This window comes from Mesocricetus auratus, unplaced genomic scaffold, assembly GCF_017639785.1.
Source record: "Mesocricetus auratus isolate SY011 unplaced genomic scaffold, BCM_Maur_2.0 Super-Scaffold_100013, whole genome shotgun sequence".
NCBI lineage: Eukaryota > Metazoa > Chordata > Mammalia > Rodentia > Cricetidae > Mesocricetus > Mesocricetus auratus.
Genome location: NW_024429196.1, coordinates 59,543,820 through 59,615,908, shown reverse-complemented (window position 1 = coordinate 59,615,908; position 72,089 = coordinate 59,543,820). Strand labels below are relative to the sequence as shown.

At 42.3% G+C, this 72,089-nt stretch overlaps 2 protein-coding genes across 2 annotated transcripts; both read left to right on the top strand.

Moving 5' to 3' along the window:
- Positions 1-12,047: 12,047 nt before the first annotated feature.
- Positions 12,048-24,115, top strand: Eef1e1 (eukaryotic translation elongation factor 1 epsilon 1). The gene is made up of 4 exons (XM_005066367.4): positions 12,048-12,201; positions 14,468-14,668; positions 15,838-15,933; positions 23,500-24,115. Exons 1-4 carry the CDS (start codon positions 12,115-12,117, stop codon positions 23,638-23,640), a joined length of 525 nt encoding a protein of 174 aa, XP_005066424.1. The 5' UTR covers positions 12,048-12,114; the 3' UTR covers positions 23,641-24,115.
- Positions 24,116-36,392: 12,277 nt separating this feature from the next.
- Positions 36,393-71,113, top strand: Bloc1s5 (biogenesis of lysosomal organelles complex 1 subunit 5). Its single transcript, XM_005066368.4, has 5 exons — positions 36,393-36,559; positions 40,061-40,143; positions 58,316-58,445; positions 61,706-61,764; positions 69,600-71,113. Exons 1-5 carry the CDS (start codon positions 36,448-36,450, stop codon positions 69,777-69,779), a joined length of 564 nt encoding a protein of 187 aa, XP_005066425.1. The 5' UTR covers positions 36,393-36,447; the 3' UTR covers positions 69,780-71,113.
- Positions 71,114-72,089: the final 976 nt, after the last annotated feature.

Here is a 72,089-nt window from a genome sequence, read left to right as displayed (position 1 = left end):
AGCCCCAAATCAGATAGACAGAGCAGCTAAAAATACACTTATTGATTCTCTTAAATAAAACATAAGCTTGCTTTCTTATGCTTAATACTGAGGGAGGTAGCTTGTGCATCAGTTGCCCATTACGGCACAGGAAAACAGCCATGGGAAACCTGGTCTCCATTGGCATGAGAACCAGGAAACCAGATGAAAGTCCGAGATCTTCTATAATGGGTCCCAAATCTGACTGTATGTTAGAATCTGCTAGCCAATATTTTTCTTAGTGTCAGAGCCTGACCCCTCACTACATAAAATAAGGTCAACTACCTGGCCTGGCATGGCATCTGCAGCTTGTAAAACCTCTGGGAGCCTTATGCACAGATCTATTATCTATGTGAGACTGAGCAAATAATTTAATGCCATTTTATATAAAGTGAGTATTGTCAACATTCCATATCATGGTACTGTAATTCAAATCTATAGTGCACACACACACACAGACACACAGACACACACACCTTTTTGATTTTGTTAGGTACTTTGATGATGGGCAAACTAATGTATGGCTACCAACCTTTTATTTTTGTTTTTTGTCCTCCCTCCTTGTTAAGAGAAGCTTTTCCTTGTGAGAAACCGTCCCGCCAGCCTGGTTCCAGAGCCGCTTTTCAGCCAGCCTGGTTCCAGAGCCGCTGTTCCACCAGCCTGGTTCTAGAGCCACAGGAGTCCCAAATAAACACACAAGACGCTGTATTAATTATCAAGCTGTTGGCCTTGTTTGTTTCTTACTGGCTAGCTCTGCTTTAAGTAATTACCCCATAATTGTTAATCTAAGTATGTCTCTTACCGGAGAGGTTTCCGGGCTTCCTACCCCAATGGCGTTACATCTCGACTCTCTGTGTTTCTTCTTTCCAGAGTTCTCCTGGACTCCTAGTCCCTCCTATCTTGGTTCCCTATAGGCTCAACAGTACTTTATTGACAAATGCACAGGACTTCCCCCAACATCTCCTCTTTTCTGTTTAAACAAAAAGAAAGGTCTTAACTTTAACACAGTCAAATTGTGTATAACAGAACAGTTATCAAATAAGAACATAGTTACAATATTTTAGCAAGATTTAAAGAAAATATCATCCATCCCATCCTTGTGAGTCCAAAGTTCTATATGTACCTTTTATCATAACTAAGGAAAACTATAATTATAACTATCTGTCTTCAACTCCATCAAAGACCACAGAAGGATAATATATAAACACTAGGATTGACAGAGACATCTTACTGCCTGGACAGTCACCCGAAGTTCCTCTGTAACGTTGGGGCATCCATCTTCAGCCCATAGGCCACCATGTGTCTGGAACACTTCTCAGCAAAGCAGGAAATTTCAAAACTGTCCATCTGCATCGGCAGTCTGTCAGTCATTTTTCTTTGCTCTGCAGAAAGTCTCGTAGACTCTTCCATGAAGCAGGAACCCTGTAAGACTGAGTTCAACAGTCACTTTCCTGTGGGTCCTGCATGTCCAGATTATACAACAACAGTCAAACAGTCTAGGCAAGAGCAGTTTCTTGCCCAAATGGCTAATCTTGCCATGTTGAAAGCAAACTCCATAACGAGTTTCTTCAATGCCCATTTTCCTCTCAGACGTAATTGGTGCTGCCAGGAGTAGACATTTCTCATTGTCAAGAAAAACCCTAAACCATTTTTAAATGCCATTTTCTGAAGGTCTTTGAAAGGTTTGAAGACTGTTTATCTATCTCAAATATATTTCTGTATATCTAGAAAATCTAACTTACCTAACTATAAATTCTGTTATCAATAACTATCTATAGTCTGTATTCAATTATGCATTACGTTTTAAAAGATCAGTATAAGCACAATACTTAATCAAGAGAAGTATACATGTCACAAAATTGACCTTGAATTTGTAACAATAAATGAAAAACAATACCCATAACATAATTCCCTTTTTTACCATTAAAAAAGATTGGCTGTGATCATTAGCCAATTATAAACAATCCCATTTAAATGAAAACAAAGATTTATAAACAAGATGGGAATCAGGATGTCGCTCATTCCAAACTGCTTCATGCTGGAGGGGGGCGCTGTTCATACCATGGGGATCATGACAAAACTCAGAAACCTGTATCAGTCTGTATTTTCGGGGTCTGTAAAGCTGTATCATCTTAGCTGTCTCAATAGTTGGAACACCTGGTCCACTGCTTCCGGGGGGTCTTGGTTCGTCGAACCACAGAAGCCTGGAAGGAATCCTCAGCTTTTCATTTTCTGTGGAAACATAAGTAAAATCTCCTTTTCCAAGTAACATATCCTTATACTTAAATTTTGAAGTCAAGGCATTTTCAAAAGATAGAAGTTGGATTAATTTAGCAGCATTTATGATCAAGTGTACTTTAGTAGCAGTTCCTTCTTGAGCAAGCAAAAAACTGAAAAACACAATAGTGTACAACATCCAGACTCTCTGTGTATTTTCCATCTTTACGTGGCTTATTTATTTATCTATTATTACTTTATTTATTTTACTTTCATTTATTTTTCTTTGAGACAGGATTTCTCTATGGAAATCCGCCTGCCTCTGCCTCTGGAGTAAATCTTACCGGCGTGTGCCACCACAACGCCGGCTTTTGTATTTATATACAACTTTGTCATTTTATTTTCTCTCTCAATCTCACGTATATTTTTAAACACACTGTAAACCTTTAAAGGTTTTGTTCATCCAAGTCTGACTTTACTGTAAATCTTTACGTTTTTTTGGCCACGTGTCTTATCTGTAAAACCGAAGCTGTTTTAAACTGCCGTTTCAAGATGGCGGGCGTAAGCGTGATTCCAGCTTACCGCCTCAGTCCATGCTGACATCCAGCAAAAGCTGCCACTTCCAGCTGTACATACACAGTTTTCAATTGTTAGCAGAGTCTCCTAAAACAACCTTGCTGTTTTTGTTTTTTTGTTTTTTCTTTTTTGCCGAGTCAGGAAGACTCCGGTAAGTGAGCCGCGTGAATCTCGGCTTGTCGCTAGCAAAACAGAGCACACCTGAGAAAATGCTGCTACCAAAAATCTGTGCTTCTCTCCGTTCTTCTGTTTCTAAAATTCCTTTAAAGCTTTTGTCATTCTACGTGGAAATTCAATCCCACTCCTGATCACCATTATGTTAAGAGAAGCTTTTCCTTGTGAGAAACCGTCCCGCCAGCCTGGTTCCAGAGCCGCTTTTCCGCCAGCCTGGTTCTAGAACCACATGAGTCCCAAATAAACACACAAGACGCTGTATTAATTATCAAGCTGTTGGCCTTGCTTGTTTCCTGGGCTCCTAGTCCCTCCTATCTTGGTTCCCTATAGGCTCAACAGTACTTTATTGACAAATGCACAGGACTTCCCCCAACACCTCCTTCCCTCCCTCCCTCTCTCTTTCTCTGTCTCTCTCTCTGTCCCTCTCTCTCTCGGTCTCTCTCTGCCCCCCCTCTCTCTCTGCTTTTTGGATTTTTTGAGACAGGGTTTCTCTGTGTAGCTTTGTAGACCAGGCTGGTCTCAAACTCACAGAGATCCGCCTGCCTCTGCCTCCTGAGTGCTGGGATTAAAGGCGTGTGCCACCACCCAGCCCCTTTTTTTTTTTAACTTTACTAGCTTATTAGAGTCAGGGACAAAAATAAAGTAAAAAGGGTACATACAATGAAATTAGTTGTGTCCCTTATGACTCTAAATATATAGTATGTCTTTCTACTTTTTTTAAATTTGATTTTATTGAGTGAAACAATCAGATTGTCTGGTTGTTTTCCATGACTTAGAATTTGTTGTTTGTATCTCCACAGATTCATGTAATATATTCCTTCTTTTGTATCATTTGCTACAAATTTCTTAGATCCAAAGGCCTGGCCAACACAACTGAATGACATGCAGAGACTTTGGAGCACTTGTTTACAAATGAGATGTCTTTTTCCAGTCCCTCCCCTCTAGGCTCAGGGATCTATGCAGAAGAGGAGGAGGAGGAGGAGGAGGAGGAGGAGGAGGAGGAGGAGGAGGAGGAGGAGGAGGAGGAGGAGGAAAGATCCTAAGAGCCAGACATGGTGATGCAAGTTAGAGAAGCTGAGACTCCAGAAGCTGATTGGTGTATGTGGTTGGATGCCTAAGCAATCCCAATATGGTGCTGACAGCCTGATGGCTTCCTTTAAAGCTACTGACTTTTAGTCCACATGGGAAAGCTGAAGGATATTGGATTCCAATGTCAGCAAAGCATGGCAACAGAAGCAACAAAGTAGATGCACTCACAGGCAGGAGTGACAGCAAACAGGCAAAGCATCATTCTTTCCTCCCTTAGATCTTCTGTCTGGGCTACCTAGAGAGAGTGTAGCCCCATTCTCTGGGAGAGTCTTTCCACTCAAGCAATCTTTCCAGAAAGCTCTTTCATAGACTCTTTAGTTGATTGCAGATCCAATCAAGTTGATAACCAAAATGAATCGTCACACACATTATGCTTACTGTATTGGAAGGGGTATTCATACATATGCATACAGGGAGCTTGTTCATGCCCATGGATGCACATGCAGAGGCCAGAAAGAGAGACCAAGTGTCTTTCTCATCTCATGCATTTCCTGCCAACATCTAGAAGCAGCCAGTCTCCAAAGAACCCCCATAATTTATTGTGGGAAATGGCATTTGAAGCTGGGGTGCTCTTTGCCACTGAGTTGCGGTTGCTCTGAAGCCTTGTGAATGAACATAGCAAGTCAAGAAATATTTCCTATTTTCTTTAAGACAAAAGCAATCTGAGTTCATCTGGATATTTTGTTTTAAATTCAGTACAAAAGAGTTTGAGTTAATCCTGACCTGTCTGACGCCTGCAATACCCAAATCCCAACTTCCAATGATACTCTATAACTATTCATTTATTTTATTCCACAGTATACATGCAACCCCATAAGAATAATGCCAACTACTCTAACACTGCCAAGAAGCATTGGAGAGATAACACCAACAACAAAGAAGACAAAAACATTTTCCGTTGAATTGTCACCAATGATCATACTATAAAACCACTAAAAGAACACCACACTGGGGGATGGAGAGATGGCTCCGTGGTTGAGAGCCCACACTGCCCTTCCAGAGGACCAGAGTTCGATTCCCAGCAACCATATCAATGGGCTCACAAACTCCTGTAACTCCAGCTCCAGGAGATCTGGCACCCTCTTCTGACCTCTGAGGGCACTGCACTCATGTGCATATACCCACAGACATACACATATTCGTAATTAAAAATAAAATATTTTTTAGCAAAAGAATCCCACACTCTGTGGTCATCTTACTGATTTGATGTACTATGTGTCTCGTTTTGTTTTTCTGGAGACTTTCTGGACATTCCCTTTTCAGTTTGATGAATTTAAAATGACATAAAAATATACCTGCTTCCACAGACAAATCTAAAAGAAAGGGTATAGCCACTCTGCCTAATTCAAGTTCTCCTCCCTCTACGCTTTATAAAGGTTTGGGTGCATAATTCAGCTTTACAATAATAACAAAAACGTGCTAACATTTGCTGCACACCAAACTTTATTAGATGGAGAACACAGTGTAAAATTTTTCCTGCCTTGCTTTCTCCATTGACACAGCCTGGAGACCATTACTCCCACTATACTGGGGTGTTCCTAATTCCTGTTCAGTGGTTCCTACCACCCCAGGGTACAAATGCCACGGTAACCTTAGTTAGTCCCTTACTTGAGAACATTTGAGTGTTCACAGGACCATTTGCATAAACAGGGTAGCCCTTTATAGTCACACACATTCATCCTTTTAAGAAACATCGCAGCCGGGCGTTGGTGGCGCACGCCTTTAATCCCAGCACTCGGGAGGCAGAGGCAGGAGGATCTCTGTGAGTTCGAGACCAGCCTGGACTACCAAGCGAGTTCCAGGACAGCCTCCAAAGCCACAGAGAAACCCTGTCTCGAAAAACCAAAAAAAAAAAAAAAAAAAAAAAAAAAGAAAGAAACATCGCTAGACATTATCAGACTCAGCTCCCTCACAGGGACTATGTAGCTTTGCTTCTCCACCTGAAGTGCCTAAGAATAACTGTGTCCTCAGCCTTCCTGAGCATGCTGTCGCTTTTGGATTGCCACCCATCTGCTACATGAGAAGGGGTTGCTTGTGTTCCTATTTGGTAACTCTAGAGTTAGTCGTTTGAGCTCCTTTTTATAGCTGTAAGGTTTTTTGTGAAATTGTTATCCATATTTTTACTCATTTTCCACAGATTTGGTCTGATCTTTTTCTTTTTTAAACATCTATTCATAAATTACAGATTCCAGACTTTTATACTATTACTGGTTACCATGGTACCAAGTTTTTCAACTGACCCAGCTTTTTTTTTAATGAGTGACTTTTTATAACTCCTCAAAACTTCCTTATATTTGTAAGCTTCTTTATCTGTGTATGCATGACTCGATGCATGTATGTAGAGTGTGTATGTGAGTGTGAGTGCGTCTGAGTGCAGAGGTGAATGCCACTGGGCACATCGGAGGTTGAAGAACAATCCTGAGTATCAGTCATTGCCTTCCGCCTTGTTCCAGGCAGGGTCTCTTGTGTACCGCTGGCTGCCCACACCAGGCAAGCTAACCTGCTTGCTTCCAAGGACTCCTTCTCTGATGGGAGCATCTGGAAGCAGATGGGCTGGGATTACAGATGTATGATGCCATATTCTGTGGGTTCTGGAGATGCACACACTGGCCCTCAAGCTTACGCTGCAACTGCAACCACTTTACTAAGCCATGTCCCCAACCCAGCCTCTATTTTGACAGTGAAATATAAGAACCATCTTCATGCTTGTGCTTGGATCTGAATTCATGATTAGGAATTTCCTCCATGTTATAGACAAACGCCCCTCACGGTCTTGCCTGATGCTTATGAGCATTTACGTTTTGTACAGGTGAGTTTCTCACACACTTGCAGTTTGTCAACTGTTTTGTAAAAGTCCAGCTCAGGGGCAGGAAAGATGACTCAGTAATTAAGAGGGAGAACTGATCTTGCAGAGGACATTCCCAACACCCGTGTCAGGCAGCATACAGCTGCCTATAACTTCAGTACAAGGGGGATCTCAGCCTTTGCACTCCCAGACACCTACACACACACACACACACACACACACACTGAGGGAAGTCAATGCAATATGGAATATAATATATTTATTTATCAGAATAAGAACTTACACACAAAGGCTGGGGAGTCAGACGCGTGGCAGGCTTCCATTAGAAGAGAGGAGAAGAAGAGGGATTCATTTCTCTTTTACTTCCTTTTATCTTTACCTGTGCTAAATTTCCTTATCCCTACCCTTAGGGTGGATAGCTTTATGGGGCTCAACCCTACAATTCCCCTTTTAGCCTAAATAGAAGATTTAAATTTGATACAAACTCAAACATATACAACATATATACATAGAGGGTGATAAGTAAGTTATAGTCTATTTATATCCTAAGCTAACCCCCCCACACACTTACAAATAAAAATAAGTTCACTTCAGCCTGGCAGATAATGGCACTTACCATCAAATCTGACAACCTACATTTGATCCCCAGAACCCATGTGGTAGAAAAAGATAATAGACTCTTCAAATTGTCCTCTGACCTCCATACATATACTATGTTATAGGAGTATCCCCACATACTAATAAAATTCATATATAAATAAATGCTTATGCCTTAAAAAGTCCATCTCAAGACAGGATATAGCTCAGTGGTAGAGTGCATGTCTAGTATGTATGAAGTCCTAGGCTTGCTCCTGAGCATGACACATTAAAAAGAAAAAAGAAAAAGCCCCTATAACTAAATGAAGATTGACATCTCTATGGTACCATGGCCCATTTATTTAATTCCAATTTTGAAGATTTATGAATTTATACCATTAGTCACATAACCACTTAATATGGGTTAAATGTGATCATGATTTTTGAGATTTTTACATTTAGTGCAAGTAGGATCTACCCTCCTTCACTTCTTACTACTGATTTACAAATATTGTTCTTCTCTTTGCTACTTTTATAAATTCTTTTATTGCTTGTGATATCCCCCCTTGACTGAGTTCTCAAAATATGAAACTACAGTCTTTTAACAGGGTCAGTTTGGCTTCTTGCTTCAATACGCATGCTTCTAGTGACTATCTACTCCAGCTGCAGCACAATGTAACAAAGAAGGAAGCCTCAAAATTTTTCCTATTTGTCTTAGTTAGGGTTTCTATTGCTATGAAGAGACACTGTAACCACAAGAACTCTTATAAAAAATATTTAATTGGGGCTGGCTTACAGTTTCAGAGATTTAGTCTATCATTTTAACAGCAGCATGAAGGCAGACATAGTAGTGGAGATGGAGCTAAAAGTAGAGAAAGAGCTACATCTTGTTCCAGCAGGCCACAGGAAGTGGTCTGAGACACTGGGAAAGACTTGAGCATAAATGACACCTCAAAGCCCACCCCCACAGTGACACACTTCCTCCAACAAGGCCACATCTCCTAATAGTGCCACTCCCTATGGGCACCACTTTATTTCACAATAAATAAATATAAATGACTATCTTTATTTTTTAGGTTTTTAATTTGCATTTATTGTCTTTTCTGTGTGCATATGTGTTTACAGATGGTGTGAGGAGGTGTGCCATATTGTCTATGACAAGATCAGAGGACAGCTTGTGGATTTCAGCTCTCTTCTTCCAGCATGTGAGTTCCAGGGATCAAGCACATACCACCAGGCTTGGCAACAAGAGCCTTTCCCCTCTGAGTCATCTAGCCCCTACCTTCGCACTGAGTGTTTTATTTTTAAATATAAATGAGTCTTAAAGTAATGTTAAGGACTTTTCTACATCTATAAAAATGATTGTTTGAACTTCTCTTTGTGTCTGCTTACATGATGAATTATGTTAGATTTATAATATTGAATTCCCTGAACATTTGGACTAAATTCCACTTGGTCATGATGTGCTATGTAATTAAATATGTTATTTGATTCTCTCTATTCTATTTCATGAATGATTGTATCCATATTTTAATTGTTAAGTTGTGTGTGTGTGTGTGTTCAAGTACACACAAATCCAGTACATATATGGAGATAATTTGTGGAGACATTGTCTCCTTCCACTGTGGGGTTTCTAGGTGTTTTTAAGTTACTGTTCTATTGCTGTGATGAGACACAATGACCAGGGCAACTCTTATGAAAGGAAGTATTTGATTGGGGGCTTCTCCGGCACCATGTCTGCCGGAATGCTGCCATGCTTCTCACCAAGACAATAATAAACTAAACCTCTGAAACTATACTCCAGCCCCAATTAAAGGTCTTCCTTTATGAGAATTGCTGTGGTCATGGTGTCTCCTCTCAGTAATAGAAACCCCAACTAAGACACCCTGTAAAATAAAAATTAAAAATCAGATTGCATACCACGGCACAGAATATACATTTCCATTCCCAAAGAGAGCATAGTGAAGAAATACTGGATCAAAGCAAGACTGAAAACCAGCAGGGCAAGCTCCACATTCTGTGTCTTCATGTCCAATGTCAAAGCACCCTTCAGATCTCTAGCTCCTTCCAGATTTGTTTACTGTAACACACTTCTCTCCCTTGGGCTGATGCCACACCTGGTCTGCAACTTTCCTCGCCAGGTATCCCACGACTCTGGCATCTCCAACATCTTGGGGTCTACAACACAATCCAGCCTTAATCATCAGAGCTTCACACAATGGCTTCTCCGGAACCCCACAAAGGGACACCCCTGACACATGCCTGGCCTCCATAGCTTTCCTTAACTGAGGAGGTGGATTCCACATTCCTTTTCTTGTACCCTTGACTCTAAATCAAGAACCATGTGGTGAAGCTCCCAAGTTCTGCTGCTTGCTGGGACTAGAAATTGGCCCCTCATTCAATTACATGTGCATCTGTCGCACCTGCTGTGCAGCCTGCATCCGAGAATGTAGCGAGGTGGTCGGGATAGATGACACAGAGACCGGTTGGTTGCTTTAAGAAAACTTTATGCTTCCCAAGTCAGCTTAGGAGGAGACCCCAAGTCCGCTTAGGAGAGAGGTCTCTCAGGAGAAGTCTCTCCAAGAAAAAACGCTTCCCTTTTTAAGGACTTCTGCCATCCATCTACATACAATTATTTCCAGACTTCTCACCCTCCTGGCTGGTGGTTTAATCTCCGGCCCCAGAATCGGGGAGACACCACAGGGGGGACAGGAAGAAGCATCTAGCCATAGGGGGTGTCAAAGTCATGGTGTTTCAGTGAGCGAGCCCTTATCTGAGCCCTATCAAGAGCTTTATAGCACTGAATTGTTTTCAGTAAACATTATCTCACAGCTGCTTGATCCCAGGCCGAAGGGGAAGTGGGTCTCTGTTCAAGGTCTGGTGTCCCCACATGCATCAGCTTTCTGTTTTCCATGGTTTCCCTCACTGTTTAAACTTTTCTTAATTCCTTTTCACAAACTGAAAACTTAGCTAGGTGAGGTCTTATGCCTGAAGTCACCACTCCGTTTATTCCGTTTAGCAACAGGCTTTTTTAAAAAAAGTTTATCTCCTAAGCACTAGACTTGGCTCTAACATTACATCTCCTGGGGCTCCATTTCTCCTCAAACTGTACATTTTGTATTTTTCTTTGTTCAGCTTGTTCCTTTTCATTATAGATCTGCATAAGAGTGACCACAAATAACCCCAGTACTAGGCTATCTTTAAATCTCCTCTATCAACACCATTAATTCAAAGTCTTCAATTTGGCTTCAGGCAGGTTTATAGGACAAGGGCCAAGAACAGAACTACATTCTTTGCCAAAGTCCCACAAGAATGGTCTCTGGGCTATATTCTAATATTCTTCCCCTCTGAAATTTCTTGTGCTGGGCCCCCACAGTTCAAATCACCCTCAGCACTGTCTTCCATGCTCCAACTAGGATGGCTCATTAAGCCCCACTTAAGGTGTTCAACCACTTTTCTAGTCCAAAGTTCCAAAGTCTTCCATATTCCTCCAGCAAATAGCATAATCAGGCTTGCCACAGCAAAACCTTACTCCCCGGTACCAACTTCTATTATGGTCATTGTTTTATTTGCCTATGTGGCCATTCTTATTCAAACCACCATACTAGGATTAAACTTGTTTTAGGGTTTCTATTGCTGAGAAGAGACACCATGACTGTGGCTACTCTTTTTTGTTGCTGTTGTTGTTGTATACTTATTACATATACAAAGTTCTGCCTGTATGTGTGCCTGAAGCCTAGAAGAGGGCACCAGATCTCACTACAGATGGTTGTGGCCACCATGTAGTTGCTGGGAATTGAACTTAGGACCTCTGAAAGAGCAGCCAGTGCTCTTAACCTCTGAGTCATCTCTCCAGGACGATGGCTACTCTTATAAAGGAAAATATTTAATTGGGACTGGTTTACTATCCAGACATTTAGTCCATTATCATCGTGGTGGGAAGCACGTAGGCATGTAGGCAGATATTATGCTAGAGAGGGAGCTGGAGAATTCTACATCTGGATCAGCAAGCAGCAGGAAGAGAGAATGACACTGAGCCTGGTCTGAGCATCTGAAACCTCAACGTCCACGCCCAGTGATACACTTCCTCCAACAATGCCACACCTCCTCCAACAAGACCACAACTTATAATAGTACCACTCTCTATTGAACCTATGGGGGCCGTTTTTATTCAAACCACCACAGAACTCAAGTCACCTTGCTTGATCACTGGCCATTATCTGTATTTTTAACTGAACTTAGTCTATAGTTTTCTTATTTGGAGAACTCTGATATGGGTTTGGAAATCAATTATAAAACAAATAGCCTAAATCTTTCTTCAATGCTCCACAACAGTATTATAAGCCTTGCAATAATTCGATCTTTAAAATTCTGATACACTGTTCAGTGAAACTATCTGGACTCGGTGCTTCTCTAGGGGAAGATTTTTCACTACTCCCTGAAAAGCCATGCACCTGTCTCAGAACCTTGCTAGGTCCCGCCCCTTATTAAGGCCCGCCCCTGTGCCCTCCGCTGACCACGCCCCTTTGCGTAGCCCCCCCCCCACCGCTTGCTGTCCGTCCAACCAATCGTGGGACACATCCGTGGGGGCCGGACTTCCTGCTCTATCGGCGCCCTGGCAGTCTAGGCTCCGCCCCCGCCAGGAGCTGGGCCAGAAGATGGCGGCGGCCGCAGAGCTGAAGCTGCTGGAGAAGTCTCTGGGACTGAGACCGGGGAATAAGTACAGCGCTCAGGGCGAGCGACAGGTGAGGCGGGGCTGCGGGAGCGCGGCGATTTGGCCCGGAGCCTACCGAGACTCGAGAGAGGGGACCCGGCGGGGTCTCGAGAGTGGACGCTGCGCCCCACGTGCGTGCGGGACGGGCCGCATGCCTGGGTCTGGACCTCCAGGCAAATGTCATCATCCCCTCTGAGAGCAGAAAGCCAGCCCGGGGAGGCGTGGGCAGAGCGGCGGCCTGAGATCCCTCTAGGCGGACTTTAGCCGTGAGTGCTCCTTTTGCTCAGGGACCCCCGTAGGAGCAGTCACGGGGTGGGGCGGGTATGCGGCCGGGGACTCGCCCTGCAGGCGGCTGGCTGGCTCCAAAGCCAGGAGAACAGTACAGAGTGATCCCCGGTAGCCGCTTGGTGGAGAGAACGAGGAATGGGGCCCTGCTCATTCTGGAGACACATTGGCTTGGATGTGCAGTGTGCAGAGAAGTAAGGAAGTTACCCGGTGTGGCACCGTGGGGCGCCTGGCGAGATGAAAGGATTCCCATTTCACAGGGTGTTGAAAATGAGTTGTTTGTAACGTGTTATTTGCCTTGGGAAGACTGTATTAGAGGGGGAATGGCCGTGGGAAACCCACTTTGAATGTGTATTGGGGGGAGTGGTTCCAGATAGCCTGTCCTTGTTTGGGCCCTAATGCTTTTTTTCCCATTAGGTACAGGTTAAATTTTTGTTCAAAACGTAGCAGTGTTGTGGGATTTGCACTAACTTAAAGTGACACCTGGAAAGGTTGAGTGACTTGCCTGTGATAGACTGCAAAGGCCAGCCTTCCCAGAGGTGATGAGGTTCTCTGTCCTCATCCCTTTTCCTTTGCGTCAGCCACGTTTGGCTTTGGAAAACTTGTCAAGACAGGAGTATTACTTTCGAGGATTATTTAGTATGAGGGACAGTCACCAGCAGTTACGACCCCAACAGAACAAGCGCGGGGGAGGAGCACAGTGAGGAATAGCACAGAGGAAGTGGGGAGTTTTGGTGTTTGTTTGGGTTTCGAGGCAGGGTTTCTCTGTGCAGCCCAGACTGTCCTGGAACTCACTCTGTAGGCCAAACTGGCCTTGAACGCATAGAGATCCACCTGTCTCTGACTCTGGAAATGCTGGGATTAAAGGTGTGCGCCACCACCTCCAGCCCTAGTTAATACTTTTCACCAGGTGTGGTCTTTAATTCTCCAGAGAAGCCATAGTTATCTTCTGGTTTCCTAGGCATGCGTGTGACCCGTATACATGTAGTAACAGATTTAAGTTTAACGGAAAACCAAACAAGTAGTTCTTGAATTTATAGCCTATAGAGGGAGAAAGAAGTCTGTTTCCTTTGTCTTATAAGGGTTCTAAAATTGGTTGTAGGTGATGTCTATGAGTGTTCCCAGAACATGAATCATTGATTCATGGGAGGGCTACATTTCCCACAGTATGGTCCTTACAGTTTTGAGTAAGTGGTTACATGAAGAGGTGATAAACATAACTTCAGAAGGAAACATCTGATTGCTGGCACAAGTATCTCAGGCTGGCTACTCCCCCGTTGCATTTTTAGAGATGCTTCAAGAGAATTGCTACAACGTACAAGCCAGGAGTGCTGAGGCACTGGTAGGAATAGTCTCCTCAGACTTCTATAGGCTTTGCTTAAATAAGAAATAAACTTTTATGGGGCAGGGGATGTGACTCAGTGGATTCTATCCCCCAACACCACAAAAAATAAATATATAGACTTATTTTACTGCACCAGTAAGATTTTACATTTGGTAAAGCCACATAATCTTAATTTGTCTAAACAGGTATTATTTAGTATATGGGTAAGGGCAGTCTGTTTTTATTGTTTTTTTTGTTTGTTTGTTTGTTTTTGGTTGCAAAGTCTCCCTTTGTGGCCCAGGCTGGCCTGAAACTTGTAATCGTCTTGCCTGCCTCAGCTTCTCAAGTTGCTGAAATTACAGGCATCAGCCACTACGTGTAGCCAAGTGTGGGGAATCATGAGTGAAATTAATAAAGTATTGTGGTTTCTGTTTTCCATGTTGTATACTCCTGGTTCTGAATTTTGGTGGCATTTAACCAGTTTTTGTAGTGTTTTTCCAGTTGTATCATCCAGTGTGCCATTAAATTATCAATACTTTGACCGCTGTCGTCCTAACTTTCAGTTATACATAATTTAGTATTATAGAGTATTTCTAAAAATTGGGATGTTAGTGCTTAGCTCCAGATTATAATCATGATGGTCTTTGTTGTTGGTGGTTTTTTTCTGAAGAATTTTTTTCCTTTTAAGATTCCAGTTCTACAAACAAACAATGGTCCAAGTCTAATAGGATTGGCTACCATTGCGACCCATCTAGTCAAACAAGCCAATAAAGAACACTTGCTGGGGAGCACTGCAGAAGAAAAGGCCATCGTTCAGCAGTGGTTAGAGTACAGGGTCACCCAAGTGGATGGACACTCCCGCAAAGAAGACACCCATACCCTGTTGAAGGTATCTGACTGTGTCTAGTCTGCACGTCAGGAGCCAGGAAATGGAAGTCCTTCCCCTCCAGGCCTTCACTTGGTGGCCTTCTTCCCTTTCCCCTTTGCACTGAGTGAAATCAGTGAGCCCGTGAGGCATCTGTGCAGAGACCTAGCTGGACAGTGGTTACCAGCACCTAGAGGGGAGGGAGGGGGGCATTTAATTACACTGCTTTAGTTTTGCATGAGACTGGTTTGAAACTAAACATGCTTAACATATAGGCTCTGCCTTCCAGGTACAGTCTAAAAATGGGTAGGTAGTCAATTTTATGTTATGCATATAATACTAAGTAAAGTACTAATATATACTGACAACATATAACAAAGTGTTTGAAATATATATTTTATATGTACTATTTTGCATGTGTGCGTATATACATATCAAAAACCAATAACTATTTTTTGGAGAGAACCATCTGAGAAATTTTTTATGTTGGGAAAAATTTAACAAGAGCATGATTTTTTAAATTTTGCGTCTGTAGTTTGTATGTATGTGAAGATTTATGTGCATATGCAGGTGGGGTCAGAGGTCAGCCTCAGGTACCTCCTGTTTTTCCCACCTTGTTTGGTTGAGACAAATTCTCTCACTAAACCTACAGCTCACGGATGGCTAGAGAGGCTGGCCAGCAAGCTCTGGGGATCCACCTGACTCTGCCTCCGTTAGGGTTACAGGCACACAGTACTGTGCCCAGCTTTTATGTGGATGCTGAGGGTCTCACCTGAAGTGAGGTCCCCATCTGTGTGCAGGCACCGACACTGAGCCACCTCCCCAGCCAGAGTGAGTGTGGTTTACACATCATAAGAACAAAACATTGCCCTCTGACGTGAACATAGATGGCACTGAGAATGTCGTTTTGTTGGAGTTTTGTTTTTTCTTTTAGACAATTGGCATCTGACTTGTGATTTTTTTTATTGTCAATTGTTTGTTTCCAGAGGGTCTCCTCACAGTGCTCTCTCCCCAGTGTCCCTGCCCATTCTCCTAAGTGCTGATGGGAGCCACCACATGCAGCTATAAGGTTCAGTGTCTGTAGCTAAGTCTCAGTACTTTTCTTTTGGGTAGCTGTCTAAATGTTGTGAGTCATATGCCACAGCAGCTTCGTCACCGCTGTTTTTAAAGTAAAACACTTTTTCTTTTCATAGGATCTCAATTCCTATCTTGAAGATAAAGTCTACCTTGCAGGATATAACTTCACCTTGGCAGATATCCTACTGTACTACGGGCTCCATCCCTTTATAGTGAGTATTTAGGTGGTGGTTAGCTTTCTTCCCATAATATTCAGAATCACTTTTTTTTAATGTTGTGAATTTTTAATCAGATTTACATTTCAGCTTATCAGAAAACGTTATTTTTATTTATTTATTTATTTATTTATTTATTTATTTTGGTTTTTCGAGACAGGGTTTCTCTGTATTGTTTTCGAGGCTGTCGGTCCAGCCTGGCCTCGAACTCACAGAGATCCGCCTGCCTCTGCCTCCCGAGTGCTGGGATTAAAGGCGTGCGCCACCACCGCCCGGCGCAGAAAACGTTATTTTTAAACACGGCAACTGTAGGCCACATGGTCCGTTTGCAGAGCTGCGCCCTCTCTTCCACTCTTGACTGATGTATTTTCAGCTTCTGTTTCTGCTCTTCTTCTGCGGCTGCTGCCTCTGGTTCTGTCACCATCAACCCCACCACACACACACATACACACACACACACACACACCCCATCTTCTGTGCACCTTCCTACCCAACCAATCTTGGTTGCATGACGTAATTACCCTTGCTTACTTATTTTCCCCTGCCGTCAGATGTCCCCCTGTTCTGCCTGACTTCAGCCACATCTTATTGCCACCTTCAGCTTCTTTGCCATGCTCTATAGTTACCCCATGTTTTATGCGTACAAAGAGCTCTGCTTGAGAAATCACCTAAGCATAGCTTGCTAGCCTTAGAAAGTCTCTCACTCTGTTAGCAGCCAAGCTTATGTGGTGATCAGCCCTCCTTCCTTCTGCATATCTGTAGGTGTTTCTCCCTCTGACTCCCTTGCCACACCGCCTTAGCCTCTCACAGTCTTCCTGCTTGTTCACTGAGCTCTTTCGTCCTCAGCCCACCTGCTTATAAACCCCCAACCACCTTTTCTCCCATCCTGGCCTCACGCCTTAGCTCCCTTCCTTGCCAGCCCTTTCTGGGTCATCTCCCAAACTCTGTTTTCCTCTTTTTCTCTCATTCCTTCACATCTGTCCTCTAAGGACTTGGTTAATCTCTGCATTTTAAATCATGTGTCATCTAATTACAGATTCTCCCTGTTTTCCTTTCACTGTTCTTTGCTCTGTATAAGTGTCAGCTCATTACTCCTGCAGCATTCCTGTGAGGTGGGCCCTGTTAACTGAGACACAGCGCGGTCAGTCAGGTATTTTCTAACTAATGGGCAGACCCAAGTCCAGAACCCAGGCAGTTTGTCTTGAGTCCATGCCTTCTTAGATCTTTTTCTCTGCCTTAAAAAAAAAATCTTTCAAACTTCCCATACCCCCAACACCATAACATTTTCTATATTTTCCACTTGAAGTATCCAGTCAGGGCCTGATGTTTCTTTCCACTTGCTGGGTCCTCTCACCCCTGTCTCTTCCTGGGATCTGCAGTAACTTTTGCCTGAGTATCAGTCAGTATCAGTCAGTTTTGTTATCTCTGGTCCACTAGGCCAATCTTTCTTAAGACCAGGCTTTCTCTTCCTTAATAATTCAGTAACTCCTTAATCCCAACAAGTTCACATTGTCAGCAAGGAAGGGTTTTCTTCTGGCTTCTGCCACCTTTCTGGCTTTGGCCCTAACACCCTGAAGTAGAGATTTTCTTTTTTGTCTGGCATAATTCCTGGCACACCCCCATACAGTCAGGCTTCCATGATACCAAGTAAATGTGAACATCATTGTATTGTGTCCAAGGAGAAGGATACATACATACTTGTGTAGCTATATTTGCAAGGACCCAGGCAGATCTTTCTAAGTATCTTAGTGTATAGAGAAGAAGCCCTTTGTAAACTGTAAGCCACCAGAGTAAGAAGTGATTGAATTAGATTCTGCCCTCTTCAGTAGCAGATTCCACATTACCTGACTTAGCCAACCACAGAATAGAAATACAGAAAAAAAATCAGGGCACTGGACATGCACAGACCTCTGTTGTCTTCACCTCACTGCTACGGTGTACCATCTGCTTATCCCAGGAGATTGGCGTATTTGTGCCAACCTCCTACAGAAACTACCACCGCTTAAGCCATACTTCTCAGTTTGGATTTACTTTACTTTATTACCAAGTTGGATGTGGCAACACACACCTATAATCCTAGCACTTGGAAGACTGAGGCAGGAGGGTTGCCACAATTTCAGGGCTATCAAGAACTACATAGTGAGATACTGGACAAAGGAGGCTTTCTGAAGTACATTAGGTTCTGTAACAATGTAATGACCTAGTTGATTAGCTTAGCTTAGCTTTGCACTCCCTATTTTACACTTAAAATTATCAAGAGCATCCTGTGTTGCCCACTGTGCAGTATTTGAGAGGAACATAAAAGAAGCATAAGCCTTGATTTTTCAAGGAACTACTAATCTCATTAAAAAGATATTGTTTTATTTAAAAAATTAGAGAAAATGGGACCAAGTGTTGATTTCTAATCAGAATATAATTTGATCATTTAAAGAGTCGGGTAATGCTGGAAAAAGACACATGACAAATATGTACAAAATATGATTGTCCTTGGCTATCCAAAGAAATTGTCATTATACAAAGTTTCTAACAGGTAGAATGGCCATCTAATTTCTCATCAAAACGGAACACGTTTAGCTGTGAAAGGAAGCTTTTCATTATTCTGCTAGTACAGAGAAATGTAATAGGTGAATGGTCCCTAAATTTAGAAGGAATATGACTCATTTACACAAAGCCAGGAATGGTGAAGTTGGTGTCTTATTTCCTTGTCCCCTACTGACTCTCAGCATAGTGGCTTATCCACATGCAAGTTTGTGAGATTAGCAGTATTCAGTATTCTGTGTTCCTATTTTATGTTGTGCATCTACAAGTGATTTATGTACATGTGGAAAAAGCCTCATTGGAGCTGAAACATGAGTTCCTGCAGCCTCTTTTTATTCCGTTCTAGCTTCAGTGTGCCTTAGTAGCTTCTTAAACTTAGAATGATGACATGGCAGAACTTACCTCATTTCGAAATGAAAAAAGCCTCCAAGGTAAATAGGATTTGCTGCTAAGGGATCTAACCATCTCTCCTGGTGGCAAACATACAGTCTTTCAGCTTGGGGGAGCCCCTGACTTGACCTGAACAAGACCGTGTCTGATAGGGCAGTTACAGCTCAGCAGAGTTGAGCCATGGCACATATGTTGGTGTTATTTAATGTTTGAAAGCTTAATACTGGGAGAAATGTGCAGTGACTATCAGCAAGCCAGTGGTTATCTGCAGAGCTCTAAGGTCTGGCTTCCTGTAGCATGAAGGCATCATGAAGAAGGAGGATTTCTCCCATCTCATTCAAAACAAAGATGATGATAAAGTGTATGAAACTCATGCAAACTAAGAGTGTGTTTGCGTTTTCCTCTGCTGGGTTCCTGCAGCTCATGGGCAGGAACCTGTGCAACGTTGCCCTGCCCTAGCAGTGAAGATAATCATAATTTTACAGTACAAAATACTCCTAGCTCTAGCTGTAGTTACTTCACTCTGAGTCCGACATCTTGAAAGGCCTTAGGTTTTTCAGAAGACTTTCAACTGTTCCCTCAGTTCTAACTATTAAAATCAGGGTTATCCTAATCTTTAGCTATTTAAACCTACTTATATTTATTCTGGAATATATATATTTTATAGCTGTAGTGACTGTTGTGATTAAAGGTATTAGGGTTATCATTTTCAAAGCAACATTGAATAAAATAATTCCTAAATCTCTTTTGACCGTTGCTTCGGGTTTGTACGAATCAAGGTGTGTGCCCTTTCCAAGTCAGAGAACAGGCAAGGTATTCACTGGAAGAAAAACCTTAAGGAATAGGCCTTGTACACTAATACCCTCTGGAGGTAGGGTGACACCATGGTGTTAAGTGACATTTTGTTAATTGGGTCTGAGTACACACAGGTGTGAGAAAAGTGACTGATTGCCAGGTGTTAAGTTTGGCTTGGTCACCTGCTTGTACTCATCAGCTTTTCCAACATTGTTCATTTTAGCAGTCTACCGATACTTGCCCAGTCCTGCAGTCCCTCACTTAGTGCTTGGTGTTGTTAAATCCTTTCTCTGTAATCAACACAGTATATGAAACAGTCAAGGAACCTTTGGGTCATCAAATCATCCCCTTAGATTGTTTATGTTGGAAGCCCAGAGTTTCAGCTCTGGCTGAGAAGTTCTGAGATTGGGTGTCACTCAATGCATCTTGGCATGTTATATCATGCTTTGTCAGCAGAGCCTGTATTGTGGTTGATTCCAACTCTAGCACCAACTGCTGTCTTCAGTGATTCCACTAAGAGGTGGTCCCTTATAATCAGACTGTGTCTTGAGATTGGTAGAGTCCTTTGTGGTGCTGTGGCTGACCCAGAGGGTTGTTCTGAGCACCAGTGAAATATGGGTTCTTTGAGAAGAAGAGAGAGAAATCACTATGAAGCAATCCCAAGAATACCGACTGTACAGAGACAGCCTGGTGTCAATGGAAGGATAAAGCCAAGCTGCAAAGAGTTGGCTTGAATGTTCCCCATGTTTCTTAGGGGGAAATAAGTAAATCGGAATGTTTTCTGTTTGACTTTAAGGTTCAAAGTAATTACTGAGTTCCAGTATAAACAAAAATGAGTAAGTAGGAGAAAGAGCCCACACCACCAGAGACACACTGGTGCCTAGACCAGTGAGAAGCAGGAAGCAGCATTGCATTGTGTTCCCCCCTTTTTTTTTTTTAAAAAAAGGTAAAATAAAATAACCAGGTGAAAGTGGTAGAAAGCCAGTGTTATAAATGAAATAGCCAGGGATCACGTCAGAACCATTTTTTTTTAATACAGTGAGTTCAGTAAGGAGAAAAATTTCTTGCTTAGTTTGTTGACAGTAACTTTATGTGGAAAATGTTTTAATGTTTTTAAAAAGTAGCAGAGGTGACATGCCAAGTTCAATCATCATTTTCTCAGACTCACAAATTCCAAGGCCTAAGCAGTCGAAGAATGGTAAAGTATACTCTGATCCATTCAGGAAGCCTGTGTGTTTCTAGTGGAAGAGTGAGTTAGCTTACATCAACTGAGACTACTATGCAATAGATCACCTATCCAAGTAGGAGAAAGCTGGATTAAACTTGAAATATTAGGATAGTTAGAAGCTATTAGAATAAAAATGATTTTATACTTAGGTTGGATTATAGTCCTTATATTAGAGACTGCAAGTGTGGAGTTTGTAGGATAGAGTGCATATTTATGTTATCAATTGGTATTTTTTAAATAATTAGCTTGGTAGCAACATACTAGTTCTGTATGTTAGCAAATGTTTTACAATAGGAAATACACACATTCTTTTTCACCTGGTTCAAAATCTCGGTGCATAAGCTAAAGACACTCAGTGTTTGGAAATGTTTTACTCTGTATTTTAGTTCATTTTGAAAAATTACATCTCAAGAAATGGCTAAGTACAGTTTTGTTGTAATAAAATAGTTCTAAAATTCTAGGAAGGTTATCATTTATTCTTTCATTATCACTGAGGCAACTCAGTGGTAAGACACTTGCCTGACATGTCAAAGCCCTTAGCACCACCCAAACAACAAAAAAGGAACAAACAAAAACCCAATTTTCTCTTGAAGTTCTTGGTGAAATTTATATTGGTGACGTTAGAAAAAAAATGAATTCATTTACAAAGTATTTTCTGAGTACAAACTAAAGCCCACAAGTGATTACCTCCTATTTCTGTGTTATTTCAAATGTAAAAATCAGGAATATGTAAAACCATAAGTTCTCTGTAATAAAAATTAGCCTGTACACTAAAACAGACTTTCTTGGTCAGTCTTGACTAATACTTAGGGATCTTTTAAATTTCCATATGATGAGTTTATTCCTTTAATGTAGACAAATGGTGGTGATTACATCTTTGTGATAACTAGCCACAGTTACTCCTCTTGAAACAAGATCTGTGCATTTATAGTTTGTTACAGCAGCTTGTGTGCAGATGGTCTAAGTAAACTGAGCTGTCAAGTAAAATGTCAATTAAGAGACTGTTTACTCTTTTATTGTTAAGGTTGTTTTGTGTTTTTTGTTTGTTTGTTTTGGGGTTTTTTGTTGTTTTTTTTTGTTTTTGTTTTGTTTTTTTTTATGAGACAGGGTTTCTCTGTATTGTTTTCGAGGCTGTCCGTCCAGCCCAGCCTCGAACTCACAGAGATCCGCCTGCCTCTGCCTCCCGAGTGCTGGGATTAGAGGCGTGCGCCACCACCGCCCTGCTTGTTTTGTGTTTTTTAATAGTTATTATATTCTAGTTTGTCCTTCATTTTGCTAGGTCCTATGACTTGACAGGTAAATTTGTCTATAAACACACCTACATACAGCGTTGGGACATCTTCTCACTAAAGTGCCTCCAGACATGCAGACCTCTGTTTGGGTGTGGGCCTGTGGGGCCCAAGTTGTTTCTGTGTTTATTTTCTTTGTGTTATAAAGACTTATGTGTCCTTTATAAGTGTTAAGTTAACACAGGAGAAGAGGTTGTACCACCCACACATGGGTGCACGGCTGCCGTTACTGCTCTGTTTGGCTTCCTCTTACTGAACAACTTAATTCCAAAATTTGTCTTAGAGAAAAGTCTTGAGTTACCACCTACTTTGGAATTTGACCCCAAGGGAATGATAAACACCTCTGTCTTTGCATCCAAGATAGTAGGTGATGTGAGTCGCTGCTGTGTCCACTAAAACATAGGTCCTTACTGCCCACAGATAGAGACTGAATCAGTTCCTTTCTAAGTCATATGACACTAGACAGACAGACAGCCTTTTATTGTGTTAAACTGCAAGCACTTAAAATTAGCAGGTCACTTCCTTCAATGGGGCTTTCTCTCTGAAGTTGAGAGGGGAAGATAATATAGTCTCGCACTCACCTGTGTATGTGTGTGTGCCTACGCATGTCTGTCTGTTTGCTTGTCTGTAAATATATATTTATAATGTATGTATACATACTTTTTCCTTTTTATTAAATGATATTCTTGTTCTCTTGTTAAATGTGTTAGACATCAAAAACTCTTCATTTTGGGGTTTACTTAGAAATCAGGGAAAGAAATATATTAGCCTTTTGAAAGCTCCTCCCTCCCTCCCTCCCTCCCTCCCTCCCTCCCTCCCTCCCTCCCTCTCTCTCTCTCTCTCTCTCTCTCTCTCTCTCTCTCTCTCTGTCTCTCTGTCTCTGTCTCTCTGGGGAGGGGGTTTTGAGACAGGATTTCTCTGTCCTGGAACTCGCTCTGTAGACCAAGCTGGTCTAGAACTGGCCCAGAGATTTGCCTTCCTCTGCCTCCCGAGTGCTGGGATTAAGGCAATGTGCCACCACTGCCCGGCTCATTTTCTTTTTCTAATAAAGTAAAAACCGCTTTGGGCCTCTAAATTCTGTATTCATGTCAGTTTTTGTATTTATGGGAAGCTTGATGTTTTCCTGGAAAGCACATCTGGTTTTGAACTGAGCATAAAATATTAAATGTCACAACTGTTGCAGCTCTCACTTTTGTGTAAACATGTGGACTTTGAAAACTGGGGGATTGGGTGTTTTTCAGTTTCTGTCAGTTACTTCCTAGTGTTGACAGCTCTGCTTATGTACAGTGAATATTATATTTTGTGTTTTTAATCTCTACTTAGGTTGACCTGACAGTTCAAGAAAAGGAGAAATATCTTAATGTGTCTCGCTGGTTTTGTCACATTCAGCATTACCCAGACATCAGGCAACATCTGTCTAGTGTTGTCTTCATCAAGAACAGACTGTATGCTAACTCCCACTAGAAGTTCCTGCTGTGCAGCAGCAAGATTAGAAGTGTAAAATGTATTTTGGACCATGGTTCTAATGTAAATTAATATGATGTCATTGTTTCTTTGTTACTGTTGGTAGCATTTTTAACATGTAAACTCAAGTCTGAATGTTTTATTTGTCCCTTAGTTGAAGCTTTGCAAGTTTTTAATGTAGAAATGCAACTGTTATTCAAACAAATCACGATTGGATTACAAATTATCTCGCATTTATAGGTGAAATTTGTTTTAGTAAAAGTTACAAATCAGTGGCAAAATCTTTTAAAAAAAGTTACCCTGTCAGTGTTTCATATCTGGCTTTTTTTGTGATTTTAAAATTCATTTTCCTCCTAGATGTTCATAGTAGTTTATTAAAATCCATGATAAATTATGCTAAGGATTCAGAAAGGGAAGGTGGATATTTGTTCTCAAAATATTTATGTGAGCTAGTAAATGTGATTTTAAAAATCAACTTTGGTTTGTGTCTTTCTTTTCTTTAGTCAGTAGTTACTGAAGTGAAAATAATGAGCCATCTCTGAGAGGGAAGTAATTCATTCCTCAAGCTCCTTTCTCTTGTCAGGCATATTGAAAGACACAGTGACATAAGCTGGGTTTCACCATCCCATTGCTTGACAGAAAGCCATCCAGCACTCTCAGAGTGCACCTCGAAGAGCAGGGACACGAGGACACTGTTAACCACAGCTCTGTTCATGCTATAACTCTCACTACTGTAATAGTAACAGGTTATTGAGACTTACAGAGCTTGTCTGTCCAAGTAAGAGAAATAGAATCAGGCAAATCATGACCTCCCATGTTTGTAACCCGACCACAGGGTGGTTGAGTCAGAAAGGATTCAAGGCTAGCTTGGACACAGGGAAACTGACTTAAAGAGAACAGTGAAGGGCTAGGGTGTAACTCAGCAGTGAGTGCATACCTAGCAAGCACAAGTCCTGTGTTCACTCCCAGGGACAGAGAAGGGAGGGGAATCTTAGGTAGTATGTTTCCAAGTTCTGGGGAGGAGGTAAGAAATTGGTTGAGTCTTGTTATTCCTAAGCATATGATTTTAAGCAAAGCAAAAGCCCCACTTCCAAATATTGCTACAAAGGAAACCAGTCTTTGAACACTTGTGCTTTGGGGGACATCTTAGCTCCAGACTATCAGTGTTCAATAAAATAAACATACTTAATATTTCAAAGAACAAATGAAATGGTTGCATAGTTTAGCAATTATATTGCAAGGATTGTAGCTCAAAAAAGAAGTGTAGTGAGTCAGAATTAGACCACTCTCACCCTATATTAGTGATGAGACTGGTTAAGTCAATGGATCTGATGAAATTCCCCTTCTAAGTAGAGGTAAGGATCACTGATCTCGTTTCAACTTTGATGGTAATCATAGAAACTCCATGTCAGTCTTGTCCCCACTGCCATCTCTGAGATGCCAGCCTACTCAGCATGTGACTCCATCTGATATAAAACAGTAAGTGACAGTACATCATCTAACTGTGGAAAAAGCAAATTCACATTACCACCTATAAAATTCAGTCCTTGTTTCCTTGAAGATGTAAAAGATTTCACATTGTCATTTATCCTTGTTTCTGAGGCGTCCGTAAGATGTGTCTAAAGTGTGACCACTCAAATGTGTGCTGTTCCTTCTGAAAAGTGGGTACCTCTTTCCCACTAATTCGGTCTATAATGCCCCAAGACCTGCTTCATTACCAATCAGTGATTGCCCTGGCATGTGTTTAGCACTTGCTGTAGATAGGCTTCAAAACCTGAGGGTAACATACAACACATTCTTGCTCTTAGAGAATCTACACTCTCGCCACCTGTGAACAGGCTCCTGAGACGGGGCACACAAAGATTCTTTTGGGAGCTACCTGACCCCACCATTCTCTGGAAGTAAATACTAAGTATTGAAAATATCTGTCCACTGTGTTCTGGGCCCTGTACATCATGTTAACTCGTGATAACTTACAAAGCAAGGAGGGCCACATGATAAATAATACCTCAGACCATGGTGGAATGAATGAGCATCATATGACCTTTCAGGGTGGTGACAGCCTGTCCACATTGTTCACTGATGCTCTTGCCCTGATAAGTTTACATGTCTATACTACATATAGATTTCAGACACAGAAAAGAACTCACAAGTAGGAGAGCATTGTTCTTCAGTCAAGAGTCTATGTGTTCATTCATTTATTAGAATAAATACTAGGTTAAAATAAGAAAAAAAGCAGTATCAAAAAAGGCCACTTGTTCATAGTTACATGAAGTTCATGTATTTTGAGTCAATTTCCCAGCCGAACATTTCCTCCAGTAAATGGATTATTTCAGTAAGGTTTTTACAGACATAGTTGTCCCCCACCATCTGTCTGTCGACAGATAAATGATATAAGAAACTCCAGCTTAGCTGAGTGTTGGTGGCACACACTTTTAATCCCAGCACTTGGGAGGCAGAGGCAGGCGGATCTCTGAGTTTGAGGCCAGCCTGGTCTACAGAGCGAGTGACAGGTTAGGCTCCAAAGCTACACAGAGAAACCCTGTCTCAAAAAACCAAAAAGAAAAAATAAAAAAAAGAAACCCCAGCTGATGACTGAAGCTATAGCAAAACTCTATGTATACTATGCTTTTTCCTGTATTTGCATGTATTTGATGAAAATTATACATTAGGTACAGTAAAAAACAAAGGGTAGAGTAACATTAAACAATAATTTCTGCCACAACCGTTAACCTGGCAACCAGGATAGTTATTAAGTAACTAATGGGTGACCAGAATATACACTGGACAAAGGTGATATAGTATTAGGGCAGAATTTCATCATGCTGCTCCGAAGTAGTCACGATGTAACATGAATCATTTATTTTATGGAATTTCCGCGTAATATTTTTGGTCTACACTAGTAGTAGGTAGCTAAAACCATGGTGAAATCTTTCATGAAACGGGACTGCTGTATATGGTAATTTTCATGTTTTACTTCCTGTTAAACATTCGTTTCAACTCTTTATATTTGTAGGTAGGGTCAGAAACAAACACCTTACGTAGGTTTCCTACAAGGAGGTGACAGCAGAATGGGTAGAAAGGATCGCCCACTGCTGGCACATCGTGTTCACTGCCCCTTAAATCTCTAATTTATGAGATCCTTGCTTTAAGTCTGTCCAGAATAGCTTCAAGATATGATGATAAAAATTTAAACAGATCTATGATTAGGAAAGTATAGATCTGCCCTGTAATCAGCTACACATACATCACTCGAAATGATAAAATACACAACTGTTTGACAAGTAGTCAAATTAGAATCACTGTGAACTGTAGCCTTTTCAGTTATATTTTTTCCTTAACATTTGACTTCATTCCTTTAAAAAAAAAAGACAAATGTAACATGAACTTTAATATTAATCTAGCTTTGGCAGAGATGTGGTGATTTAATGGATTAGAGCATTTAGCTTTTTTACCCTAGAGAGCAATATTTCTTCTTTCTCTCCATAATTAGATAATCCACTACTACCTATTACCAAAGGCACTAAATTTGAAATTCTCTGAACACCTGAACAGGCTGCTACATATCTGGCCATCTTAATTTTAGTCTTGATTTATGGATGCTGAATTACATTCCTAACCCTTCCTGGAGCTCTGGGTGAATTTTATTGCAAAAGCAATGGAGAGAAAAGTTAGCATCATATATCTCTCTTGCTGGGCAGACTTTTAGACACACAAGGGGCTCCACATCCCGCTGTTCCATGTCTTGTATGGTGGATTTATAACACTGTGAAGCCCAGCTCTAGGGTTACACACAAGCATATCACAGATGAGATGGAGAATTTGATTTTGCAATAATGATTACTTGTTGCGGAGCCCAGATTCCTGCAGGCTCTGCTTCTATTCCCCAAACTGCCTGTGAATAAAGCTAATTCCTACTGCTTCCCAATTTAGTAAAACTCATCTTTCACTGAGCAGAGGGAGGCCAAAAGAAGGTAGGTGGAAAGTCAGGAGAACCTAAGAGATTGACCATTTTTGCCGTTATGTCTCAAGTATCTCTACTTCCATGATCATACTTCCAATTTTTAAGATTTTTGCTTCCTTGTGAGGGAATAGAAGCTCTGAATCTTTCCAGCTCAGTGACTTAATTTGATAGTTCCTCCGTGCCGTTGCTTCTACTTCCACAAGGCCAGGTCCCTAGGGCTTGCCGGTTGGATTATAGATCCTGCAGATTTGGCTTGCCGTTCCTGCTGAGTATCATCTGTCCCTGCAGCCATGCCATGGACAAAATGTATTCTCCCTCATCATCTGCTTGAGAAATCTGTGCCTGGCAGGCCTGTCTGTCTGCGTTAAATCTGAACTACAGTAGCCATACAACTAATTTGACAAGGCATAGCTTTAAATAAGAAGGCCCCAGGCTTGCTTTGACCAAGACGAGAAACTTCCAACCCCCAGATTACAAATTCCAAAGCTCCTTTGGTGCGGTCTCTGAACTGGACCATTCCTGTGATATACGCTATCTGCACTGCCTCCTGCGTCTTTCCCTTCTGCAGCACTTACCTGTCATGTCTTAAAGGTCCTTAGAGACTTTTAAGTTGCCAACTAGCCTTCCCAATACCATTTTCAGCACTGGATCTCTGTACAACTCAGTATAGCAGTGTCCCTTATCCACAGAGGACACATTCCACAGAGGTTTCCTGGAACCTTAGGTAGTACCTCAGTTATCTTTCCATTCCAGATAACAAAATCCCTAGGATCATTAACTCAGAAGATAGTTCACTGTGCTTCGTGACTTTGGGAGTTCCAGTCCATGGTTCGGTGGGCCCTTTGCCTTAGCACCTGAGGCGAGGCAGCATATCAAGGCTGGGAGATTGTGAGTCAAGCTGCTCACTCAGCTGATGGCCAGAGGGGTGTGAGGTGTGGTGGTGAAGAGGAGAAGAAAGGAGAGGGTGGCATCCCAAAACTTCCTTCAAGGATATGCCACCAATAGCCTAATGACCCTCTCTAAGGCCCCTTCTTTTAAAGACTCCACACCTCTAGTAGCAGCGAGCTGAGGTCCAAGTCCTTATTGACACACAGGCGTTTGAAGAACATTCCAAAACCCCAACTATAGCAGTATCGTGTAAAGTAGGGTTTTTTTATACATATACATACCTTTAATAAAATTCAAATTATAAGTTAGAGATTTTCCTGTTGCTGTGATAAAATGTCATGACCTAGACTTTATTTTGGTTTGTGGTTTCAGAGTCTTCATGGTGGGAAAGGCATGGCGTGAAAGCAGGATCAGGAAGCTGACTGATCACATTTTATATGCATGCAGGAAGCAGAAAGAACAGGAAGTGGGGTGAGTCTATAAACACACACACACACACACACATACTTTGTGCCAATGCTTAACTAAATCGGTGACATACTTCTCCATCAAGGCTATAGTTTCTATAGATTATATAACCTCAAATAACATCAACTGGGAACAGATGTTCAAATATATGAGCCTATGGGGACATCCAAATCATCACAGGCACAGGTAAAAAATTAATAATAACTAAAAGTAAGTATAAGTGTGTTGTAATTAATTTAAAGCATGAGTTGTTTGTCTGTGGGACTTTCAATTGGATGTCTTCACTGCAGCTGACCTCACGTAACTGACAGTGGGACAGCCATAGATAAAGGAGACACCTCGGCCCTCTTTACCAGATGCACAGGGAATGAGTAACACTTGGCACTCAGCACTGATTCTCCGACTTTGGCACGTATAGAAACTACCAGGGGCTTCTTCAAATGGATTTCTAGACTCGTTCAAGATTTCAATTAGTGAGATCCAGAGCTGAGTCTGAGAATATGTGTATCTAAGTGTCCTGTGTAGAAGTTTTTCATTGGGACTGCTGACTCCATGAATAACCATACAGAGACTTATTATTAATTATAAATGCTTGGCCAATAGCTTAGGCTTGTTACTAACTGGCTCTTTCAATTTAAATTAACCCATATTTGTTATCTACACTCTATCACATGGTGGCACCTTTTTTTATTCAGCACAGCATGTTCATCTTCTGCTTTCTCTGTGTCTGGCTGAAGACTCTGCCCCCTTCTTCCAAGCATTCTTTTAGTCTGGCTCTCCAGCCTAGCACCTTACTGCCTAGCTGTTGACAAGTTGACTCTTTATTAAACCAATGAGAGCAAAACATCTCCACACTGTTCAAAAGGATTATTCCACAGCAGTCCTACGAGAACCTCTGTTACACGTATTCCAGTCCAGAGAATTGTCAGTCTTCAAGGTAGATCCCCGAGATCTCAAGCCTTCCACTTTTGGTATAGCTGAGCCAAGTTTTAGTTTTTCCAGTGTTATTGGATGGGATGACTTAGTGGCTTTGCTCCCATGGAGCAGCTGTCACAAGAGCTTCCTCACAACTCACATAGCATCGTCTGAATACTGTGTCACCAGAAGCATCTCTCAGGAAAACTAGCAGGATTCAGGACAGGAAGGTACGAGGTCTATGAGACTGCTGTCACCACTGAGCCTGGTGACGCTTGTTCACAGCACGTTGCTTCACGCCATGCTGATGTTCCCGCTGAGCATGCCATATGTGTTTCCTAAACCAGGAAGTTAATACATACAAATTTACGTATTTACCCCAAGAACCAGAGATCCTCATCTCTTCTCTTACACAGAAGTCTAACTAAAGAAAATGTGATTTCGGCATTTCCAAAACTATATATAGAAAGCTTCATTAACCCAGAGACAAGAAAGATAGTAAAATCCCTTCAGAGAAAGGATATAGAGTTCCTTAGTTGTGATTTGGATTTGAAATGTGCCCTGCCCCATGCGCCTGTATTCAATAATTGGTGCCTAGGTAGTGCTGCTAATTTGGGAGGTGGTGGAAACTTTAGCAAGTGGGGTCTGGCTGAGGGACGCGGGTCACAGAGGTATACCTTTGAAGAAAGAGTATATGTAGCCCGTCCCCTTCCTGGATTGCTTCATGTCTCCTGTCATAATGTGAGCCGCCCTACTGTGGCCTCAAATTAAAAAAAAATCTGCCAAGTAAAAGGTACAGAGGCATATGCTGACCTTGTCCATCCCAGAGAACAGTACAACTCCACAACATAATAAAGTCTAACCCGATGCTCACGGGGCAGGTTGATCAGGAGGCTCAGAACATTGGGATGGCAGGAAAGCAGTGTGTTCTCACTGGTGTTGTCTCCACTGGTAGACTATGTACTCTGTGAGGGGGTGAAAGAGGCAGAGTCAGCCTTGGTCACCACTCTATTTCAGCTCTTAACACTGTGTTGATGTTGAGTACAGAGCAGGAGTTCAATACATATTTATTATGTTTAAATAAAAACATGAAGGGCTTATATGGTCTGTTAAAGTGAATGTGTTTTCTCTCTTCTTTCTATAATCTCCCTTCCCCATCATCCACCCACTCCTCACCCACAAACACATACAGAGACAATCGCTGAAGTAGTTCTTCCTGTCACATACAAGTCACATGGGCATTTAGCCTCTTTGTAAAGTGAGAAAACTGATACCTGTTTCAGAGGAGTGCCGGAGGACAAAGTGAATTCATATCTTTAGGGTGCTTACCTCAATACCTGGCAGGTAGCAGATGCTGTGTGAATGTTTGCTCGGGGGTGATACAGTTCTGACACCGAATACCCAGAATTAGTACAGTCAGCAGAGGTGGAGAGCATAGTATCCCATAAATTCCTGATATTTCTTCTACTGAAGTCACAAGCTCCAGGGTTCCAAAGGCACCCATGGATTTGATAATTCACTAAAATAACTATATAGCTCAGAGACGTGCTCTATTTACACTTAGTTTCATTATAGAGTTGCTCCGGAGTAGCAGCCAAATGAAGAGACACAAGGAGACTTGGAAGAGTCCCAGACATGTAACACAGGCATCCCCACAAAAGCATCTCCTCTTGGCACACGGATGTATGATTGCCAAACGAGAAGTCCGCCTGAGCTCTGGTGTCTTAAGATCTTCCTGTGACTTCAGAAAGTCACAGGTGGTCATACCTGCCCACAGGATTGAACTCAGTCCCCCTCTCCGTGCCCTCCTCACAAGCAGAGCTTAACATGTGACTCAAATGTAATTGAACTACGAGCCCACTTTCAGTCACCTTGCTGGCATAAATTTAGATGGGTCCTGGGTAAACCATGAATTAAAAAGATACGCGAATCACTTGGAAAGTTCCAGAGATTTATGGGATCACCTTCCAGAATGGAGGGGGAGACACCAGCCAATTTTTTTTTTTTTTTGGTTTTTCGAGACAGGGTTTCTCTGTATTGTTTTGGAGGCTATCGGTCCAGCCCAGCCTTGAACTCACAGAGATCCGCCTGCCTCACCAGCCAACTTTTTTATTTAAATTTTATGTCTATAGGTGCTTGTCTGTATGGAGGTTCTGTGTACCCCATGCATGCTTGGTGCCCAAGCAGGACAGAAGAGGGTGTCAGATTCCTGGGACTGGAGTTGCAGACGGCTGTGAGCCACCATGTGGGAGCTGGGGATTGAAACTGGATCCTCTGGAGAAGTAGCCAGTACAGTGGCTGAGATATCTCTCCAGGCCCCTAGCCAAATTCTTAACTATACAACTTAGTTGTGAATTGAACAGGTAGAAGGAACAAATAAAATCCCAGGGAGGGGAGGTTAACAAGAAAATGGTGGGGAAATGACACAGTAGGAAAATCTCCCTGCCCCCATCTCACTAACAGGTTTTACTACTGTTGGGGGGAAGTCCTGTGATTATGTCAATAAAGCAATGCTGGCCAATAGGAATCTAGATAGGTGGGACTAGGAGTCCAGGAGGACTCTGGGAAGGAGGAACACAGAGAGTCAAGATGTAACGTCATAGGGTAGGAAGCCCGGAACTATTCTCCGGTAAGAGAAATACTTAGATTAACAATTATGGGGTAATTACTTAAGTCAGAGCTAGCCAGTAAGAAACAAGCAAGGCAAACAGCTTCATAATTAATATAGCCTCCTGTGTGTTTATTTGGGACTGATGCGGCTCTAGAACCAGGCTGGCGGGAAGGCTTCTCTCAAGGAAAAAGCTTTTCTTTACATACTACCTTGAGATCATCTTGCAAGTCATGACCCCTACTTTGACATTGGCTCTTCTGTTGACTACTCAAGAATGTCACCTTGTCTGTCTGTCTGTCTCTGTCTCTGTCTCTCTCTCTGTCTCTGTCTCTCTGTCTCTGTCTGTCTTTGTCTCTCTCTCTGTCTCTCTCTGTCTCTGTCTCAGTCTCTCTCTCTCTCTCTCTCTCTCTCTCTCTCTCACACACACACACACACACACACACACACACACAATACAGAGGTTGATCTGGCAGTTTCTGACCCTGCACACAGATCATGAGACAGAGTGCAATTAGCTGACTGACTGGCTGGAAAAGTCTCTCTCACACCTCTGGGATGAGACTGGGACTGCTGGTGTGCATTGATTCTCATCCTGCAGTCTCTGTCTACATGTGTCTAAACTAACATGCTTCTACACATGATGGCCTCACTCTATCAGGACAGCCTGAATGTCCTGGCAAGGAAATGAAAGCAGAAAGCTTCTGGGTCTCCTGGGATTCATTTATGAGTACTGAGAGTTCTGCTGGTCAAGTCACAAGGTCAGCCCAGACTGAGGTGAAGGGACACAAACCCATCTCCTGATAGGCAGTGCTGGTAATCCCATGGGTGAGAAGAAGACCACTACCACAAACTTTGAGCCAAATTTGAAGCAAGTTTTATTAAATATTGGCCAGGATGATGGACACTGGCCAGGTCCATACCAGAGATGGCAGCAAATTACATTAGTCAGAGGTTTGTTTATAAAGACAAAACCCACAAGGCTATGTACTTGCCACTTTTGTTCAATCAGGGGCAAGCAAACATCCTGAAGTACTTCCTGCCTATGTACCTCCAGTCTGCATGTGACCAAGCTTGTTTACAGAAGAGAAAACATAGGGTTTGTTATCTTACATGAACAACAGCCCTGAGCATTCCAGGAAGTTATCTGTCCGTGGGCAACTGGGGTTTACAGGTTTGAGGCATTTTTGTTTTATAGAACTTTTAAGCTCAGTAACTTAAAAATAACTTTACTTTCACAGTGCATCGTGTGGCATGTTTCTACAGAGACGGCTGGAACTGCTGTGACCACTCTGACCTTTAGTCTCCCCATCTGAAAATGGGGATTGGCATACATCAGCCCTCCTCATATTCTGCATCCACAGATTCAATCATACAGAGAAAGTATTTTTAAATGTCCCATTGTTTATGCCATGTATCATAATTAAACCTGTAATGACTGCGTCTGTACTGAGTATTGGTGTTTTATCCTTGTTGTTACTCTAGACGCAATAAGAGTATTGATGAGAACAGGAAGTAGAAACTGGTCAAATAGAGCAGATATTCCAAAGCAAAGCTTCTAAGAATGTCCTTGCTGAAGGACAGGAATTCTGGAAGGGAGCTCTGGTTCCTGGTTCTTCACTGTCTCTGACCCTTTGCTGGAAGCTGTAAATGAGGACCCAAACGAAACTGAGTAGAGACACCAACCCTACTGACTAACCCATCCCCATCCCATGCTTCATCCCCATTTCTACTATAAATCCTTTCAAAACCAGATGGATTAGCAGCTCAATGTCACCCTATTTCTTGGGACCACCTCCTGTTACATAGGAGCTCCCTTTATATGTATGTCCCAGTTCTGTGCAATCACATCATTTCATACAAGATACTTGAATATCATCCATGGGGTTCTGTAACTGATACTTCCTTGGATCCTTGATTAGACTAATGACAGTTTTAAGAGATATAAGGTGTTTGATGGAGTTTTATGTATCTCAACATACAGAACAAATAGAAAATATGTTAGTGGTGGTGATAAGGAAAGGTTAAGTAGAAGAATTGAAGCAGATTATATGATGCCCCCAAAGCAGACAGAGGTGCCTGGAGTGATGGTGCAGACCTGCAATTCCAGTACTTGGGAGACAAAGGCAGCAGAACCAGGTGTTCAAGAATACCCTTAAAGAGCAAGTGTGAGTCTAATCTGAGCTACATGAGTCTCAAGAAGCGGTTTTTGTAATAAAATATTTTTGAGGTTTATTTTTTTTATGTGCCAGGTATTATAGTAATTGCTTTGTATCATTTTTATTGTGTTTTTTTTTGAGACAGGGTCTTGTGAGCTAGAATTCCTGATTCATGTGTTGGGATCACAGGCATACAAGCTTATAAATATTATCTTTAATTACCACAACACCACCAAAGATAGATACTTTTATGACAATTAAGCAGAAAGGAAATTTGAAAGTAAGTGGCAGCCCAAGAATTTGAACCCAATTCTGTTTGTTTTCAAAGTGGTAACTATGGATGCTAGAATTTCTTTTATCACTCATAACACAAAGTTGGCAAATTTCAGAGGTGAAATCCGGAATCAACATTTAAAAAAAACAGCCACATTATTGTAAGAGAAGCATCCAACTTTCCTTACACCAAAAGCATACCATAGAGTCTTCAGAGGTTTCCAGCAACCCACAGTCTTAACGGAAAATTATCTTTACAGTGCAGAAAAATAGGGTTGAATAAGGAAGCTTCTTGAAAGTGGGGAGAATAAGTGCCTTCGAGAACTATGCCTGCTACATATTGATTAAAAAGATAGGAGATGAAATTTTGTATTTGTTCTCACTTTGGAGTCCATCATTTCTTCTGCTAGTAATTCCCAAATGCCTGCTTCACCTAGTCATTTTCTCCTCATTCCCACACATCTCATTTCAGGCATGACATCAGAAACTTGCCTCTTCTGGGAATGCACCCCCCCATTGTCTTGTTTACATTGCTTTACATTCCTCCTTCAGCATTCACTTAGATCTTTTAGGGTGAGCATTGTCCAGAAAAGAGGAGCAGAGGAAGGGAGAGATAACAGTTGAGTCCTTAGAAAGAAGCCCTGGATAAGCAGAAGGCAAAAGCCACTGGAAGGCAGTGAATTTCCCTTTGTAATGCATGAATATTTGTTGAGAAAATGAACATTATGGAATTTATCAAATGTCAGGAGTTAAGTGTGTGGCAAGTAGGTGCTTTTTTCTTCATTTTTCATCAATTCAAGCAGTCAGTTCTTTTCATAGTCACACATATTTTTATTCCCTATAACAAATCATTTAAATCTTGTAAATAGGAAAGGTGCAGCAGATTTCTTTTTCTTCACATGATCACAAGTGAACTTGGTAACTTGTGAAAATGAAGCATGGTGGCATAGGGCTGTAACCTCAGGTAGCAGGAGGCTGAAGCAGGAGGGTCCTCAGTTCAGGCAGTTCAGGATGCTTAATGAGTTCAATTCAGGGAGACCATCTCAAAAAACAAACGAGAGTTACTTAACCTCTAGCCATGTTGCTTCATTTATTAAAAATTGTGATCTTTCTCCTCAGGTTGCCATGATGGTCCCAATGTGACAATTCATGTCAAAATGATTTCTAAAATAGTGGTGGCCAGTAACAATGTAGACAATATGTATATACTACTACTGTTATTCTTCTGCACTCCGTCCCTGCCCCAACCACAGAGAGTTCTCGCAGGAGTAGACAGGAATAGCAGAGATAGTTGTAATTTTCAGATTGATTTTCTGTATTCAGGAATATTCTGTAATCGGATTAATTTTCAAATTAACTTTCAGATCAGTTTTCCGTATTCCGATCACCTGCCCTAATCCAGCATGGCAGCATCAGCTACACTCACAGCTCCTTTCCGGAACCCAACGACGCCCTGTGATGACGCAACCCCCTACTAGCCTCCGGGTTTGCGCCTGCGCAGCGGAGCCCTCGGGTGGGCGGAGCTGGTCGGCATGAGTGGCGGAGGAACGGAGACCCCTGTAGCCTGCGAGGCCGCTCCGGGAGGCGGCAGTAAGAAGAGGGAGTCGCTGGGAACGTCGGGTGCGGCGCACCTCATTATCAAGGGTACGGAGCGGAGGGCGTGGTCTTCCGTGCAGGGTAGGGGAGCGTGCGGGGCCCGCCCCTCCCGGTGCTCCCTGGCTCGCCCGCCGCCCTCAGCCGCCTGGCCTGACTCTGTCTCCGCCCCAAGCTCACTTCCCAGCCCGCAAGACCCACCTCAATGCCACCGGCGAAGGAACTAGTTTGGGCCCCACACAGTCACTTAGTAGGCTGGCTTCGGTCCTTCTCCCTTCCCTACCCTTCGCGCCCGGCTCATGCCACAAAGAGAAAGGACGTCACTTGGGAAGACGTCCTGAAACACCGTGCACAGCTCCAGACAGTGCTGACCTGTCTCCTTTGAACCTCAGACGGCTTCAATCTAAATTACTACAGTAACTCAACTAGGCTTAACTCCTAAACCTCTGAAGTCCCCGTTTCCGGCAGAAAGACCTCCAATTGCGTTTTCCACTGCCTCCCTTAACTCTCTGCTGACCCTGTCCGTCTCACCTGCGCCGCCTGGAGGGGTGGGGAGGTGGGGTGGGGTGGATATGGTTTCTTATCATTGGTGCGGATTTCCATTTTAATCTTACCGGATCTGTGGGCAGCCCCAGCAGAGCTGGCTGTGGCTGGTTTTCATGTTGTCTCTTAGTTTAATTTGGTGTCAAGCAGTATTTGCATGTGTATTAAGACTAAGTTAGAATTATTTCTGTGTGCAGTCCTAGTGAAGAATTGATTCGTTTTATGACTTGTTGACGCACCGTCGTTCCATCTACAAGTGTTTATCTTGTGAAAGTTTGTACGTATTACACTGTAACTCCTCATACCACATCTCTGACGAAAACCCATCTGTGAATTTGCCCCGTGCCTCTGTGGGCTTGGGCGGCTCCGCTCTTTCACTGTTGGAGACAGTGCTGCTGTGAACATGCGCGTACAGACATCCTTTTGAGGCCTCATGTTCAGCACTTGGGGATGTATCTCCAAGTGGATTCCTGGGTCATATGATGGTTCTTTAAGCTTTCTGAGGAGTTGACATAGTCTATATCTGCTACATCTTTTCTATTCTGCCGTTCTTACCATCACTTGTCATTTCCTGTCTTTAGTAGTAGTCATTCTAGTGGGTGAGAGATGATACCTCTTGTGGTTTTGATTTGCATTTCCTGTGATGTTGGGTGATAAGTGTACGTATTTTGGCATGCTTACTACTTGTTTGTAGAAAAATGTCTATTTAAGTCCTTTACTGAGTGATGGTTCTTCATGTGTTGTTGAAGGCAGCTGTGCTGACCACTGTATCGCCAATGCTGGTCTGTGCAGTTCCTTAGTGCCCTTGAGCAGGAGGTTGCAGATATTTTTCTCTCTGGTTGTCTTTCATTCTGTTGATTGTGTCTTTTGAGGTAGAATTTTTCAATTTTGAAGTAGTACTGTACTGCAGATCAACCCAAGGCCTCCCACATGCTACACAAGAACCATACTCCAAGAGGCTACATCACCACCCCGTTTTTCTGTATTCTTATTTTGAGATGGATGATCACTGCCACATTCAGGACCCAGACACCCAGCCCGCCCTGTATAGGTACTGAGAGAGCTACTGTTTCTTCTTATCCAGTAGCCTCATGGGATTTACATCAAAACACTTCTCTGTGTCTTTGTGGGGAGGTATTTATCTAACTTTCACATTATGATTGTGTAGAGATCAAAGGATTACATATTTCAGTAACATTTTTATTATAAACCAAACAATAAAAAGACCATTTATAGCCTGGCTAGAGTTGGATTTCTGTGGAAATCTGTATTCTACACTGCATGATTAAACTAGAAGAATTCATATTTAATATTTGGCACTCTTACAAACTGAATTGTTATAATGGACTTGTTATAATGGCAGTAGGTAGCATTGTAAGTACCTAGTAACTGTGGTAATGTGTATTTCATGATATGTCCCCTCCCCCCAGAGTTTTCCACAGTTGAGGTTTTAGAAGTGACTGTCAATTTACTTCTGTGTAGAACTGGATTATCTCTGCCAAGTCAAAGTGAGCTCCTGTTATATCATCAGGCTGCAGAATCTGATATCTCCAAACCAGCCAACCTTAGCTGCTCCTCAGTCATGTAGAAAGAGATGGTAACTCATGTGTGCTGTGTGAATAGCACCAACAGCTTGCTCTGTGAGATGCTCACCAGGGAAGAGGTGATTGGGTGCCTTTGTTTTACACCATATGCTGGAAGTAGATGCCTCTGGTGCTTCAGGAATACAGCATGAGGACTGTCTCTGAAACCTGGGCTCAAGTTGGTTAGCATGAACGACGGTGTCAGGGAAGAATGAGGGCTTAGTGGTTGTAGGGGAAAACTGGCATTAGGTGATAGGAGTAGCTGGGGTATAGAGTTCTAGGCCGTGGCACTGTGGGAGCTGCATCAAGATGCCTGAGACAGCAAGTGTGTTTAGAAAACTGCAGGTGACTCAGAATGGAAAACCTTAGTTGTGTTTTTTGGGGAGCCAAACTGTGTGTATCCTGTTAGCCAGTGTGTTTCAAAGTCTCTTGTACTCTTGGGCTGCAAATAGATGCTCTCTCTTGAGAGTATATTCTCTGCACAAGGCCTATAAGCTCCCACATTCTCTCCTTCTCACCCAGGCAGTCATAAATCCTAGTATACCACTGGTTCCAAGATCCCAGTAAAGAGCTCTACATACTCTGTTGCATACGATGTTTCTCAGACTTACTAAACATAGAACTTTCTTCATTAGAGAAAACTCCAAATATCTCCTGCAGAAACGATGTGGGTAGTAACCTGTTGAGAGATTTAAACACAGTTGTGCTTCTATTTTTTCTACTTAGTGTATTAGCAAGGTATAGCCTAAAAAAACCAACAAAACACAGAATTGGAATCTGGTGCACTTTAAAAATAAAAAAATATAGGAAAACTATTACCAGCATGTGAATATAGAACAAACATATTTTTATTTGGGCATTTAACTTCTCTAGCTGTGGAGAATGAATAGACTGACTTACCCAAATAGATGAAATCAGGATTTTCTCTCATAGCTATGGCTTTTTCAGATTTATTATAAGATACTTAAAACCAGCTGAGTGTTGGTGGCTCACGCCTTTAATCCCAGCACTCAGGAGGCAGAGGCAGGCGGATCTCTGTGTGTTCAAGGCCAGCCTGGTCCTCAAGAGCTAGTTTCAGGACAGCTTCCAAAACCACAGAGAAACCCTGTCTCAAAAAAACAAAAAACAAAAACAAAACAACAACCACAAAAAAAGATACTTAAAACCAACACTCACCACCCATCATCTCAGCATGGAACTACTAAGGATATATGTCTTCAGCTCTGTTAGATATTGTTAGGGGGCTCTCAAAAGTAGTTCCACCAATTAACACACACTGGAAGTGGATGAAATTCCCTCCTGATCCATGGTTTGAACTGGATTTTAGCCTATCTTCACCTGTTCTAGAGAAGGGGGAGAGTAAAATGGGCCAGAGATTGCAGCAGTCAACATGAATTAATTCTCCACTCTTATTTTATCTTCCTAGATCTTGGAGAGATTCATTCAAGGCTTCTGGATCACAGACCAGTTACCCAAGGGGAAATTCGTTATTTTGTAAAAGAATTCGAAGTAAGTATCTAAAACTTACTTTGCTGAAAAGCTTTGTGGCACTAATTGTTAATGACCTCCTATGCCAAAGAGTAATGTCTGAGGTTCAAAACCTGACTTTATTTTATGTCTTCTTAAAATGTATGTAGTAAAAAATTATGAAAAGATGAAAGTAGTTGTTAAATGCAAGACCAGACAGCAGGAGATAGGGGGCCATTCTGGTGCCTACTCTTGAACTTTTTAATGTTTGTCAATTGCAGACTTTTTCTCTGTGAAACCAGATAAAGTGAAAAAAAAAAAAAAAAGAACTCCCAGGGATTGATGGTCTGAATTTCCAGATGCATTTGTTGTATTTTTTTCCTTGGTTGGAGCATGAACAGTCAAGCTGAAACATGAGAACTCCGCTTGTCTCTTCCATGCTGTTCACATCTGTGAACAAGTCTACATGACTTCACCTGGGAATTCCCTTGCTTCTGATTGCTGTGCCTGTTTAACCATCCAGTCAGTTTCAGTTTTCACTCTGCCCGCCCTACTTAAAACAGTGTTTCCCTCTTTAAAACCCTTTGCCAGCTGCAGGATGAAGTTCAGGCATCCTCTGTGACCTCCCCTCCTCTAGCTGAGCTCACCACCTGCCGCTCTTCACCGTGCTTGGGAGAATGTGCAGTCCTGTTTCATGTTATTCTAGTTCTGCACAAGCATTCAGTGGTAATCTCACAAGCTGCTGTTGTATTAGGATTCTATGGAAGTTCAAGTTCTCTCTTCAGATGAGACTTTGACCAAGAAAAATGTTTGAACCTGTCAGAAAAAGAATCTCCTAATAAACCCTTAAAACTACAGCAAGTCTATGGTGCTCAGCCCTCTAGATAGAGCTGTAGCATCAGACAAGCATGTTTTGGTTCAATAGACCCTGTAACTCAAAACTGCCTAGTACCCCACAGGTTCTGAAATTTAAAGACATGTGCAGAGGCACGTGGGTCTTAGGCGTGTCTGTTACCTAGTGTGTAACTCAAAACTGCCTAGTACCCCACAGGTTCTGAAGTTTAAAGACATGTGCAGAGGCACGTGGGTCTTAGGCGTGTCTGTTACCTAGTGTGTAAGTGACTTTCTCATCACTTTGACCAAACACCAAACAGAAGCAGCAGAAAGGAGAAAAGTTTTCAGCCTGGAGGGGGAAGGCATGAGAGCAGGTTGAGCAGATGGGGCTCTTCACATCCGGGAGGAGGAAGAAGCAAAGGCGGGACAGGAAGCAGGACCCAGCTGTAAGCCTCCTGGGTCAGCCTCAGGGAAGAACTTTCTCCAGCGGCAGTCTACCTTCTGTAGGTTCACAACCTAAAACAGTCCACCAACTAAGAGTCGAGACACGTAAGCCTAGACATTTCACACTCGAACAATAACCCCAGGAACGTTAGCAGTTTTCAACATCCTTGCTTTTGTGTGGGATAGAACAGTGTTAGACAGAGAAAACCACCTAAAGGGCGTTCTTTATATGTCGTGTAAAAACATTACTAGTCCCTGCAAACTTGCTATGATTCCTTTATTTTTGCATGAATATGTTTAAAAAGATTAAATATTCCATATAGGATAAAGATATAATTATCCTTAAGCCCTGGATAAATTCACTATGTAGACAGGCTGGCCTTGAATCCCTAGAAATCTGCCTGCTTCTGCCTTCTGAGTGCTAGAATTAAAGGCATGTGCCACCATGCCTGGCCTTAGTTACATGTGATACTGTTTGTTTATCTTTAAACACTTTTCTGAATCCTAAGTGTACAAAAAGTAACAGCGTTGCAAATCGTCAGTGAGGACAGAAAGTGCTGGAACATCGTTGATGCAGCAGTTCTTCACGTTGTTGACAATGACAAATTCTAGTGTGTTTAAAATCTACTGCACTTAACTAAGAGAAATGCAGACACTTCTTATGCCAGCTCACCAGCCCTTTCTCCCCTTTTCCATAGCTAATAATGTCAGCAGAATGTATGTCACTGTATACAAGACACCCTGAAGCTAAAAGGATGACCTAACAACACATCCAGCCCCACAGTACACTCCATGGGCTACGGCCCCTCCCAAAGGCATCTTCTCCACGCCTCACTGCCAAGCCAGGAGCATCAAGAGTTTCTTTAGTGTTTTGCTTTCCTTACAAACTAAGATACGTACAGCTCAGGATTTCTATCCTACAACCACATACTCAATACTGCCTTACAGAAATACCAGGAACATCTGCAAATGCCTTGTCACACCACCAGCAAAGTGCAGTGAGGGGAACATGGAGTGCCTTTTCATTTTAAGAGTGTTTGGAGGGGCTGGAGAGATGGCTCAGCAGTTAAGAGCACTTGCTGTTCTTGGAGAGGACTTGATTCCAGGTCCTAGCACGCACGTCAGGCAGCTCACAGCCACCTGTAATTCCAGCTCCAGAGGATCCAATGCCCTCTTCTGGCCTCCTCAGGCACTGTATTTATATGAACAGACACAAACACACATAATTTAAAACAAAATACAAAAGGAAAATAAAAATGTTTGGAGCTACGTATAGCTTTGATAGTTTAAGGATGTGGACACTTGTATAATCCACTGACACTTTGAGGGACAATATAATCATGATCCATTTTGTAATAAAACCTAACAAGGTTAAACCCCTCAAATAAGATGTTTCCCTACTGTGCGTAGACAGGGGCATGGCTGCTGTTATGTGTTTTAAAATGAACCCTCTTTCCCCTCTTCATCTTCCTTTTCTACCTTTTTCTGGGCGATGTTAGAAGGACCCTTGGCACCATCAAACTTCCCTTAGATTTCTAGCCACTGTCATCCTTCCATCCGTCTTCAGCTGTGCGGCCTTGGTGATGTGTGACCGCCTCTCACTGTCCTTCAGTCATTCCACATCTCACTCAGATTTTCTGCCCGCGTTTATGGGTTTGACCTTGGGATGGAATTCTGAGCAGAATAAGGAAAATGTAGACCATGCTTGTTGTGGGGCACCAGTGCCCCCTTTCCTCTTCCGTCCCTCAGCTGGTCTGTAGTCCTTCATTCCCAGCCATGGTGCACTTTATCTACCCTTGCCATTTCGTAACTGGGTACCCTCTGTGCTGGACATGTCATCCACCGCTTACAGCACTGTCGCTTACAGCACTGTTTGGAAAATGCTGAAACATTGACAGGGACCTTTAGGCTTTTCTTCTTGTGCTTTTTTTCTTCTTCATGTATAAGCAAATATTCTCATTAACTTTAACTGTCAGCTTGATACAGCCTAAAGTCAACTGACAAGGGAGTCTCAATTGGAGGAGTGCCCCGATCAGATTGGCCTATGGGTGTGTTTATGTCTTGATTACCTTGATTGTTAACTGGGTGATTCCAAGCCCACAGCAGGTGGTTCCAGGCTCTACAGAAAACTAGCTAAGCATGAGCTTTCAAGTGAGCAAGCCAGTAAGCAACATTCTCCTTATGGCAGTGGCTGTCAACCTTCCTAAAGCTGTGACCCTTTAATACAGTTCCTCATATTGTGGTGACCGCTCACCCCCCCCCCCAGCCCTCTTTTCTTCTTTTGGTTTTTCGAGACAGGGTTTCTCTGTGGCTTTGGAGGCTGTCCTGGAACTAGCTTTTGTAGACCAGGCTGGTCTTGAACTCACAGAGATCTACCTGCCTCTGCCTCCCAAGTGCTGGGATTAAAGACATGAGCCACCAAATGCCTGGCTCCTAAAATCATTTTCATTGCTACTTCATAACTGTCATTTTGCTGCTGTTATGAATCATGATATAAGTATTATTGGAGAGAGAAGCTTACTGAAGGGGTCACAACTCACAGGTTGAGAACCACTGTTGTATGGTTTCTACTTCAGATTCCTGCCTTGAGTTCTGTCCTGCCTTTGCTCAGTGATGCCCTGTGACCTAGAAGCATAAGTCAGATAAAGCCTTTCCTCCCCTAAGTTGTCTTTAAGGGTGAGCTCTCTCATAGCAACAGAATGAAACTTGGATGGCAAACATTTTGCACTTTGGTTTCTTGGGGACCACCTTTAACCATCCTGACTATGGTTTTCTCTGATTTAGTTGCTCTTAAATGTGGAGTTATAGTGGGTTCTTCCTTTTCCTTCACTCCAGCAACTACATTATCATCAAGTTCACCCCAAACCACTTATTAAACCTTTCCACTTACCTTCTTATGACTGGCCTTGCCCCCTTGCAGCCCTCCCTGTGGTCAGTAGACTCTACCTGATTACCCCATGCCCAGCCTTATTTCTGCAGACCACTTTTCACACACTTGCTTGCTCATTTCCGCTCTTACCACCCTCACTGAATCCCTTTGCATAAATCCATTTCCTTGGCCACACTTCAGAATCTCTGATGGCCACAGACTGTTGTGCAGCTCCGTACCCACATTACTGCATCCACTTTCTTCCTTTTTCTTCAACATCTCTCAGTTATTGTTATTCCATCTTTCTAAAATGTCCCCTCTCTCTATTTTTTTGCATGACTCACTCTCCTATTTAGAGTATAGGTTGAATGATCACCACTGACCTTCTGCAAAGCAGCCACAGAAGCATCTGTCTTCCTGTTCTCTGGGATACTCTGTGCAGCACTACACTTCCTGATACCACGTAGCAAATTCCCACACATATAAAACAAGTTCCAGTTATTCGAGTTCTTTATGTCAGAAGTCTGCACATGGGGTGGCCAAGACCTCAGCTCGGCTTCCCAGGAAGCCAAAGTGAGGGTGTTGGCCATGCTGCATTCTCCTTTGTGGATCAGGGCCATCTTCCAAACCCACACTGTTGTAGCACAGTTCAGCTCATTTCTGGAGGTGACTTTCAGCTTGCAGAGGATAACTGTAGACCTTGTCATGTAGCTTCTTCTGTCTTTGGAGCTGGCATTGGAGAGTCCGCCTCACCTGCAATTCCTCTTATGCTCTAAATCTCTCTGGCAAGAAGAGCCCCTCCCTGCCCAGGACTCACTTTACAAGTCAGGGCCTCCACAGATAACCGCTCTACCAGTCACCTTCTTGGAGACCTTAATGCTCCCGTAGTATTTATGTCTAAAACCTTAATCCTTCATTGTTATTTCTCCACTGGCACAGCAGCTGCACCTGAATCTATTGCTGTTTCAGCCAGTAACTGCAACTCCGCATTACTAGCCTGCTTCTCAGGAAGCCCCCTGGAGGGACTTCTACATCTCCCTGGATCCGATTCCTGCCTCTGCCACCAAATGTAGTTTTTGACTAAATCTCTATCATTCTATTTACCAATAAACTCGAGAGTCAGAGGCTGGGGTGAAAACCTGCTAGCTCAGAGAAGTTGAGGAGCAACTAACTGACCTTCCCTCTTCACTGGCATCTCAGGAAGAGAGTGTCTCCTCTGTCACTCCTAAAAAGGACCACCATACTCAGGTCTCTCCCTCCTGCTTCCTGTCCATGTTTCCATTTTCTGGACTCCCTCTGACTCTCTGTAATTACTTTCTGACTAGTTGCTGGCTCTACCTCCTGACCCAAGGTTGATTTTATTTATTAACACAAACACTAATTTGGGATTCACCGTGTGATCATATATCCCCCAACACTTCATAGTAACACAATTAGGTTTAAATTAGCTGGGAGATAGATGTGTGTGCACCAGGGTGCAGACTTTGGAAGCCATTTAGAATTCTGCTGGCCAATCCAGTTGTGTTCTTTTTGTTCACCTTGCTGGCCTTTATCACCGGAGTGTTGGCTTCAGAGTTGTCATATTCTCTTTTGTATCCAAAATCTGCAACTGTGTTGGCAGAGTTTACAATCTTAAAACTTGGGTTTTTGTGACATTCCATGACTGGCCTTTCTCTTAAGTCATCCTTTTTGTTAGTTTTGTTAAGACAATATTTATAAATATTCTTCAAAGGACATAATTTATTAAAATGCTTGCAGAATTTTGAAGTTAAGGTGGCATCTTTAATCTGACTTCCTGCTTCATAAAGATTGAGCCCAGGGATGGAAATCGGTGGTTAACTAATGGCTGTCATCTCTAAAATTAAGTGTCTGCTGGTATGCTTATGTTGGTATTCTTGAAGTAATGTAGATGTTCCCTTTTTTTCCTTTGTTTCTCTGTTAACTTTTATTGATTAAATGAAAGGTTTATACAAATGAAACTGAGTCCTGAAAAGAAATTTTACTTCTCTTTTTCATTATTCTTTATTTGAAATGACTTCCTATTGAAGTCAGTGCCATTTGGGACTGGAATGTGAGATAGTTTTCAAGGGTCTTGGACATGTATTTAAGAGGGCATTGCTAAGGATTTCAAGGCATTGTAGATAGGTAGGAAAAACATGGCAATGTGCCATTTGTACCTGGGATCCAGTCCTGGCCCCCTCTTAGTAGCTGTGATTGTTTGCTTTACAGGGCTCAATTTCTTCATCACTAGAAATGACAACATGTATGTATATGTTTATGCCCCATGTGCGTGCCTGGTGCTACAGAGGTCAGAAGAGGGTGCCACGCCTCCTGGGTTCAGTTTTTCATAACTCTAGATAGAATAGGGATCGCCTAGACAAATGGTATAAGCTTATTCTCCACACCTTCTCTCCCTACCCCTCCCATAGCCTTTTCTTCTACTCTCTTTATCCTCCCTCCCTCCCCTCCCCTTCCCCCATCCTTCCTTTCCCCTCCCCTCCCCTCCCCCTTCTCTCTGTAGACCAGGCTGGCCTGGAATTCACAGAGATCCTCCTGCCTTCTGCCTCATGAATGCTGAGATTAAAGACGTAAGTCACCACTACCAGCTTGTATAAGCATGTTCTTAAAAAAAAAGTTCACTAAGGGCCTGATGAGATGGCTATGCATGTAAAGATAGCTGCTGCCAAACCTAAGAACACACATGGTAAAAGAGAGAACTGCTTCCTCTAAGTTGTTCTCTGACTTTCACGTGTGTGTGTGTGTGCAGACATTAAGACACATACATACACAAAGTAAATGTAAATATTTTGAGAAAGGAAAATTCTAGTAAAATAAGTGTTCCCCATTGGCCAAGATTGATGTAACCATATACAGAGAGTTAAAGTATGTTGAGCATTTGTATAAGTCACATGTTAGGACATAAAATTATATGATAAATAAAACAGACAGAGACACATGGTGACCCATCCTCCAGGAAATAAGTCATATCTTGAGGAAGTTCTCACTTGATACCGTTCTGTTCTCTATAGGACCCAGAAATGGAGTCTTGGCCTTGTTTGATCTGCTCTTTTTGACAAGCACTCGGTCTGTTCCTTTGAATGATGATCTCCCATGCTGTTCCTCCCAACTGCTTAGTGTACCACAGGCACTTCCCCAAGTGTCAAGAATCCACTCCCCTCTCCGTTTGCTGTTCCACAAATTAGAAGGAAAAGGCTGGAGGCTGGAGAGATGGCCAGGCTGTTGGAAGCTCTAACTGCCTTTGCAGATGTCCCAGGATCAGTCTGTGGCACTGCATGATGACTCACAGATGTCTGTAACTCTAGATCTAGGGGACCCAATACTCCTTCTGATCCCTGTGGATACCAGGCACACATGATGCAAGTAGTATCAACATACAGGCAAACACTTATACATATGAAATAAAATAAATCTGAAAAACAAAAGGAGAAGGGCCGAAAGCAGTCCAGAGACTTGAGAGTCCAGAACCATGTGTAGCGTTTCCACATTTCTGCACACGCTGAGAAGCGTCTTTAGTGAGGAGAGACACAGCAGAGCCTCTTTGTATCTCTGCCACTCAGGTAGAGTTCACTGTAGGAAGAACTGACCAGCAGCTCAACTGTTTTTTTTTGTTTTTTGTTTTTTGGTTTTTTTGTTTTGTTTTGTTTTTTGTTGTTGTTGGTAAAAGTTTCTCTGCAAAAGAGGGAATAAGTGCCACATGGTGGCAGCATTTCTCAAAATTCCTCAAGTACTGGTAGACTGTGACAAGCTCTGTTTTCTTGTGTGTAAGAACAGTTGATAGCTGTTCTCCTAACTCTACAGTTTCTCCTGAATTCCAGTGAACATTATGGGCAGGCGAGCAGCCTATGTTAGGGCACACTCCCACTTAGTTCTTCAGTGAAGGGCAGTGTGGCAGTTTCCTGGGGAGAGGCATTGCCCTGTGAGCCATTGTGTTGCTAGCTATAGATAAGCCATCATGGCCTTTCTCGGAGAGAAGACAGAGAAATGTTAGAGAAAGTTCCACAAGGGGCCTGCAGGGTGTGCAGTCTGTGTGTTTATTGGACAGGGCGTGGCATACAGCCTTCTTCAGTGCTTTACGAGGTTCCTTCCAAACAGTCAGGCATATCAGTAGGAATGTGTTCAGTTGCTAGAAACAGATACATGGAAAACAGGCTTCAACAAAGGCTTACTTTTTTCTTTCATAGCCCTGAGACAGATTGGGAAAATCCGGGGCTGGCATGGTGTCTCTATGATGTCAGCTTCTTCCAGTCTCTGTCTCCTTGGCACATTGCCCTTACACTTAAAAGTGGCTTTGGAGCCTCAGTCGTTGTGTCTGCACTCTGTGTGGTAAAAGAGAGGGCAGGCAGGAAGCAGCAGTCGGCCCGTTAGGGGTGTGGGACCACCTCAGACACAGTGGGGCATGGAAGAGTGAAGCACAAGTGTCTGGGCTGACGTGCGTGTGAGTGAGTGGGAGGCAGTCCTTACAGCCAGGAAGCTTCCAGTGGCAAACTCCGAGTGTTTGCAGGAAGAGACTCCTGTAGGTCAAGAGCTGCCCTGCTGCAGTTTGATAAATAAGCAGAGTCCCTGAGAGAGGACAGCACTCCAGGGACAAACCTCCCCCCAGGACTCAGCAGGAGAGTGCCACAGAGGGTGACACTTGGCAGAGAAAGAAAAATAGATGATAAGGACAGGCAGAGAATTAGGAAATGAAGAGGCCCTCAAGTGTGACAGAAATGCTGTAATACAGAAATTGAGAGGAATCGTGCTGATGGGTTTTGTTTGAAATGGGCTAGTGGACATGGTGGAACACTCTGTAGTCCCTGAATTTGGAAGGAAAGCAGGGCGATTGCTTTGAGTTCAAGGCCAGCCTGGATATATAATGGAACCCTGCCTGAGGAAAACAGAAAGAGTAAATAAATTCAAATGTGAGATATCGGTCAAGAAAATAAACTCCTTAAAGAGAGCACCGAGTAGAATTTCATAACCTCCCAGTTTTCAGCCATGTGGGGCTCACTAGTGTTGTGATTAAGAGGAGGATTCAGTTACAGTTGTTGGCCTTTTATCTCTAATGTCATCAAGTTGCACCTCTGATATAAACATTGTAGTTACTATAGTATCCATTAGCAATTACTAACATTGTCTGTGCTTACTGCTAGGCATTGTCGTAAGCATGCTACATAAGCACTTGTTATTAATTCAATTCGAGGAATTAAGGAATTTATATATATTTATATATGTATAGTTTTATGAACGATTACATGTCATTGGTGTTAGGCATTGTTCCAAGAATTTTTACATATTTACATACTTTACATAGTATACAAGAATTTACATATGGAAATAAGATGCAACTTTTAGTTCACATGTGTTACTATAGATTTTTCCTTTTGTGATTGATATTGATGGTAGGTCCTCAATAAGGTACATCAGTTGAAGTCTCAATGAAGAGACTAGTTACAACACCTATTTAAAAGGCAAGCCCCTTCTGCAGGCCTCTTTACTATTTAAGCTAATTCTTATCGTTAGTGGGCTAAGACATGTGACTACTAATTCACCTGATAGAGCTATGGATATAGTATAGTTGGTACATTGCTTACCTAGCATGTGCTTGATCCCCAGAGCAGCATAAAACTGGTATAATCTCAGCACTCAGGAGGTGGTGGCAGAAGGATCAGTGATGTTCAAGGCCATTATGAGCTACAAAGCAAATTCAAGGCTCTCCTGAACTATAAGACCATTTCTCACAACAACAACAACATAATAATTATACCAGATGTGGTGGTTGCAGGCTTATAATTTTAGTCCTTTGGAGATGGAGGCAAAAGGATTGGGAGTTTAAAATAATCATCAGCTTGATAGTGAGTTTGAGGCCAGCCTGGCTTCTGTGAGACAGGGTCTCACAAGACAAAAAAGAGAGGGAGGAACGGAGGGAGGGAGGGAGGGAGGGAGGGAGGGAGGAAGGAGGGAAGGAAAGAAGGAAGGCCAACCCAGAAAGAAAAATAAATAACAACAATCTACTTGCTACAGAGAGCGATTGACAGTTGGTTGTTTCACTGTATCTCAAGGGGATCCTATTACCCCTCAAATCTCCATGTCCCTTGTCTGGAGCTACAGAGCTCTACTCTTCTACCTTAGATACCTTTGTTTCTACATTGAGAGACTATTCCTCTGCTTGATGATAAAGAGGTTAATTTACACAAGAACTGAAATATTTCCCCTAAACTTGATTCTTCCCAGTTCCAATGCCATCTGGAAATAACAGCATTAATGGTATAGTTTTTAACAGTTTTTTATTCCTCAAATCTTGTCTGTGAAAATATGCAGCAAAACTGAAAACTCAGCAAATACAAGCAATAGCAATAATAAAGCCTGGGCAAAATGGCTCCAAAATAGCAAATGGCTAAGTCATCCATAGCCTTCTGTGTGCTTGAGAGAAAATGGCCCCCAAAAGGAGTGGCAGTATTAAGAGGTGTGGCCTTGTTGGCAGAAGTGTGTCACTGGGAGAGGGGGTGGCTTTGAGGTCTCCTTTTCTGAAGCTGTACTCACTGTAGACACAGTTCACTTCCTGTTTCCTATGGATGAAGATGTAAAACTCAGCTCCTTTTCCTGCACAATGCCTGCATGCTGCCCTGTCCTGTCATGCCGGTAATGAACTAAACCTCTGAAACTGTAAGCCACCCCAATTAAATGTTTTCCTTTATAAGAGTTGCTGTGGTCACGGTGTCTCTTCATAGCAATAAAAACCCTAGCTAAGACAGCTTTCATGACACCAGAAATGCCAGAGGAAGTGTGTGTTGGGGGGGGCATAGCAGAGGGACTTGGGAAGGCCCTGAATGCTACAGATCCTCAAGCCCCTCAAAATTCCCATCAGGCCTATTTGGAAATCTTGATGGGCCATTTGGAAAAGAACAGCAGAGTCTAGCAGATGGAACCCCAGACTCCGCTTCAGAGTGAGGACAGTGGAGACTCATGGGGGCCAAGACCATACCATGGGGAAGCTATAGGAGCTGAAGGCAGGAACAAAGGGGTTCTTCACCCTGAAGTCAGAAACTAGTCCCATCCATCTTTCACAACAATAGAGGAAAACAAATTCCATCTAAAATTGAACAGAGTTGAATTCCTTGGAGGATGCAGAACACAGTAACCATCCTTACAGCAGTTAGAAGAGATGACAGGAAGAGTAGTGATCATAGCTATTTTAACACAAGCTTAAGGGACAAAAGAAAGTTATAGAAAAAACGATAAGTTAGAATCAGAAAAACTGTCCTAATGATTGGATAAAATCAAACAGTAAAAAAGTAAGGGGAAAGAGTTCAGGAAAATTAAATTCTATGTTTTGTTTGGTCTTTCTTTGTTTTGTTTTGCTTTGTTTTGAAGACAGAGTTTCTCTGTTGAGCTCCACCTGTCCCAGTACCCGATCTATAAACCTGGTGGCCTTGAACTCAGAGGTCCACCTTCCTTTGCCTTCTGAGCGCTGGGATTAAAGGCTTGCACCACCATGCTGTCTTGGGAAAGTGAAATTCTTAAATTATTTTTGCAGTGAGAATTCAACAAAGAGCCCAAGAATGAGTGAACAAAATATGTAGTCCTGAGGTAACATTAACAAGAGAGGGACTCAAAAGGAAGGGATGCATGCTGGTGATGAGTACAGATGACCCAAGCCTGTGACAACAAGCCCAAGAAAAGATCAAAGCATCAAAAAGAGCAAAACAGAATTCGAGAACACTCTCCAGAAGTTGCTACTGGACTCATTTTGAAGTTTGTACTACTTTCTGGAAAGAGTAATCCAGAGTAGCTGATGCTTGAGACCATTTTTGAAAGAGAGAGAGAGGGAGGGAGGGAGGGAGGGAGGGAGGGAGGGAGGGAGGGAGGGAAGGAAGGAAGGAAGGAAGGAAGGAAGGAAGGAAGGAAGGAAGGAAGGAAGGAAGGAAGAAAAACTTGGACTTTATAGGGGAAAAATTCCTCTGGGCATCCAGGCTAAATGAATAGGCTCTTTGTAAAGGGAAGAAAATCCAACCTTTAGCAGGATTGTCTGTGTTATGCTAGAAAACAAAGGCATAATGACAGTGGGTTTGGTATCCAGCCCATCTGCACCCTAGCTGAGGAGATGACAGATGCACTATTAGGGTTGTGCAGAGCTCCGAGGAGGTTGTTCAGATGAGCTTTTCCTCAGGAGCCATTGCACATCATAGCACATGTCATTCAGTCATAGAGACTTTGCTGTCAGAGTTGGTAAGCATTAAAGTGTGTTAAGTGGGCCAGAAGGTCTCTTAGTGGGTAAAGGTGCTTGCTGCCAAGTCTGATGACCTGAGTTTGATCCCTGGAACCCATATGGTAGAACAAGAGGACCAACTCCCTAAGTGTTCTCTGGCTTACACACACACACACACACACACACACACACACACACACATGCATGCCTCCCCACACCATATGTTTGTTACTCCCACCAGTAAATAAATGAAAATATAATTTTTAAATTTTTACTGTTTTGTTTTGGTTTTGGGGGGAGCCAGGGTGTCTCTTTGTAGCCCTGGCTGTCCTGGAACTCTTTGTAGACCAGTCTGTCCTTGCTTAGAGATCTGCCTGCCTCTGCTTCCCAAGTGCTGGGATTAAGGGTGTGTGATATCACACCTGGCTATAATTGTTTTGTTTTTGTTTTTTGAGACAGGGTTTCTCTATGTAGCCCTGGCTGTCAAATTTCTTTTTACATGTTTAGTCATAGAATTAGTACTAAGCAATAGCCAGGCATGGCACCTTTAATCCCAGCACTTGGGATGCAGAGGTGGGTGGATCTCTGTGAGTTCAATGCCAGCCTGGTCTACAGAGCGTGTTCCAGGACAGGTTCCAAAGCTTCAGAGAACCCCTGTCTCGATTCCCCCACACACACACAAATACAAGCAATATAGCTGGCTGTGGTCGTGCAGGCCTGTGATCTCAGCACTGGGAGGTGGAAGAAAGAGCACCAGGGTTTAAGACCAGCTTCAGCTGCACAGGCAGTTTGAAGCGCAGGTACAGAAGACCCTATCTCAAACAAACAAAACAGAGATGGGGGAGTGGTGTGGAGAGAACAATGTATAAAGCCAATGTTGGGACAGAGACTGTATGACATGAGAACTTGGAAGGAGCTGGGGAAGGCCTGTGAAAAGTAGGCTGTCATCACTCAGTGATCGCCTCTTAAGTGGTAGCTGAAAATAGGAGGGCACATTTCAAATTGCATCCTGAGGGAAAAGGAAAGACTACAGAAAAAAACAAGCTATCGTCTAACACTGATGTGCTTTGTGATAGGGACAAATAGTCACTAATGAAAAGAGGAGATGTTCTTCACTGGTAATTATCAGCCATGAGCACCAAATTGCCAACTTTAAAATGTGGTTTCCCCGAGAAGGAGAGATGACCCAGTGGTTAACAGCACATATTGCTCTTCCACAGGACCTGAGTTCAGTCCCCAGCACCCCATCAGGTGGCTCACAATGGTCCATAACTCCAGCTCCAAGGGATCCAATGCACTCTTCTGGTCTCTAGAGCCGGCCACACATGTGTGTATACTTACAAATACACATCCGTTTAAAAAATACATAGTTTTCAACTTAGGGTTGTTTGCTTTTGAAAAGGTGTGGAAATGGTGCATATTCAGTACTAACCATTTTAGGAATATTTTGAATTGAATCTTTTCTGTCTAGTGATCTGAGGTCAAGTTCTCTCTTGCCCTGTGGGTAGCAGAGGAAACCATAGCTCGAGGCCGGCTACAACCTAAGCTGTGGTGCATTGTGTTGCCAAGATAGGATTTCACTAGGTTAGGGAATTTTAGATTTGTGGGCTTTTGAATCTTGGTAAAGATTCTGTTTTAGTTTTGTATATACATGTGTCTGGACAAATGAATGCAGTTCCTGCAGAGGCCAGAAGAGGGTATCCAATGTCCTGGAGCTGGAGTTATAGGGGATGTGGGTGCTAGCAACTGAACTCGGATCCTCTTCGAAGAACAGCAAGTGCTCATAACCACTGAGCCACTTCTCTAACTCTGTGCTGATGGAGCTTACTCATAATGATAAAAGAAACATCCCTGTATCCCATTCTGTTTGAACATGCATTTAAAACTTGCACGCGCACGTGTGTGTGTGCGTGTGTGTGTGTGTGTGTGTGTGTGTGTGTGTGTGTGTGTGTGTACATTCTGGTATATGTATCCTTATACTTAAACCAATGGTTGGATACATTAAAAAATATACCTAACATGAAAGTACAAACAAGGATAGCTATAGTTTTGAAGCCGTATAAATATTTTATATAACTTAAAGCAATACTGAATATCAAAGAGCAGTCCCTAAAGCTGAGTTACATATACAGAAGTTCCTCTGTAGTTCTCAGTGGTGACATGTTACTCAGACATTCTTACAAGTAGCACTGAGCACAGTGATTGGCTGGTGTAGAGATGCATGTCTGTTCCCAGCACTCAAGATGCAGAGGCAGAAAGACTGTGAGGTCTAGGCCAGCCTAAGCTACATAGTAAGGCCTTGTCTCAGACAAACAGTGATCAGGCCAGCCTGGGTTGTATAGTAAGGCCTTGTCTTAGACAGTGATCAGACCAGCCTGGGTTGTATAGTAAGGCTTTGTCTTAGAAAAACAAATAGTGATTTGATGGTACATTTATAGTGTAATACACCTTCATAACAAAAAAGTCCTTTTAAAAACATCTCAGTTTTTAATAATCATGTTGGTGTTTTTATATGAGTAAGTCAAAGAAAAGGGAACTAAGTAATTGTGTTGGCATTTAGAAACTGGGAAGAAACAGAATATATGAAGGTAATTTGAATTTGGTCAGTATGAGTTCAAGATGTAACTTTTCTTGATATATAAACTGAATAATTTCCTAAGCTGGTCAGTCATATTAGCTCATATCTGTAAACCCAGCACTGGGGAAATAGAAACAGAAACAAGAGAATCCAGAGTTCAGGTCCAACCTGCAATACATGTGCATTCCAGAGGGAAATCCTGTCTCAAAAAACAAACAAGACTGTTTCCTGCTTTGTCTCATGTGGCTTAGATGTGGTGGCCTACCCTGTAGAGTGTGAACATCCTCCCCACTCTAAATATTGTCTCTAATGCCAGTGATCTTAGAGAGCTGGTCCAAGGCAAGAGAGATGAAGCCACCACAGCTGGTTGGAACAAAGCTAGGACTCTGCACAAGCTCAAGTCTGGAAAGCCTGAGTACCAACAAAGTGTGTAATGACTGAGAAATGTCAGTGTGTTTAAATCATTGGGATACGTGTAAACAAAGTCTCCTTTTTCTTGCCCCTAAATGCCAGGGAAATGACTTATCACTGTTACTACTTCCAATACCACTGAGATAATGTCTCCTTTAGCCCAGGCTGGCCTAGAACTGCAGCTGAGGATGCCTTTGAACAGAATCCTCCTGCCTCCACCTCCCAAGTGCAGTGATCCCAGGGATATGCTACCATGCCCAGTCCAACTTTTTTTTTATATTGGCAAATATGGAAAGGAGGTTTTGCTTTCTTTTGCTTTTCTTATATGACTGTTGCCCAGAGTACTCATATTGCTTGTAAAAGGCAGTCTTCACTTTCAGTATCCCTGTTAATAAATGAAGATGACATGCCACCTCCATCCTATCTTGAGAGTGGACATCTGCCCTTGAGAACTTCATGCAAACAATCAGACAAACCTGAGTCTGATTGCACACTTAGTTCTAACTGCTGACTTACAGGAAAGGGAATAGACAGCAGAGGATGCTAAATTACACCGTGGAGAGTCATTCATTAAAATAGACTGTGGGAAACTGTGCAGAACAGATGACTCGCTGTTTCTAGTGAATTGCCAAGGAAAAATGTGATAGAAGAGAAATCTGTAAAGTAAAAAACATATTAACCAGCTGTAGCGTATGACTCTTATTTATATTTGGGTTCAAATAAGCATGGGTGAAAAGAACATTTGTAGGGCATTTGAGGAACTGTGAGCACGTCATTATTTAGTGATATTAAAGTTATTGCCTTTGTGTATGAGAGACTTTTATTGTATCTTATTTTTAACATGTAAGATTATTTTTATGTGTGTGTACCTACATTTATGTGTGTGCATCATGTACATGGTAGGTGCCCACAGAAATCACAAGAGGATGTTGCATCCCCTGGAACTGGAATTATAAATGGTTGTGAACCACCTTGTGATTGCTGGAAACTGAACCTTGGTCCTCTGAAGGGCAGTTGATGCTTTTAGCTACTGAGCCATCTCTCCAACTCTGAATCTTTTACTCTAAGGAAGGCATGTGCTGAAATGTTTGCAATAGAATGGTGTCTAAAGTATGCTTCCCAGTGCTCTGGGGAGGTGTGGTGCTTGGGGTTTTATACAGGAAATGAGTCAGTATAAGCTGAGTGTTGCTGGGCCTTGGTGATGATGTCTGTTTCTCCCAACTTTTGTATGAGTTTTAAGTTTTTTGTTATAGAAAAATGTGTAAAATATAAGAAACTACCCACAGCTGTTTCATCAGCTTGCTCAGAACCCAACAAAAGCTTCTGCAATGTAACTAAGTTGTTATTTTCTTGCAATCAAGCTTAGCAACCTTCCTTTTTAGTTAATATTTTATTTTATATTAATTATAGGCTTGCAGAAAAATTTCCAGAGCTACTATAGTGTTCTCATGGATCGGTAGCCCATTTTCTCATTCCTGATGTCTTACTGTACCACATTTGTAAAAACTAAGAAACAATGCTGACAAACTGCTATTAATACAATACCGGGGTTTGTTGTTCCTGCTTCTTCTTTACTTTGTGACAGTTACTCCGTCTTCCCTTGTCTTCCCTGACCAGGATGGGTCTAAAGTACTGGCCAGGGTTCTGTAGCATGCCTCCCCACCTGGGTTTGTCTGATGTGTTTCTCATGATTAGACTGGGCTTACGGGCTCAGCAAAGAGGAGTAGCCTCACATAACCTTCCATCCTGCCCCTGCCATCAGAGGCGATGCGCTGTGCGTGAGCCCTGCATTGTGAGCCCTGCATTGTGAGCCCTGTGTTGCTTACCGAGGGAGCACTTGCAGCTTCCTCCACTGTGGCGTGAAGTGCTTCACTCCCTGCGCTATTCTTTTGGAAGCAAGTCACTCAGTCTCTCACCCACACTCAGGTTGGATGGGGAAGGTGCTTAAACTTTCCTTTCGATGGGATGCTAAGACTACCCAGGCTCAGCGATTGTTTGAGACTCACAGGGCTGTGTGTGAGTCTGCGCTGTCACAGCAGAAGGGTCCCAAGCACAGTGAGCAAGGGAGATGCGTGGGAAATGGTATGCGAGAAACCAGACAGAAGCTTCCAAGAGTCCTCACCCCAGGAGTGCCCCAGGAGAGTATGACTGCTAAGCAACTGTGACAGTGCTTGGAAACCATACATGACCCAAAGCCGCTTGAGTGAGGAGCCCAGTGTTGTCCTAGCTGGTTGCATGGGCACCTGTCTTGCGTGGCCGATACTGCACATACCTAAGGGAGCAGACACTAGAAGTAACCACACTCTTAGTACAAGCACCTTAGGCTCACTGGACTACACTTAAAACTTAGAGGTCGACTCATAGCAGTGTAGAGAGCTGCTTCCTGAAGGTTGACATAGGCCTTTGTAAGAATAGCAAGTCTTCACTGCTCATTTTCCTGCATGGTGAGGTGTCTGTATATCACTACTTTGACCACCGTTGTTATTTTGAAGAGGAAAAAGGCAATCATAAAATCTTAAGCACATCATAACAGAAGCAATATGACAGTAAGAATGATGAAATGAATATTAAAGTCAGAGCAGGGCTCTTTCGAATGAAATGTGTGGCCATGTAAGCTCTTTGGTTACGTCTCCAATATTTTTCCCCTCAGTTTCTGAACACTACTATAAAAATATTGCTCCTGCTACATCTTTTGGAACATTTCATAATAAAAAATGCCCCCAGGTTTTAACCTCTTCTGCCAGAGAATTAAAAGAAGGCAGGTGCGCTCCATAGCATTAATGTACTAGTGTCACGAGCTCATCCTGGGTGGAACTACAGGCAGAAACTGCTAAGACTTACAGTACTGCTCATTTACTTTTTTTAATAGGAAAAACGTGGCCTTCGAGAATTGCGAGTTCTTGAGAACGTGAAGAGTATGATCCAGGAAACAAATGACCGCATGCTTCCCAGATGCAGGGAGACAATGCAGGATGGCCTGGAGGAGGCCGTGCAGAGATGTAAGTCTAGCTGCTCTCCTCAGCCTCCATCTCACATGTTCCCATGCGCAGGCATATTCTCCTGAGTGTTGTGGAGGGGAAGAGAGTGTTCCTGACCGGGGCTGACCAGGGGGCAGCCCAGCCACAAACAGTGGTGGGCCAGTGTGGTCACAGATGTCATTAGGATTGGTATCCAAAGTAAGATGTGTGCACAAGCATTTAACAAGACGAGCTCTTTAGGATGGGAGAAAATTCGTGCTTATACCATTAAAATTTTTTAAATTTTCTCTATAAGAAAATATATGATGACTAGGAAATGAGTGTATTTTTCAAATGGACTGTGAGAGGCTTTGATTGTTTGCAAAATAACAAACAAACAAACAAAAAACTCCATTATTAAATGTTTGTATTTAATCAGTTTTTGCATTAATTAGAATATTTTAATGAGAAGAGGTAACTGACAAAAGAATATTTGTTAGTGTTTTTTTAATATTATACTTTAACATAAAAGAAACATGTTGCTAGTGTCTGACGTTAAAATGAGGGTCTCAGGACATCAAGGTGTCTCCTCAGAAGCCTACACTAAGAACCTGCAGCTTGCCTACAGAGGGATAACGATTGATAACTGAAGCACGAGGCGGAACTAGCCTGTGAGGGAGGTTGGAAAGAGCTCTCAGGTAGCGGTACAGTCTCATGAGGGTCATATGTACTGTGAGATTGAAAATCTCCCAAGATCACATTTGATTTCTTCATGTAGACAGCAGAAAAAGATAGATAGATAGATAGATAGATAGATAGATAGATAGATGATAGATAGGTTGGTAAATTGACGTTAGGCTTTTGTATTATAATTATTTGTATATACTTATTTGTATAATACTGCTACATCCCTAACTGGCAAGCATTCTAGGTAGTTTGCTGCAAGTAAAACCATAATTATTAGAGTGTGTGTGTGTGTAAGTTTCCATGCACATGTGTGTATGTGGAGGCCAGAGGTCAGTTGAGGTGTCATTCCTTAGTATATGTCTACCTTGTTTCTTGAGAGTCTCTCATTAGAACCTAGGACTCTCTGAGTAAGCTAGGTTGGCTGGCCAGCCATTCAATCCCATAGATCCTTCTGTGTTTGCCTCCCAGTGCTGGGATTACAAGTATGCACCACTGTTCCTAATCTTTTTATGAGGGTGCTGAGGATCAACTCAGTTCTTCATGCTTGTATTCACTTTATCAACTGAGCCCTTCCCCAATCCCTGATACTTAGATAGGAATTGAGAACTCTGACACTGGGAACGTTACTAAGGCTGTTGAATGAGACACAATGAGAAACAATGAGCAGCTGCGTGACTGGTTTCCTCTCCAGACTGAAGTTATTCTGCTCTCAGGCCTTCCTAGTGATGTTGGAAGGTATTACTGGTAATTTAGAATCTGAACCAGAAGTAGGTTTCCTTGGATGGAAGAATTACATTCTAGTGACTGGGGATCTGGCCTCTGGAGTACCTGGGGCATATTGCTGGTGTGAGGAACTTACCCTTGGCCTTTGAAGCTATTCCCTGCTAACTGAGGAGAAGGTGCTGCAGAAGGACTCCAGCATGAGGGTTTTCTTGTGCCTGATTTGCTAAGTCTCATGGCTCTAGTGGAAATAATGATGGGCCTGGGTCCAGCTGTCATGCCTAGCAGAGTACAGTTTGTAAAGCTCGACATTTTAAACCAGTGTTATTGCGTTTGTTTTCATTTGTGTGAAATCATTAAAACAAGCTTCAACATGGAGTATTTTCTCATCTAAGTAGAGCATCAAGAATGGTAAGTTGTATACTTCTGTGTCTGCCCATAGAATCACCTTTATCTCCTAGAATTCATGTTTGAGAACCCTGTAGATGCGGACCTTGTCCACTTGGACAGAGTGTCCTAGGGCTGGGTAAGCAGAGGCTTTCAGGCCAAACTCTATCTGCAGCTCATCAGAAACCACAAAAACAAACAAGATTCTCTTGGAACACAAGAAGGCATCCCCTAAGGGAAGAGCATCATAGCTGTCCCATTCTGAAGACACAAGTGTCTTGCTATCAATTATTTAATAGGCTTCTAAATTTTAACAGGCTTGAGGTGAGGAGATCTTCTCTTGGTTTTCAAATAAGAACAGGGAGCTCCAGGTTACCCACTCATAATAGCCAGATGCAGCCACATTAAGGGAATGTTCCCTCACCCAGCTTCTCTTCTGAAGCAGGGTGACTTTATCTTTATATTATTTAAAAAGCAAAAGAGTGTTATTAATAAGACAAAAAGAAAACCAGGTGTGGTGGCTCCCAGCACTAACCTTAGCATTTGGGAGGTTGAGGCAGGAGGATTGCCAGAAGTTTGAAGAAATCTTGTGGCACATAGTGAGTTACAGCCCAGCCTGCTCTAAAAGTCACACTCTGTTTCACTACATCCCTCTCCCTGCCCTCCCAGGGAAGAGCACACCAGTTGATTGTCCAGTACTAAATGGCCAGTCCTGAAAACATGCATATAAGCAACATTATACAGATTGTGTAGGTTACATTTAGGAATATATATGTGTATACATAGACGCTTGCAATAGTTAATGGACAGAGAGGCTATGGATTTGAGGAACTCGGAATTCCTATCAGCCTGGGAGTGGTTTTGTGCAGTGTTTTATGACTGGATTTCTTTCCTGAGACCCATGAGGTCTGGTGTGGAAGTTTCCCCTGGTGCCATCACACCAGCACCTTGAAAGTTTTAGGTTTTAGAGCATCTTGAATTTGGGGATTCTCACCCTATGTTAGAATTTTGGTTCCTTAGAAATGGAACTGATTTATGAATTTTCAAGATGAGGGGAGGTGAGTGTTGTAGCAGCATCCAGGATGAGTTAGAAGACAGGAGAGGCAAGAAGAGCGAGTAGAAAGGCGTGTCCCATCCAGAGGTCAAGCCTTGCCTATGAAAGAACAGCAGAGAACAGCAGCATAAATCAGGAGAGGGCGGGGCTGAGGGGCCCACACTGTAAAGGCTTGATTGACCTGAACCATCTTTTTCAGAATATTGAGGTGGTTGTTGCCAACTTGTCAGTGGGCTCAGTATTTCTATGCCCTTTGGATTATAACTCAAAGCCCAAAAATGTTTTTTCTTCAGCTATATCACACTGAATGTATTGACAAAATGTACTTTTCCTCCAAGCCACCCCTCCAACTGGCAGCTAGTATCTATTTTTAATATCGAGATCTAAAGAATCCACATAGGTTTCTTCCTGACCAGAGGCTGCCATTGAAACTCTACTGTCTGATTTATTTCAGTGCAAGCAGCTAACGACTCCATCTGCAGACTCCAACAGAGAGAACAGGAACGGAAAAAGGTAAACATAGGTAACAAGCAAAGGGGCATATAATTCTTAACATCTGTTGTCATAATATTAGCATTTACTTTTAATCCAAAAGTTCTGAGTTCATTTTCTGACTTTTCTGATATGCTGACTTCAAAAGACTGAACGATGGGTTGGAGAGCCGGCTCAGCAGCCAAGAGCACTGACTGCTCTTCCAGCACATTCAGGCTCAGTTCCCAGCATCCACATGGTGGCTCACAGTTTCTGTAACTCCAGTCCCAGGGGATCCAGTGCCCTTGCATGGCCTCGCTGGGCACTGTATTCACATGATACACAAATATGCATCCAGACAAAACATCCATACACATAATAAATATGCAGGAAAAAAGTAAAGATGGCTAAAATATTAAAATGTGTTGGAAACATGGTACCATCATCTTTTTTTAATGTTTATTTGTGTGTGTCATGGAGTATGCAAGTGTGCTTGTGGGCATTTGTGCTTCTGCAGGCCAGAGATGGACATCTGGTGTCTTCCTCAGTCCGCTGTACCCCACTTTTGGAAACAGGATCTCATTAATTTGGATAGATTGCTAGACAATGAGCTGCAGGGACCCTCCTGTCTCTGACTGCCCCCAGCCACTGTCACTGGTTACAGCTGCATGCTGCCACTCCCATCCTTCACCTGGATGCTAGGATTGTATGTCCCCATTCTTTCTGTCTCCCAACCCCTATCCGTTTTTCATAATTTAAATATAGACTTTTTAACATTTCCATATTTTCTCTGAGATTATTATTTGTCTCACACAGGAAAGAGAAAATAGGAGTTTTGTATGGCGAGAAAAGTGCCCACTTGTTGGGAAACATAAACCTTGCTTATGAGCCTGAAGCATATTCACTGAGACATTTTGCACATTCCTTTAGGAAAGGTGGCAGGTGCTCAGTGGACAGTTAGGGGGGCGGGTGACGTGCGGCCTTAGCTAGGCAATGCTCTGCTTAACTTATCATAACTCAAATGTGGAAAGTCAGGTTAAAATGTGACTCAATGAGATAATATGGTGTTTTCACCTGGAAACCTTTTCGTGTTTCCATAATTTATTCATTGATCTAAATTAATAAAAATATACCTCACATTTACTAGTTCAGATGTTGAAACTGCTACTCATTCTGAAAGCAGTGTCTTTCTGTGTGTTACTAACTGCAGTCTGCCACAGTGTAAATAGATAATGGAGTGAGACTTCCAGAGCTGCAACTTTACATCCTTTAACCTGTCCCGGATGTCGATAGTTTGCAAGCTCAACATTTAGACGATGTAAACCTTACTGAAAGGATCTGGTATTTGAGCCAGATGGGTAGGCTACCCTGGGGTTCCAGGGTCCAGCTCTGGAAGTGGTGCTTTGCTGACCACAGAGGCAATACAAGGCAGAGTTATGGTTGGGAGACCCATGTCGGGTGAAGTGCCAGCACAGTCCTGAGTGAATGGAGGCAGGGACTGGAACAGACATGGCGGGCTGGACAGAAGATACGTTTTAATCTTGTGCTTTGCCAGCTGCCACGGGGGATGGGGGTGGGAGGTAAAACATTACTTGTTATGATTAAAGTAGTTTCTAGACCCAGGGAGCTAAAATCTGGGAATCCTAAGCCACAAACAGGCCATAGTCTGCACTATAGTCAAGTTACAAGCCAAAGGAATGATTGGGAAGGCATGTCGTCCATGCCTGACCAGACTGGCAAGTAAGAATTTAGTTGCTGGCGGGTAGAGGATGGCTATTAGAGGGTAAGGAAAATGACATAGGCAAAGACAAAAGATAGGAGGAACTAGTGTGCAGCCAATTTGGACATCCAAATGACAGCTCTGGGTGAGTGTGGAGGATCCTGAATCCTGTGTTGCACATTTTGTTACTGGGCCACAAGGAACACTTCTGCTTGTGAGTAACAGCATCTGGTAGAGTACTGCCTGCACACTTCTGTTTTATTTTGAGGCAGAATATGATGTAACCCAACCTGGCCTTACACTTCCTATGTATCAAAGGATAGCCTTGACCTCCTGATCTTCCTGCCTCTAGTTCCCACGTTCTGTGACTTAGACTTCTGCATTGTGCCTGGCTTTAAAATGAGTGTTTTTTGAGTTTACTGATATGCTGTTCACCAAGAATTAGTATCGTGTCAGGGGACCTTGCTTTGTAGGAAGCTACTCTGATTTTTCCCCTCCAGATAATCTAATAAATTAACAATCTTGAAATTATGAAAGAGGTGCATTTGCAGACTAGCAGCAAGTGAACATTCCTTACATTCCTCCTGGGATAAACCTTTAGTCTAAGTCCTAATGCTTCCCGTTTTATACTCACATCTTTGTCAGAGCACTGGAAGTTTATGGCTACAGGTCCTTAAAGTTGTTTGTTTGATTTTACTGCCACCCGACTTCCTCCTGAGAGCTTGACATGACTCGGGATTTAGTAGATATGCACTTGTGTGTGAACGCACACCCCCGCACACACACTTGTCATAAAGATAAAGCTTAGTTCCTTGGACAGCAAGCATGCACAAATGAAAAATGACCTCTGTTTGCACTTACTGCCTAATGTTAGCTGTTGCCTTGGGTTATCCTGTTGGCCACGTTTTACATATTTGAAAGGCTCTCAGAACAAAGAAAGATGGGAGTAGTAATGGAATAAAATAGGCTGTTACTATTAATCAGTAATTCTTTTATGTTAAGACAATTTGTGGAATTCTGTGGGAAGTAAATTGATAAGCGTCATTTGTCCAAATCACATTTCCCACAATTGATATCTAAAAGTGCATTCAAAAGAACAATATATGCACATTCTGCAGTTGTTTAACATGTCTTAAGAACTACCCTAGCACAGAGTTGTGTTCTGGGCGCTAACAGAATAGTGAACTGAAATACAGTTGGCTGAAGAAGTCCTTGCTCTTAGAAACAGGCCATAGAGAGATGGGGTGGCCAGGAACGACTGTCAGATGTAAACTTGTTCCAGGTATATACATCCACTTTGGCAGCCCTGTCAAAGGAATCGACTATGAGGGCTTCTGTTTCATCTTGACCATACACTTATAACTTTAGCTAGCTTCCTTTATGATGTTGTCAGGAGAGCAGTGACATTACATGAAGCCGTGTTCTTGATAGAGTTTGAAAATAACCATTGCTCTAGACAGATATTGCTCTATGTAAAATAGTTTTCATAGTTTTTATAGTGATACTTCTTATCGAAGTCATTTCCCTTGTGCTATTTAAACTCAAGTAAAGTCAACATCATGTGTATTACTAACAGATGTTCCAAACCTTCCTGCTGTACGATCTCACCAGGACCCCTTAGGCTGGCCTCTGCCTCCAAGTGCTAGGATTATAGACATTACCTGCCTTGTTGACTTCCAAAAGATCTTCCCAATCTCAGTGGGCCTGTTCAGAATTTCCCTTAGTAGAGTTCCTCGGGCTTGATGCTGCTGGCACTGTGGACTAGATGTGTAATGGGGTCTCCATGGGGCTTTCCTTGAAATTGGCCTCTGCCTGCTAGTTGCCATAGCATCTCTCTCTCTCATCTTGTGTTTCCATGTCAACATCTCTTAAAGATGAAGAGAACTACTGTCTTAGACTAATGCATGCAGGAATGTTTCTCCTGTGTGTTCAGGCTTCATGCATATACTTGGTTCTACATATAGATTAGTTTCAGGATCATTCTCTACTTAAATGCCTCTAATGTGATATTACCGTAAGCCAATTTATTATTACTTTTACTTTCTCTGTTGTAACCTAATTTTCTCATTTGACCAACTTACAAGTGTGCACTTACAGTATTGTCAGTACATGAACTTATAACTAACTTATTTAAAGTGGGAGATTAAGCAAGTGTAAAGTAGAGTGACTTCAGGAACTCCTTGGTAGGAAAGCCATAGAAGGTCTTCATTTGGCTTGGGAGTTATCAGCTTTCAACATAATGGTCACCTGGGCTTTGAGTTCAAGGAATGATTTTCCTGACAGCAAAATGCTACTTGGGGGTGTATATCTTGAGTCACAGTATTCTGCAACTGTGGAATAGGAATACTTGTGGCTGGAGAAATGGCTCAGCATTTAAGAGAACATACTGCTTTCAGTCTGGTGAGGAGGCTCAGTGGTTAGGAGCTCCAGTGCCCTTACACACATACACACACACACACACACACACACACACACACACACAAAGAGAACACATAGTGTCCTCACAGAGGAACAGAGTTCAGTTTCAGTCGTGACATACTACTGCTCATACTCCAGGGAATCCGATGTCTTTGGCCTCTGTGAACACTAGCCGCATGTGTGTGTGCAAGCACACTGTTTTCTTTTCTTTCTTTCTTTCTTTCTTTTTTTTTAAAGAATAGAAATGCTGATCTCTGATACTGGCTTTCCTGAAAGTCTTTTCTAACAGCTATGTGACTAACAGTGGATACTCCAGGTAGAATGAATTGAGTACAAAGGTGGGAAGACTGTGATTTTACTTGAGACACCAAACCCTGGTGCTAAAACCTGTGTTGTTAAAATTAAGAAACAAACACTTTTAACTGTCGGGGGGATAAACAGTAGTGTGGCATGCTTTTTAGAAGCTTCCTGTGACTTGTGTAATACTTACCTTTTATTAAGCACCTCAGGCACTGAGCTAGGAACTTGGCAGGCATTTTCTCCAGTCTTCATAAACTCTATTTATGAACCCAAAGTATAATTTTCTTCAGTTCTTTAGGCCAAAGAAACTTTTAATGTGATCAGTGGTGTGATGTTGGTGATGAGTGGTCCTGAGTTTGAAATGAGCTCCTGTGCCTCCTCCCAGGTCTCTGTTTCTCTCCGTTGAGCGTCACTGACTTGGGTGTTGTGTGGCAGGAGGGCAGTCTAGGCAGCCTTATGGTACAAATCAAAAGGCCAGCTAAGCCCGTTATGGCCTTTTAGTTACAAAGAAAGGAGAAAACTGACACCTGAGCATGGTTGTTAATATTACCTGTATTTATTAAAAAGAGGGATTCAGACTGACAAGGTAGCATACAACAAACAAACAAACAAATAAATAAATTTGAACAAGGTGCCATTTTCATGAATTGTGTTTATATTTTCTCTTAGTGTGTGTTGTTTCTTTTAGACTGTCACAGTTTTTTGTGGTTTTATTTTGTTTGTTTGAAAAAACTCCTTCAAACTAATTTAATAAACTCCTCATGTTTTGCTCTGTTTCTGGAGAATTCAACCTGTAAGACCAACAACTTATAACAACAATGTGTTAAAATGGTTGTTTAAGTCGTTTCTCAAATGCATTGAACCCTAGACTCATGTAACCCTCTCTCTCCACTCTCTGCTAACTGGTCACATCCCAGTGCTCTGCAGCACATTTTAGGGGAACATGAACTAAAACCACATCTTCAGATTCATTGTAATTCTCACTTTAAGACTCTTGGTTCTTGAAAACATTGAACAATTTAGCAGAAAACCTAATAGCCAGGGCTTTTTTTTTCTCTCTTGCAAAAGAAAGGTTTAGTAGCTTGTGTAAAACTGCCTTTCCAAAGACCTTGTATGTAGTGCTTGGTAGGACAGGCTTGGGTTTCCATGTTAAATAGGCCCGAGTTTGACTCAGCAGCCCAGATGTTAGATAAGGGACAATGAAGAGGCAATGATCTGCCCTTAAACCTTCATTTATTTGTCTGTAAAATGAGTTGTAAGATGTTACATGAGGGACCTTTAGAAGTGGGTAAACAATGCTGAGCAGCTAGTTCTGGGTGCATTAAGACACTGAGAGTGTATTGGCCTTTGCAGAGTCCCCAAAACTTACAGACTGCCGGAAAGAGTTTCACTTTTCCCTAGTTCTGGTGCTGGTATTCAAGTTCATAGTGTATTCTCTGACCCTCTTTTTTATTTTTAAAAATTTAAATTAAAATATAATTACATTGTTTCCCCCTTTCTTTTTCCTCCCCCAACCCTACCTATGTACCCCCTCACTCCCTCTTAAATTAATGGTCTCGTTTTCTGATATATACATGTAAATAAAGAAATACAACCTGCTACATCTATTTAGTGTCATAGTTTCTGGGCTGACTATTTGGAACTAAAGCGGGTTCATCCCTGGGAAAGTCTAGTTCTCCTACTCTCAGCTTTCATTAGTTGCCTGTAGTTCTTTGTCTAGAGGTGGGGCCCCATGGGATTTTTTTTTCTCCTTCCGTGTTAGCATGTCAACTGGTATCTTTGTTTGGGTCTTGTTTAGGTAGCCATATTATTGAGATTTCATGTGTGTAGCTTCTTGTTTCTATGAGGCAGAGTCTCATAGCAGACTTTCTGGTTCTCTGGTTCTTGAATCTTCCCACCCCCTCTTCTGAGATGTTCTCTGAGTCTTAGGGTAGAGGTTGTGCTATAGATATATTAATTAGGGTAGGGTACCCTATAGTCATGTGATCACTGCATTTTGACCAGTTGTATTCTGTAATAGTTTCCATTTGCTGCAAAGAGAGTTTCTTTGATCGGGAGTGAGAGCTGCACTTACCTGTGGGTATAAGGATAAGTTAAACAGATATTGTTTACTGCCAGGATATGAGTGCCACTATTGCACTTGAGGGCTGACTTGCCATGGTAATCACTGTTGTGATTTATAGGCATCAAATGCTTTCCTCTTTTGTCAGCTTGCATAGTACCTCTGGTAGACTTCAGGAAGGAAGCTTTCAAGTGAGACCCAGCATAAATCTTCCAAGTCCTGTGTGTGCAGTTTTACCTTCAACCTCAGGGAAGCAATTGTGCACAACAGCAGTAGCCTATATTATTTGGGGAGTTTCTTGAACTCTTTGGAACTGGTACACAGGAATTTAGAAGGATTTCACATGTTCTATCTAGGTTCTGGTGGTTTGTTTCATAGAACTTAGATGGAATCCAAATCTTTTTATTTATTTATTTATTTTTACAGTATTCTGTCTGTACTTTATGGTACTCAAAAGAAAGAAACCTTTGTTGGCGTGGAAATGTTAAAATCCATCCTGAAAACAACTTAGTTATTTGACATGAGGCAGTGATATCACTTTAAAAACTGGACTTAATCAGAAGATGTCTTGGATTCTCCTTCAGTGACTGCTAATGTGTGATTCTTTCTAATGTATTTAAAAAATGCTTCAGAAAATGTAAGACAGAAATTTTAACTTTTGCAGTGACATTTCAGTATGTATTTTTAGACTTGATTAAAACTTCATGTAGTTGCCAGGCATGGTGGTACATACCTTTTATCCCAGCACCTAGAGGCAGAAGCACATGGATCTCTGTGGGTTCAAGGCCAGTCTGGTTTACAAAGTGAGTTCCGGGACAGTCAGAGCTGTTACACAGAGAAACCCTATCTCAAAAAAGTAAAAAACCAAATCAAGACCTATATGTAGTTAATCAGAACTTTAAGAAAAATAAAAGTGTGAAGATTACTTGAATTTTTGCCATTTAATAATACTAGAAGCCCTCGAGACAGCTGGTGGTAGAGCACTAGCCCAGGGATCTCTAGGCCTGTTCAGATGTCTGGCACCATGAAGATAATGAACATTTTAGAAATTGTAGAAATGTGAGTACTAATGCTCACTTATAGTAAGAAAAGCTTTAAATGTTCCTAATACCATACATTTATTTATTATGTATGAGACAAGGTCACTCTGTACCCCAGACTAGTCTTGAACTCATGGTGACCCTCTAGCCTTAGCCTCCTAAGTGTTGGGGTTACAGACCTCATGTATAATGTTCTCAATGCACATTGAAACAGTCATGCACTTTTAGCACTGTGACTCTCCACTGGTTGTTATAGTAACTATCAGTTGATAACATTGTTGTGTCATCTGCATATGTCTGAAAGATGCTATGTGGCTTTCATGCTTTATCTTCTCAGGTGATTAATGACCACTTGACGGCTAGTGAGAAGTGGCGTCTGCTCCAGTGGGAGGAGTTCCTGAAAGAACAGCCACAGCGCCAAGCTGCAGTGGATGACGAGCACAGGAGAGCTGTGGAAAGGCTCAGAGAGCAATATGCTGCAATGGAGAAGGACCTAGCCAAGTTTTCCACCTTTTAAGAACTTGATCTACAGGGGCAGATGAATGAGAAAGCCCTGGCTTCCCCCAGATCTTCCCACCAACCATGTAGCCTCTTCTTTGAACTTAGAAATATACCCAGTGGCACTCTTAGGTCTGAAGAGAGAAACTTCTGGAGCCAGATAAATGTTCGTGGAAAAAGAGTGCTTATGTGTCTAAATGTGATCATTTGAAGAAGAGTGAAAATGGGACAGATTTATTTCTAGCCAGATTTGCTCTTCTTTTCGATGATTAGTTTAGATTGCTGTGTGTGAATTTCAAGAGTTCATTTTTACCAAGCATAGATGGTCTATGATTGTGGATTAAATGGCAGCCATGACAGCTGCCTGTCACAGCGTCTCTGAGGAAGGCCATCAGAACAGCTTCTGCTGTGACAGAGGTGCCATGGTGGGCTTTGAACAAACTTGCTTGAAGATACCAGATTTTGCAGTACAACACAATACCATGCGTTTTATTGGGAGACAAGACATACCTGATTGGTGACCTTCTAGAACTTAATAATCCCATCTTCTAAACTGCTTAGGAGAAAAATCCCACCAAAGTGCATTCTGATATTTAGCCTCTCCAAGGATCATCATCTTGCCCATAGTGCTTCCCTTGCTTTTGTGTCTGTTTTGCTTTGGGCAAGCTCGTCAAGGGATAGTGTCTGTACATGCTTCAGCTGCTCAGTGGGCAGTCGGCAGAATCTGCCAAGGAGTCCCTTCAGAACCACGCAAGATTGGCCCCAGGCAGATAGAAATGTCTGCCCACCCCTGGCGGTGGTGGCGCATGCCTTTAATCCCAGCACTCGGGAAGCAGAGGCAGGTGGATCGCTGTGAGTTCGAGGCCGGGCTGGACCGACAGCCTCCAAAACAATACAGAGAAACCCTGTCTCGTAAAACCAAAAAAAAAAAAAAAGGAAAAAAAGAAGAAATGTCTGCCCACAGAGCAAATGATCTGTGTTAGAGGTACATCCCCTCAGTATTGACCTCTGCTCTCCAGCTGGAGTGTCCAAATGGAACACCACTGTGATCTTTATACTTGCACTTAATCTAATCGAAGAGCCACGTTGAATTTCATTTGCTATAAATTAAATAGACATGCATGCAGTCATTTAAGGAGATGCATAGCCAGTGGGTTTGAGGTACGGGTGAGTCTCTCTAGTATTTTCTGTTGCTCTTCAGTCAAGAAAGCTAAGAAATACCTAACTCTCTGGTGATATCTTAGTGTTCTCACTGCAGAACATTGACAATGCTTGCCTGTGTAAATGTATGGCCAACTGTGAAAGCTTCATTCTTGGCTCATGTTGAAATGTGATTAAAGCTAATAGACGAGATGAAATGAGTATTTGAATTTCTTTCAGTAACACTGAACTTCTGCCAACTTTCTCTGTCTGCTACTGTGGGCCTGACAGGTTCATCAATCATCCTCTGGTCCCTGGACTGAAAGAGTACTTGCTGACACAGAAGCATGCTAGAATTTTCTTAATTCTCTTTCAGTGGATGGAAAAAAAAAAACACTTCCAAAAATATCCCACACGTGAAAAGGGAAGGGAGGGAGCCGCAAGTAAAAATCTCCTTTGTATCATAGGCGCTTTTTGAAATGTCATTAGTGACTGCCACACCATTAATAGCTGCTGTCACCAAATCAGAGTTCTGTGTGCCAGTGGGCATGTGTGCCTTGGTCACTGGACAGATGACACAGCAAAGATTTCTTGCTCTGTGTGCATCACAGACAAATAATACTTTCCCTTATAAATTTGTGTGTATCTTTCTAAAGAGTGTAGACCAGGACATGTTTATGCACTCAGTTTTCTATAGCACTGTTAAATCTCCAAAAGGGTGAGTTTGTTGACTTTTCTGCTGTTGTGTCCAGTGGTAAATGCTTCTCTTTTCTTCCTTTCCAGATCATCTTCGTTACATACTTTTATTTAAAAATTCAATTGCATAATTTACATTTGTGCTATGTTGAGCAGAGATACTGTGGGTTATGGGTGACTCATAGGATTCTAACGATCAAATGAAATATTGTAATTTTAAATTATTAAGAAATGATGACATGAGTGTATGTTTTGATTGTAATTGAGTTTTCCTTGGTGTGTGACACTTTCTTCTTCGTTTCCTAACACATATTATGTTTTTATTATTGACTTCTCCTACAGTTGAAGTCTAGTCATAGAATAAGTACATATACAATTGAGTTGTTCAGATTTGTTAGGGTTTGCTTTGTAGTGTAGATGTGGTCAGTAGATACGTTTCACAGTGCTTGGGAAACGTGCATTTCCTGCTAAGTGTCCACTAGGCCAGGCCTGT

Excerpts from the sequence above, each read along its gene's own strand:
- Eef1e1 (XM_005066367.4), top strand. The coding sequence starts at position 12,115 with ATGGCGGCGGCCGCAGAGCTGAAGCTGCTGGAGAAGTCTCTGGGACTG. Across the intron at positions 12,202-14,467 it reads GCGCTCAGGGCGAGCGACAG|ATTCCAGTTCTACAAACAAA; the intron begins GTGAGGCGGGGC and ends TTTCCTTTTAAG. Across the intron at positions 15,934-23,499 it reads ACGGGCTCCATCCCTTTATA|GTTGACCTGACAGTTCAAGA; the intron begins GTGAGTATTTAG and ends ATCTCTACTTAG.
- Bloc1s5 (XM_005066368.4), top strand. The coding sequence starts at position 36,448 with ATGAGTGGCGGAGGAACGGAGACCCCTGTAGCCTGCGAGGCCGCTCCG. Across the intron at positions 36,560-40,060 it reads GGCGCACCTCATTATCAAGG|ATCTTGGAGAGATTCATTCA; the intron begins GTACGGAGCGGA and ends TTATCTTCCTAG. Across the intron at positions 61,765-69,599 it reads GAGAACAGGAACGGAAAAAG|GTGATTAATGACCACTTGAC; the intron begins GTAAACATAGGT and ends TTATCTTCTCAG.